This window comes from Notothenia rossii, assembly GCF_949606895.1.
Source record: "Notothenia rossii genome assembly, chromosome: 7".
NCBI classification, from domain to species: Eukaryota; Metazoa; Chordata; class Actinopteri; order Perciformes; family Nototheniidae; genus Notothenia; species Notothenia rossii.
The window spans coordinates 78,778,311-78,847,454 of NC_136905.1; the positions used below are offsets into that span (position 1 = coordinate 78,778,311).

The 69,144-nt window shown below is 40.3% G+C and overlaps 2 protein-coding genes across 2 annotated transcripts in view; both read right to left on the reverse strand.

The window, feature by feature from the left end:
* Positions 1-5,003, reverse strand: part of tmem229b (transmembrane protein 229B) — an 11,936-nt gene extending 6,933 nt beyond the window's left edge. Inside the window, exon 1 of the mRNA XM_079691182.1 lies at positions 4,513-5,003. The gene's annotated coding sequence lies outside the window, so the exon portion shown is untranslated. The remainder of the gene's footprint in view (positions 1-4,512) is intronic.
* A 5,076-nt stretch (positions 5,004-10,079) lies between these two features.
* mta1 (metastasis associated 1) lies at positions 10,080-56,036 on the reverse strand. Its single transcript, XM_079640690.1, has 18 exons — positions 55,885-56,036; positions 45,314-45,381; positions 42,547-42,640; positions 32,656-32,782; positions 27,554-27,617; positions 27,122-27,239; positions 24,738-24,840; positions 23,021-23,120; positions 22,335-22,523; positions 20,589-20,663; positions 19,372-19,430; positions 18,541-18,794; positions 17,241-17,392; positions 16,142-16,331; positions 15,974-16,063; positions 14,813-14,968; positions 11,532-11,685; positions 10,080-10,660 (listed from the first exon to the last, which is right to left on the reverse strand). The coding sequence occupies exons 1-17, from the start codon at positions 55,910-55,912 to the stop codon at positions 11,576-11,578; spliced, it is 1,977 nt and encodes a 658-aa protein (XP_079496816.1). The 5' UTR covers positions 55,913-56,036; the 3' UTR covers positions 10,080-10,660; positions 11,532-11,575.
* Between the last annotated feature and the right edge of the window lie 13,108 nt (positions 56,037-69,144).

The following is a 69,144-nucleotide window of genomic DNA, read 5'->3' on the forward strand; positions in this document are numbered from 1 at the left end:
CTGGCTGTGGCACAGATCCAAGGCCAGTGCAGACTTTAGGAAGGTCACTGTGACGCTGCAGCACGGCGTAGAGAACCAGAAGCATCCAATGTGGTTAAGTGCCAGTGATTTGGCAGACAGATAACTTAACACCAAGAAATCTGCTAATATATTTATTGAATTAGTCATTCTCAAGGATTTGTGCATTCTGGCCGCTAAAAATATGGGAAATTAAGATTAAAGAAAAGACAAGACATCTACAGATGTAAAGTGATTTCCAAGCAGCACTACTAACATAAAAACCCAATGCTGCACAGACTGTTAGATGTTTATAGCTTCCTGAGTCAACACAAATTGATCCTGATTGAATTTGCTCTCTTGGATGGGTGATGAGCAATTTATTTAGTGATTGATGAGAAGTGTGTGTAAGGTAAGGGGGAGGGAGGAAGGTTTGGGGGAAGGGGGACCTTTCTCCGAAGCAGCACAAAATAAACGGATGTCGATCAATTGCAACAGACGGATCAATAACCAGAGAAACAGCCACCTGGCTCTAATCTTAAATAGTCTCCTTCACCATTTGAAGCAAATAGAGTTGTTAGTGCCCAAATATCCTCTTACTGGGCAAAACATTTATTACTGTTCACGGTCAATGCAAGGTACAAAAAGCCTGACTTCACATTACCTCATTCACACCAACGCAACTCCGGTTCAAGCTCCGTGCTAGAGCTTTTCAGGTTCAGAACCGGTTCTTTGGTTAAACTGGAATTTACCCTTTTCCTTATAATTTGACAATATATAGAGACCAAACGATTAATGAGAAAATAATCGGCAGATTATTCAACAATGGAAAAATGATTAATTGTACATTTTGCTCTATAAAATATGAAAAATAGCTGTAACATCGTCTTTAAAGGGGGCTCTTTTGTCAGATGGTATAATGCCATGTTGCAACAACTTCAGTGTTAGGTGATTTATAACAAACATGTGTGATAGACAAAAGGAGTTCATAATAAAAGTACTTATTCCATTTCCGTGCTACTAACCATTGCAGGGTTTCAAACGAATACACGTCTCCTTCCCCACTCCTAAATCCGGACATAGGGCTACTCCATTATGGCAAAAATCATAATCTCGATTATTTGGGTCAATAATTGATATCATGATTATTAAAAACGATTATCCATTTACTTGAAAACATCCATTTATTGAAAAAGAAAATGTGAACAGTATGTTTTTAACAGTTGATTACCCTGAACTTAAAGTATAATTCAACTGAAAAACCAATACAAAAAAAATAAAAATAAAGAAAATAAATTATCGCTTTATTTCCATTACGTTGTTTTCATAATCGTTGCACGCCAAAATCGTAATTGCGATTAAAATACGATTAATTGAGCAGCCATATCCAGACATTCACCCAGAGACACATAAAGTATCTGAGAACAACAAAGGAGTACAGCTTCTGATCGAGCTGGAGAGACGCCGTGAGGGCTGAGACTAAAAGCCTGCACACAGCACTTCCAACACAGAGCCTCATTCGACTTTACAGGAGGCCTCCCTCTATAGCTGCAAGGTGAGAGCCTGACTAAACAAGCTGAGTGATGGGTACAGAGAGTGGTAGGATCTGCCCTCTCGAGAGTTCATATCTAAAAGGTTTCACTGACACTTATTCCTCTTTGTCCACTAACATTGTATAAAAGAGGTTTTTTCATATTACTTTAAGACCTTTAAAAAGATTTAAAAAGGCACGTTGCTAATCCAACATGCTAGCATCGGGCTGCTAACTTTAATAAGCTATCATACTTTATATTAAGTGTTGTTAAAAACAGGCAACTATCATACTATACCATCTAAGTATAACATGGCAAGAGCTTAACACTGCGAAATGTAAGTATATTTGTATATTGTCTCTCAGGACAGAGAAATAAAAACCAAAAATAACATAAACATTAATAAAATGTGTTTTTGTTTGCCGGTATATGATAAAGAGGAGGAAGACCTCCTCAAATACAATGACAAATCAAGTTTGGTTTCACAAGCAGTCTCATCCAATATCCTCCGGGCTATTATAGGTGCTGGGATGGAGAAGAAAGTGGAATTGGTTCACCTCAAACTAAAGCAGATTTAAAGAACAAAATGTGTGCTGAAGTGATTCAATCAAGAGACATGTATTTCTGATGAAGCATCACTTTTTGCTGATGCTGCAATAAAAACCTCTCTGTCACTGCGACCTTCACATCACACACACTGAGGGAACAGAGAGATGTCCGTATGTTGTGTTATCTTTGGGAGCGGGTGCACAATCAACTCTGACTTTTAATCTATTCTGAGTTATCTAATCTGCTTTGGGGGAAGGTATTGTGTTGTTCCTTTTCTTCTCAGTAATATACTGTCTTTCTGTCTGTCAGTTTACAAGCCTATTTATAACCCATTAATACTCACAAAATGTCTTTTAAACAGACTGACCTTTACAGTTACAAACCTTCTCGGAAAGTCTCTTCTATATCCCTCACGCTATTTCACTCCCTGACCCACTCATTACAGCCTCTTCAGTGCTTTCCAGTTTAATGGAAGGCCCAGAGACATGGGAGCTAAGCCCTTTGTCGCTAATAGCACGCGGGTCATGCCTCATAGATTAGAACATCTTGGAGCAGCTACAGAGAAAGCAGGATATTTACTGACATGGTCATCAGTGCAGCGGAGAATAATGCCTCTAATGGAGGGATGCATGTGATTGTTTATCTGGTATCACACAATTTTTTTTTAGAAACAATGGATGTCAATGCATAATTTATCATGGAGGCTCTGTGAAGAATTAGGAAAGAAAGATCTTTGCAAAACAAAAAGGTCTGTATAAAGCATAGAGGGGTTTTAACTTTTTAGGTGCAGAAGAAAAATCTAATTATCACACACAAAAAAATCCTTTAAACTTTAAAGCCAGACTGATAGTGGATTTTTAAGTCCAATATTTGTATATAAGTAACACCTATATTTGTGTATCAGAGTTAGGTTTATTGTCAAGTAGGTTTTCATGGAATGTTTTGTTGCATACTATAAACAAAGACATTTTAAGAGGAATTAATTACAGAAAATACAGGATAGAAATGATGATAAAAAGTGAAAAGAATACGATAAAAGGTATGATAAATATGTAGATTATGAGTTTGGTGTAGGATGTGCAATGTGGGTGATAACATGTAATTTGGTTATGAGAGAACTGTGAACAATATGTACGTAGAATAACTATTTTCCTGTTTAAGTTAAACTCTTTCAGAAAAAGGTAATGTCAGAAAGTTTCCAAACTACATCTGACATAATCAGCATTTCCATATTTCCAAATTGGAATGATCAGTTTATATAACTTTGTGAACACACGCAGGACTGTTTTGGTTTAGAAACTCTCCTCTGCTTCGACGATGACCTTTTATGTGTCTTTAACCTGCTGTTCAAAAAGGCATTTCCAACATACCTTATAAGGTCTGTTACAATGAGAAGCAGGAACTGAAAAACCTGCATTAGGACCGATTAGAACAGGCATACAGCTGAGGTGGGCTGAATGTTTTTTTAAACCAGTGCCTCTGTCATAGGGATCCTTTTGGGATTATTCGATGTTAACGCTGGTGCTCAGGTTATAAATAGGTCAAACATGTCGATACAACCAGTGCAAAACTGAGGGGGAAAGGCCTTATATGGAATAAATCAATGAGGGATTTAAAAAAGCCAAACCACAGCCAGATATCGCAAGCATTTTTTTAAGCATTCATAAATGTGACCTAGAAATTAAATCATCATGGGAATGAATCGGCTCTGTAAATAAGACTGCAGAGGGTTGTAATTACGCTAGATGGCCAAAGTCATCATATTTTGTCCCTGGAAACTAGGGGCCACTGCGCATGCTCGGCTGCTGGGACTCCGCTGCAGCATCACGCTCCTTCCAACTGAGCAGTGCGGTACGATTATTATCCTCTACCAAACATTCAAATCAGCCCTCTGAAATGTGACCAAAGGGGATCTAAAACAGACGTTTCTTAAAAAGCATCACTAACGTATACACAAAAAGTACACACACACACACACACACACACACACACACACACACACACACACACACACACACACACACACACACACGCGGGTTACTACCACTTGTGTCCTCTTTCTGATCTTATTTCGACCGTCCCATCCATATTTGAACAGGTGTAACAGCCCAACTGTGCACAGAAAACACGCCAAATAAAGAGATATGCATCCTGTTTTAAAAAACTACATGCAGATATTAACTATACATTCATTGGCTTAAAATGCTTTTAGTTTAGGTTACAGTTAAAACATGCTTTTAAAGCTGCCAACTTGCAAGCAAACACTCATTAAGGATAACCGAACAGCTATTTCCAATCCAGATATAATAAGAACACATTTTGTCACTTTAAAAACTACACAATATTGTTCTCGTGAAAAGCCATGATAACATGTTGGCTTCATGTCGGCTCTGAAGACGGACATGAATCATCCTCAGTGCAGGTTATTTTTTACCTTTGAGCTGTGCGGTGTCTCCCTCAGAATACACCCGGAGGATCATACACATTCACCGGGGAAGATGGTCCAGGATGTCACGGTGGCGGTCTGCAGCTCGGCTGGTGCCCCTGGTTCTCCTTCCTTCACCGTGTCTCTGCTGTCCGATGGAAATTGACACATTTTACTTCACTGCAGCAGCAGCAGCAGCAGCACATGCTCAGAAAGGCTCACGCACTTCTTGCATCTTTCGTTAACCCTTTCTATCCCGCAGCTCAGCCTGCAGACTCACTGGAGGTCCCCTCGGTCTTTGTGGATCCATAGGGTGCTGAATAGGCTTAGTTAATATTTAAGCGCATCCTAAATATTAAACACATAGGTTAGTGAATAATTAATGACTCACCATAAAACTTTAATTTACCCCACTTATGTAGACTATAGTTGTTAACCCTGGAAGCCCATTTCCTCCAGAAAAAGAAAAAGGTCATTATAATGAGAACAAATATTATAATAATCGCTAATCTCAAAATAATGAACAGTTTTTCAAAAATAATGACTTAAAATGTCCAAATAATGAAAAGCTTTTCAAAAATAATGAATTACAAAGTTTTTTCAAGATTAAATAGCTTCAGTATTTTACAACATCAAGTCATTTATTTGAGATAGTAAGTCAATATTTTCAAAAACTTAATTTCATTATGTTGCCACAGAAGGTAATTATTTTTGAGAGAGTCATTATTTTGTGGAAAGTTTGTCATTATAATGACTTAAAACCTGTTAAGCCCCAAAGGGGCTTTGTTTTTGTTTTTTCACGACACTCTGTGTCAGGGCATCTTAATATTTAAGAACCTATTAATGTGTTATACCAGATTAACAGGAAGAGTCTCAGCTAACTGACGATACAAACCATTTTTACCAAAACAAAACACAAGTCTCATAAGAAGCATCTAAATGACCCCTGAGCGAAAAATGCTAACGCACTTTGGCACAGAACTCAAGATAAAATATACCCTTATTACTTATCGTAGCTGCACATACAAGATATCCGATTGAAGCTGAGGTTCCAGAGATTATTTAGGTATTAATATCATCACTGAGTGATCCGAACTCGTGACAGAGGAAGCAAACACAGACATCACATAACGTACCTTTACGGAGCTTTTACGGGAGATCGTCTCACCGTAGCTGTCAATCTGATCAAAAGACTTGTTCAATGGCATTAAAACGAGAAAAAACGCGGCTGAATCGGTTAATCCATAGGTTGATAATGTTTCTGTGGATTTGAAAAAAATATTTATAATCAATAATTCCATTTTTATGTAAAAATCGGAGAGTAAAAGTTAGCTGCTAATGGTAGCCACCAGTTATCGCAGCTTCCGGTTTTGGCTTCTACATCCAACTCACAGATGTAACCTTGCTTTGAGAATGAATTTTTTTATTAATTTAACCCTTTTAGAAGGGAAGATATGGTCATTTGTTCTGGGAATGTCATTTTCGAGCCTGAGACCTGAAAAACAGGCTCGGGGCTTAACAAGGCTATTTTTTCACTGGTAAATGGGCTTCCAGCAGTTGGAACTTTTGAGAAAAACGATAAATTACCAGTAAATTACACATTATTTTAGCTTACACTTAGTTTGCTTAATTTAGCATAATGACTAGAAGCATAACATGTTATAGTTTCATCTAATTTGTACACAAAACAAACAAAAATGTTAGTTTCTTTCAAACAGCTTAGCTGCTAGCTTCACATGTATATTGATATGAGTGGTATCAAAGTTTAATACTTTTATCTGACATCTTTTGGTGTTTGATATCAAAATTATTGGTTCAAATAAGAAAAATGTTCGATAAAAAGATCAATCAAACCTTCACAGCTAGAGACAAATCAAGATAGTGTGGAGTCTAATTTATATAAAATTACAAGAGCGATTCTTATTATTACATTATGCTTATTGTGCTCATGAGATGTCGCTATGACTTTGGAATAAATAGACAAAATCACCAATCCCACATTTTGATGGGTTGGATAGGAAACACAGGGAAAAGTCATAGATGAAAGTTTTAGTTTGCAATATTAATGTAGCAAAAGACAGGTGCAGACTGTAGAGACAATGAGTTATTGAGGCTCTGGCTATACAGTCTATGGGCTCTGGCCTTGGCCGCGTGTGTGTGCTCAACACCCCCGCATAACTGGGAATCAGTGTGAATGGAGGATTCCACTATCTGCCTGCAAAGAAACTTTAGCAAAAACAAATCACGTAGGATAGCGACAGAGTAGGGAGGGACTTCACCGGCAGGCCGAATGCTGATTGGAGATCGTGTTGCCAAGAGACTTTTGTCTACTGTGCAACTACCAGAGAGAACCAAAGTCTAAACCACGGTTTATTTCCATCTAGTCTTAACCAATCATAAATGTATGGGCAGAACCCTGTGTAGTAAAATGTATTGGCCCACGAGGTTCGGGGCTCTTTACGGAAATAGTGACACAGATAACAGCTTTGCTGCCTGTGATTTCTATGACGTGACGAGTCCTTGGCCAAGGGAATATATATATATATATTGCTCTCTTATAATAAATAGTTAAACTTAGAAGTTGTTTGTCTTTCCTGGAATAAAAGAACACGACAATAACAATAGCATATAGTGAAATGGCCACAGCTAGCTTTGGTTTAAACAACATTAACTGACTTTTTTCTATTCAAGTTGTATCCTGTGATTAAACATGTCAATGATAATGAACTCACATATTGACAAATAAGTATTGAATAAGGTAGTAGCAACATCCTGTCTCAGCGAAATCATCAAACTGAAAGCTAGCCCTAGCCTAGCATCAGCTGTTGCCATGCAGAATTCAAAATGTAGTTAAGCTAGTTTATGTTATGCGTTTATCATGTCATACAATTTTTTTATATATTGGTTTTATGTAATTAATAGCTATTTATAAAGGAGATATAGAAAATATACAAATACAATACAAAAAATATCAGCATCCAATTTTCCTATTCCCTTTACATCATTTTGAAAAGACCTTGTTGTTTCCTGACACTTCCAGACCTTTTTACTAATTGGTTTAACCTCACTGGGCTTCCAGTGGGATAAATATTTTAGGACTTTGAAGAACAGGTGTGATCCTTGACACATATCCAGTGACACAAGAAGTGACACCTGAGCAAATAGTGAACTCTTTTTATGACCGTTTTAAAGAAATCAAAGACTGGTGTTCGTTAAGTTCAGCAGCCAGAAACCACTATATTATTATCAGTGATATCACTATACATTTACTCTCAAAACACACTTTCATCAAGTTAAGGAAATCATATGGTGTGTTTCTGCTTGAATAAGTTACAAACAAGTGCTTATAGAATGTGATGATTATTAAAAATGGCTGAAAACTATTTAGCCTTCCTGTTAATTAATTATTGAGCAGTGGATTTTGAGACACTGCGGTTCTCTTATATATTTAGCTAAAAGGGTGTCAATTTTGTCCAATGAATGAGTATTAATCTGAATATGCTAAGTATCATAAATTGGAAAAATTGTGCAGTAAAAAGTATTGTATTTACCAAACAGATGTAGGCTACTGGAGTAGAAGCATTAAGTAACTCAAAATTGTACTTTAAACATTACTCAACGTTACTCCATAATGGATTTAAGGTAGAAATCGCCGCGTATATATGTATGCAGTAGTCAACATTGGATAAATAATAATCCTGATGAAATATGATAATGCTATACAGGATGTAAATATCGAACCTGATAACACCGTCGGTTCTTTCTTGTTTAAGTGGTCTTCAAAAGGAAGTTGTCCCTTTCAACAGGACATGAGTAGTTGTTTAGAGATTTGAAGAGCTTTGTAATATAATAATATCTGAATGCTCACTAGGCAGATATGATTTTCGATCGGCCGTTAATGGTGGATACTAAAGATTACCTTACATTTTCCAGAGAGCCTCTTAAAGACAGGAGGAGTGCTCGCTCAGAATCATTACGTTAGCATTCAGCATCGACCTACAGATGAGTGGACTGAAAGAGAAAGTAACAGCAGAGGGCGTTCAAGTGCGAGCAGATACTATAAATATTGAGTTTCTCCAGATCACTAACAATCTTAGGCAGAGATTGAAGCTAAAAGCCAAAGTCTGGATGAGTGCATATTTAGAGACAAGCCGATTCTTTACATGCAGTCTGACAGTTGGAGAGAATTTCGAAAGGAAAACTGAGAGAAACCAAAAGTACTTGGTGCAGGATTGATTTAAGGATCTATTTGACCTTGATTCCCGACATGCCTGATCCTTCAGTTCCATATTTCACGTAAGGGTATTTCCCAGGGTGTTAGCAGTGGTTATACGAGGGAGAAAGAGTCATTTTGAGTAACTACATTACATGTCACTTGTTGGACGCTTTTATCCCAAGCCACTTACATACTCAATACTGTGGGTAATCCCCACAGGAGTGTCTTGCCCAGGGACACAACGACATGTTGACTGCAGTGGGGTTTGAACCTGTGACCCCCTGATCCAAAGACTAACGCACAACCTTCTGCACCACACGCCTCCCTAAAAAGGTACAGTGTACACCTGTCATGGTCCTGGAGTAAAACACCTGCATGTGTGAAGTTGGTTATTAGCGTAAACCACCCTAAATTGGTGATTGAGGTATAGACTTAATTTAGTGTTCTCAATTATGTGTACACTGAATTGTAATCCAGTTGTTATTCTTAATGACTAGCCAGATACACTTTTACAAAACGTTACACCTTAGGGTTCAATTTCAAATGTTTGAATGGTGCAGACCAATTTAAAAAACGCTGAAAGTTCTGTGTGAAAGTAAAAGTTAATTAGAAAGAAGCATAACTTTGATATAACTGAGCAGAGCACAATATTTGTTTTAGAGTTTACACATTATATTTTTCAGATGGCTAGTTTAAGCAAAGTTCATCTTTACAAATGTTTTAGGGAAAATGCATTGAAAAACTTTTCTAAAATTAACATTTCTTCAAATCACTTTTTAAAACCAATCTTTCTAAGAAAATCCTTTTATTGACGTCAGCAGTTTGTTTGACCCTTCAGTTTAAAGATGCTTATCTGTCACCTCTTATTTGATGGTTTGGTATTTTAATCTATTATATTTCAATCAATGTGATGATGTGTTTTATTTACATTTTACAGATAAAGAAATGTGTAGGTTTGTTATCATATTGCAATATCAAGAATGAACGGTCCATATCTAAAGAACATAGATGGATACAAGAAAAATAACTTGTCAGCAGATGTTTGGATCTTTGTATTTTCTGATAACGACCTATGGTTGATGTTTATATCAAGACAAGCTACGTATGAACATAAAAATGCACACATTGACAAAATGACTGGACATGAAAGCAGAACACATTCTTGGCTTTTGGTTGTTTTTGAAGATTTCTTACAAAAAATGGCTGTATTTTCGCATTTAATCTCGTTCCTAATACTGATCATTTTTCAGATTCAAACATATAAAGCAATTTGCAATGCACTTTGCATATACCCTGTTTGCATACGTGTGTGAGTAAGAAAACACTTTTCACCTCTGTGCACAGACACCAAAAGAAGAGGGAAAATCAATTATCTTTTTTAATTACATTATCTAAGCATCGATGCATTACTTGTGAAAAAGGTAGAAAAAACAGCAAGTCTTTCTCAATAAGTTAAACCTCTCTGGCCGAAGAGCGGGGCCGGCTCACAAAACTGAAGATTTCCCGTAAAGCATTCAAATTTGTTGAAACAAAAGACAAGGAGTTAACTGGCTGAAGTTAAAAGTAGGCCTCCTTGTTGAATTTAACTTGTTAAGAAACCAAGACAAACATAGAAGATGCGAGTGGCTTATGTTACAGTCCTTCCACCCTTTTCCTCAGGGCTCTGCAAGCACATTTTCCTGAAACTTCACAAGTTCCATAGTTTGATCGACAAACAATAAGCAGAGTTATAGTTGGTAAAAAAAAAAATTATAATAACAATAACAATAATTACAATGACAGTAATAACGAGAATTGTAAGTAATAAACACAGTCCTGTACAGTCAGGCTCATCTTGTGAATGACCGCAGCCAAACGTCTGATGTTTACGTCGGTCTCCAGCAGAGCGACTCGACGCTGCCCTCTGCCTCGCTGCGATCAGAGGAAACGCCTCACCCTCTGCTGCGGAAACACACAGAGAGAAGTGGTTAGGAGTGGTGTTCTTAGTTTAATCGGGTACTAGGGATGGGAATGATTAATCGAATATTCAAAATGATTCAGGTATTCGAATATGAATTAAATGTATACGACAGTGCCATTTTAAATATCTTAACAAATCACGTGTAACGTTCCCAGGGGTTATATACAATCCCAACTCAACCCCTGAACGTTACACAACAAACAACTTTTATTTATCATTAAAACTCTCTTTATTTTAATTATTATTATAGAATATGTGAAATTTCAGTTAAATGTTTTTTTGGGACTCGAATATTAAAATATACATTTGCTTTCAAATTCCCATCCCTATCGGGTACTGTGTGTATTTTTTCCTTTTGCACAGTTTTGTTAATTAAAATGTCCAGGTAATACAAGTTTAAATTCCCAATCCTAGACATGTTGATGTTCATAGGTAAATAAGTCTATATTTGGAGATTTCGACAAAAAAAAGAAAAGAAAAGAAACCTTAAAAGAAATATACAAATTCAACTAAAGAGATAAAAAAATCTGAAATTTAAATAACCAATTAGAAATTAAACAAAAAATGTAAGATAGCGATATTCAAAATCTATATACATATGTATGCATAAAAAAAACAAGTTACAAAATACATTTAAAAAAGGAAAGAAACGTAAAAAAAAAAGAAAGAAATTTGAAAATGTAACCACACAAGTTTAAAAAAAATCCTCACAACTAAAAATTATAAATCTACTATACTAATACTAAATATGATTAACTTAACACTTATTAAAATGTTGATTTAGCAATGTGTGAACGTTATGAATGAAGTTTCAAAGCCGAGAGCTAAGGCCCAACATAGAGGTAAACGAACCCTGGCCTCACTGGGTTCGAGCAGACGTCGTTCCCTCAGAGCTCTCAGTCCAGCTCGTGCACCTCGTCCTGCAGGGAGACGGAGGGCCGCGGACCCTCGCTCAGACGCTTGGCCATGATGTCCCACTGTGGAGTCAGCATTTTGGATTTAGAGCCTGCAGAGGATGAAGAGAGAAGAAGAAGAGATGTTGGTCACACACAGGAGAACCTCTTCTGCCCCCTGCTGGCTCCATAGAGTAGTGATGTCATGAATAAACCTTCCTATTCATGTCCGTTGTTGCTGTATTCTTTAAACTACTCTAACCTTAGTTTTAAAAGAACCCCTAAAAAGCCATTTATAACAACAGAAACAGTTAAAACACTCTCCTTTTCATTTGTTTTGTACAGAAACAACAGCAGCCTGTTTTGAGTAAATACCACTTCGCAATAGCCATTCAGAAAAATATGTTGTTGACAATCTGAAAATCACAAAAAGCTAGTTCATAATTTCGCACTTCACTACAAAGCTTGTAAGCTGTATTTCTCACTTTTTTACCCCATGTGCTTTGTTCTGACAAGGCGGCTAATGAAAACAGCTTCATAAAATGCTGACATTGATCCAAAACAAAAGGATAGCAGGTGAGAGCAGGCTATTTTTACATTTCTGCCAGAACAAAAAGATCAGACCACGCAACTCCAGTCCTCGGAAACCTTCATTGGTTAGCTGAACAACATTAAATCCTCCTTTTGGTTAAAAACACCTTTTGTTCTGGACTCACAGACTCGCTGTCACTTAACAACCCCAGCATTTACTCGTTTTCACAACAAGGTCAAGAGAAGTTATTAGGGAACATTAGGGCCGTCCCGAATACCATTCGGGCTCCGGATATTCGGTAGTAATCAGCAGCGAATATTCAAATATTGGGCCCGCGCGTGTATTTCGGTGTATTCACGGCATTCATTTTGTTATTCTACAGTATTGTTGTTTTATAGTTATTTGTTAATGTAACCCAATTTGTGTTCTTTGAAATTGAAAAGGATATCGCATTGTGTTTGTTACTTTCGTTGCAGTTGTATATGTCTTAAGTGTAATTTGGCTTGGCTTCCTATTTATGGACATGCTTTTATTTTGAAGGAGAGGTAGCGCTGTTGACAGGAAGTTGTTGTTGCTTTGGAAACAACGTGATGGAGATTAATGGAGAAAAGTAATATCTACATATAAAGACGGAGAAAGTCAAAGATAACGTTTATGGTTAAGTGTTAGCACCCCCCTGAAGAGGCACAAGCCCTTACGTTGATATTGGAGATTTCAATAAATTCAATTTGGAAAAAAAACTGGAAAAGAACGAAAAAATAAACAAAACGAATATCCGAATAACGAAATTGAAACCCGAATAGTACTCCAACGAAGGAATATTCAGATATTCGGGTACAGCCCTAGGGAACATAGTACATTATTTTTTTGACTTTTCGCCAACTAGAAACTCTCTCTCTGTCATTGAGTCCATTTCCTATCAAATATAAAAAGTCTATACATTGAGGAACTATTCTACATTTCAGCCTCAGTCCATTAGAGTTAGAGTAAATAAGATCAACTTGAGGTCTATGGAAACAAACTAAAACAATGCCACACTTATAATTACTGATAACAGGAAACATGATGGAGGCCTTCTGTCAATTCAAACCTGACATAAATGACTGAGTTAGTAAATTGGTGGTGAAAAATATGAATGAATAAAAACTAATTGCTCATACTTGATCCCGGCTTCTTCCCAACCTAATCCCCCCCCCCCCCGGCCTGGGCCTGACGACGGCTCACAGACCGATGAAGAAGCTCCTCTCCCTCAGGACACACTTCCTCCTCCTCTCCTCTCTGTTACCATGACAACACAGACTGTAGCCTCAAGCCAAAGCAGCGAGGAGGATGATCCTCTTCCTTCCTCTTCATCTCTCTCCCTCTTCCTCCCTCTTCCTCCCTCTTCGTCTCTCTCTCTCTCTCTCTCTCTTCCTTCCTCCCACCCTCCCTCTTTGTCTCTCTCTCCCACTTCCTCCATCTTCGTCTCTCTCTCTTCCTTCCTCTCTCTCCCTCTTCCTCCCTCTCTCCCACTTCCTCCCTCTTCTTCTCTCTCTAGCAGACTCTCCCTCTCTTGATCTCTCAGTCTGTCTCTTCCCCTCTCTCTTTTCACGGGGGAGAGGGGAAAGTGGGACACAACCCAAACAAATTAAAACCCCAACACTAAATCTGGAGCCGGCGGCCGTGGATCTCCACAGAGTAGACATGAAGCTCAGACATGCCTCTACGCTCATCTGTACATTCAAATAATCATGTTTTTGGGAAAGGTATCAAAAGCTTCCATTTATGTGCATTTAATAAATGTTTAATTTGTATGACAGCAGTTAATAATAATAATTGATATGAAGCTTTGTCATGAAAGAATATGTTAAATTGAGTTTTAAAACGGTTTCCCTCTGCCTTGTGTCCGGTCCAGATCCAAGTATTTTCCTTCCTAAATGAAAACATTGTTCTGCATCCAGGTAGTAATATTCCAGGTGACAAGTATAAATCATATTTGAGGGTGAAAATACATTTCTTATGATATTAGGCAGTTTTTTCACTCGTATAAAATGTGATGTTTTATATTGAGTGAAAGATAAAGACTTCGACCAAAATAGCTCTAACACAGTACCATAGTGTACCATAGTGTACCATAGTGACCGCACGCAAAGTCATGTGATGTGACATGTGCTGGTGGAGCACGCGCCGGAGCCTCGCCGCAGCGGATCTGTGGCACGCTTTAAGTAATTGCGCCGCATAAGCGCATTAAAGGTGCGCCACATTAGTGCTTCGGATGAGGCTCCCTCCGCGAGATGAGGCGCGTGATCTGCATGTATATGGAGTTCAGTGAAAGTTAAATATTTGGAAGCGAAGGCGGTAAGGAAACATAAATATAAATATATACTAAGAAGTTCCTCTCCGGCAGTGGCTCAGTCAGTAGGGGCTTGGACTGTGAGCCGTAGGGTCGCCGGGTCAATTCCCCGACCAGACCTAAAGATATGGAGTGTGGACTGCTACTTGGAGAGGTCCCAGTTCACCTCCTGACCTGCCGTGGTGCCCTTGAGCAAGGCACCGGACACCCCCCCTCACTCCCCGGGTGCTGTACAATAGCTCCCCACTGTTCCTAGTACTAGACTCCTGGTACTAGGATGGGTTAAAAGCAGAGAACACATTTCACTGTGTGCTCTGCATGTGTGACCATTAAAGAGGGTTTCATCCCTCCCAATTCTTCTTCTCCTGTCACTCACCATCGAGTCCGTTGTGCTGTTCGTAGCTGCGTTTGCCCAGGATGGTGGGGGAGCCGTTGTTGAGGATGGGGGAGGCCTTTATGGGCGTCAGGCTGCCTGTGGAGATGGATGCTCCACGGATCGGAGGGTCTGGTTTGGCTGGACGGGGATGTGCTTCTGTTAGGGACAGAGGGAGAGTAGAGGAAACGGGAAGAGAGGTGGAGGCAGAAAGAAAAGGGAAGAAACAGAGAGTAAAAAAGATACCAGAGGATTACACAGGGTGGTATCACCTCCAAGGAAAACTGATTCATGAGCATTTCTCAACATTTTAAGACACTTACAAACCCTGACAAAAAGGAATAACGTTATCATTAGGCGTATTCACACTGCAGTACTTTTCCCACAAAGGTTCATGAGAACTTAGTTCATGAGAACTCTTTAGTTCTGATGAACTAAGTACAGATCGCGTTCACACCGGAATAAGTTCCTGAGGGAGGATTAGGCAAATGAAGCCGCTGACGTCACTTCTTCTTCTTCTGCTGCTTTGGGTTTACTGGCAGGCCGCAAACAACTTCACGGCGTATACTGCCACCCGGAGTCCCCGGCCGGAAGTCCCCGGAGTTGGGGACTGGCTTCAGTAGAAGCTGCTGGGACTCCCAGCAGCTTCTACTGAAGCCTTCCGAGTAAATCTCCAGAACGCCGACACCTCTTCATCTCCACCACTCCCATGTTTTCTTTTGTGTTGCCATAAGTTAGTCTCTCTGCGTTTCTGCGCTGGGCTAATGCTAATGCTAATAATGCTAATGCGAGGATAATAAAATGGCGGCTTCACAAAACTTTTTGGGAGTTTTACGGGGCGTGGTTTGCAATCCGCCCAGCCAATCAGACATAGGAACCTTTTTCTCCCACGAAAGTACCTGCTCTCTAGCAGGGACGGAAAAGGGGGTAAAAAGGTTCTGATGAACTCATTTGAGTTCATCAGAACCTTTTTGGTTTGAACGCGACATTTCGGAACTATATCAGAACTAAAGTGGGAAAAGTACTGCGGTGTGAACGCGGCCATAAGCGACAGAATTGTTTCAACTTTGAAGCAGCACAAGATATCAAATTGCTAATGTCTTTGTTTTGAATTTTGAGCAAAACTGACTGAAAATAGAAACTCCACATAAAGTTTTTAATTACCTAAATACCGCACCACTGACTCCAGGGGTTTACGGTCCACAGGTTTCAGTGGTGCAGGCTTTTTTTTCTCATCTGGCAACAGCATGGCACCTGCAGAGATAAAAGAAACTGTGAGTAAAAACTTAAAGAATGACGTAGTCTACATGGAGGACGGAGAGCAACGCTTACACTCGGCCTTTATAGCTGCTAGGTTGACAGGGAGGTAGGGGTGCCTGGCCAGAAACCGCGGCCTGATGATGTCATGGCAGATGCGCCGTGCCATCTGCGTCAGGCCGGTGGTCTGCAGGTAGAAAGCTTGTCGCGTCTTCACTGCACATTTGGGGCTGCCGCTGTGACGCATGGGGATGCCGTGGGGGCTCTGCAGGGACAACAGATACACAACAGTCAGCAAAGATATTCATATATAACCACTTACATGGCTAATGAGTACAATTAGGAATACAAGCTTTTCTTTGGTATACATGATAACAAACACAATATCTTTGAGTTTGAAACAGTTGGTTGGATGAAAACATACTTTTTTTTTTTAAGCGTTAATGAAAATAAGATGCCCTAATGATGTGCAAACTTTACCTTGGATTACAAGAGGATAAAAGGAAAGGATGAACTACTCCTTTAAAGGCAGGGGAAAGCTTTAGGCAAACTGTAAGGCTGTTGTTGCAGAATAAATAAACTACATGTCTAGTAAAGCTTGTGTGTGTGTGTGTGTGTGTGTGTGTGTGTGTGTGTGTGTGTGTGTGTGTGTGTGTGTGTGTGTGTGTGTGTGTGTGAGGTGCTGTTTACACGGTAACGAAACGGGTTGTATCCGCTACTTTTCTCTTTCGTATAGCCCGTTCGTTAACACGAGGCCGTAATGGAACCGTGGAAACGGACCCCTAAAACGATAACGGGTCCCAAGGTGGATAGATCTGCAGACGGAACGCTCTGGGGGGCCAAACGGCTCCGTGTGTACGCCCTATACGATCATTTCCTGATAACGATGAAGCCATAGCCCCGCCTCTCCCCACCTCTGCTGCAGCATGGTCAGTAGCTACTGTCAGTAGCTACTGACCATGCTGCAGATGGTAGTGCAAAATCTACAGCTCCTCCACCACAACCATCAGCAACAAGTGGACATGGAGAACTACATGTTGCTAAATCCACCGCGGAGAATAAACAGAACACGTTTATTGAGCCGTATCCGTGTGAACGGAATACTTTTTTGATATCGAATTCGGTTCGTTTGCGTGTAAATGGGGTCAGTGTGTGAGTGTTTGTTTGATTGTACCATGCTGCTGCGGTTAGGTCCAGGTCTCTCTCCATCCAGTCTTGTGGGCATCTTCAGCCCGCCGTACTTCTTCCAGTAAGTCCAACAGGAAGCGCAGAGACGACACTGCATGTTGGGAGGTCCCCACGAGTACCACTGGTAGGAGCTGCTGGCTACACACACACACACACACACACACACACACACACACACACACACACACACACACACACACACACACACACACACACACACACACACACACACACACACACACACACACACACACACACACACACACACACACACACACACACACACACACACACACACACACACACACACACACACACACACACACACACACACACACACACACACACACACACACACACAAAAGTGAGCACAGTGTAACAACACATAATCATGAATATGTGCTCATGTGCATGCAGGCGAAAACACAGCCTTTAATCATTCATCACTGAATTAACTACAGCCTCTAAAATAACCCAAATAACACTGCGGGTCACGTAATGCTGTCCTCTCTCCTCTTTATTTTCTAAATCCAATATGTGTGTGCCACATACAAAGAATACAGCGTGGACCTGAGAACATCCTTTCTAAAATTGAAAATGTTAATAGAGCGGTTCAGTAATGAGTCCTTAACCCGGAAAACACTTCCCTTGTCTCGAAGTCAATGGAACAAGTTTGTAATAAGGTCTGTGGTTGACGCAAGTTTCCAAGATGTTCACGTTTTGTTCTACGACATAAAATATAATGGGTCAATAGATACCCCCGCTTACTCCCTGTTGGATCAGTTCAGGATTTGGTTGCTGTATGTTAAGTTAAAAATCGGAATAAAATGCCATACGTTTGACATACACTGAAACTATGTATAATGATCACAGATATACAACACTTGAGATGCACATCACAAAGAACACATCCCCACATTTATAGCAGAGTACATTTCATTTAAACTGGTTCAACTAAAAAAGTTCTCTTTGTTTTGTTCCCGCCTCCACATTAAACCAGCAATTTTCTCAATCTGTTTTTCCACAGTGGATAAAAGACCAACCTGGTGTGTTGGTTAATTAAAGAGGACAAGCGCCTCAAACTCTCTCTGACATTTTACATTGCATACAGCTGATTATAGCGCATGCTTTGTTAGACTCTTTTAAATATAATTGCAATTGTGAATTCTAGAGAATTATTACGACAATTATAGGAATCTTATGAATAAGCCCCAATGTTTGTTTTAGATTTCAAGCAGCAAGAGAAGCAGCACGTGTTGCAGGAACATGACAGGTCAGTGACTTACTGTAGCAGCTTTCACAGGCTCTGCCGAGGGCGGGGATCTGCGCCGTGCCTGGAGCCCCTGGGACCCCTGGGACTCCTGGGACCCCCGGGACACCTGGCAAACCTGGGACACCCGGGACACCTTGCACCGTTGGGACAACTTGCATCGCTGGGACCCCCGGGACCCCCTGCACCCCTGGTACACCTGCAACCGCCACTCCATTAACCAGAGCTGGTTTTAAATTGTTGCTCAGCTGGTTGGGGTTGGGCTTGTTGCTGGAGCGGGCACAGAAACAGGGAGAGGGTAAGACCAGGATGTATAAACACATTAGAGCACATGTATATTCTACTGCAAGTGAAGTGTCGCTAGCTCTGACAACAGAAGCAGATCTTTAACGTTGACACTTATAAGTCAACCGAGCCCAGGTCTGGACCCAATCCTATTACTGCTAAATATTTAAGAATTACTCCAAGTTTGATTAAGCCTTGCTATTTTAATAACACATCTTTCCTAGCCATTACAGCAATGGTTCAGCCATCCACTGACAATATGCCAAATCAAATCTGTGCATCACATTAATGGTGTAATACGGCAGGAGAAATCAATGAGCTCGCTTCATTTCAAATACTAAAACATTATTCGTTTGCATGAATGACAGTAAGTCCACCAGATTAGGTTGAAAGTCAAGCAGGCAAACGTATCCTTAACCTTAAAAAACATCATAGTTAAGATGGACCATTTTCCAAAACTGGACTGTGTACGACCCTTGTTGATGTATCCATGGATTGAGATAACACAATGATCTCTGATGTATTTTATTTAACCACATAGATAAACGTGCAGAGTACTCACTAGTTAGGGATGTAGACCTGCTTCAACTTGCTCTCGGCCTCGGCTGCTTTTAATCGTTTCTGGAGCGGAGACAGGGGGGGGTGAGGAGGAGGAGGAGGAGGAGGAGGAGGAGGAGGAGGAGGAGGAGGAGGAGAGAGAAGAGAGAGAAGGTGACGTTATCTTCAACAATACCCCATATGGATTACATTGATTTCAAGAGACTTAAACTGACTCATTTCTAATATAAAGAAAATCTGACGACAGACATACTCGAGCTGAAAAACGCCAAACTGTGAAGGGAGAATAAAAAAGTAAAAAACAATTGTAAGGACAGGATTATTTTGGGCGTTAAATTGGGCGAGAAAAATGATGAAAAACACTAGTCACATGTAAATTAGTTAAAAGAAGATAAACGGCCATCAGGAATGAAAAAAAACATCAACGTGTTTTGCTTTAATGCAGGGGTGGGGAACTTCCGGCCCCCGGGCCGTATACGGCCCGCGAGGCCATTTGATACGGCCCTCGAAGTAATTTATAAACACACGCAAAAAAGAAAAAATTTAAGAAATCTAGACCGCAAAATAATGAAACAAGCGAGTGCCTGTTTTTCCTGGCCAAGGTCAGGGTCCTTGAACACAACACGAGCCTAACGTGTCATCACGTGGTATAGGTCTCGTCTGACAGGGTGCAGTTCTGCTGGAGAGCACCAGAACGCGGCTCCAACACTTAAAAAATGGCAGTAGGCCTAAGGAGCCGTACACATGCCGCAGTTTCTGCGTGGCTGTGTCTTTAGTCGAAAGCCCAGAGGCGATCTGTTCATCTGTCATACTGATCATACAGTCAATCACTCTGTTGTTATTAGCACCCACTTAAATCATGTCCACATGGATATGAAACTAAATACATTTGCACATATCTTGTGTCCATATCTTTCTGTTTTGGTGGTCATGCCACAACCGTGCATGCATGCATGCATGCACGAGTCATGGTACGATATCTGGATTAAGACGTTGCTTTTTCTTTGCACAGCATGAAAGAAAGGCGAAATGAACGGGCTGTGATTTTAGTTTTTTAAGCAGAGTTCAATAATTTGTACGGCCCTCGGAGGATGTTGAAAAAATTGAAAAAAGGTTCCCCCACCCCTGCTTTAAAAAAAACAAAATATACAGCTTACTATAATGGAAAAAATATTGATTAGGATTTTTCTTAAATGCCTGAGATATAATAGATGTTTTTACCTGCTGTACATATCTGTCTGTGGTCTTCCACATGTAGTAATACTCAATAATACTCGTCAGGGACTTCCAGGGCAGCTGGAGAAAAAGAGAGGAGAGGGCACAAAGTAAACATACTTTCAGAAAGGTCACTATCACATTTGATCTCCCACTTGAAAATACCATGTCTTTATAACAAACTTTATTAAATGGCACCTTTCAAATACAGTTAGAAAGCCCTTTGCTGTGAAAACAGGTCTTTTTTAAAAGCACAAAGCAGCTACACACATAATAAAACCCAGAGTGAAACCGATAAATCGAAGTAAAAACATAAATTCAAAATCACATAAAAAGCAATTCTAAAAATGGAGGGTTTTTGAGTGTGATTTTAGAGAGATGGCCGCCCTGATCTCTTCAGAGAGGTCGATCTAAAGTGCAGGAGCCCTGACTGCACTTCAACTGAATTGTAATTATCCGTCAAGAGTTCCTCTGTATAACCACTGGTCACATGATGTGTTTGAACCCACTGGAGCTGCACCGTAAAGATCCCTGTGAGAAGTTTGAAAGGAACATGATCTGTCAAGTGGAGGCCCCACCCAACATGGTGCTGTAGCCCTGTTGTTGGAGAGGAAGCCAGAGGGAGCCGCACTGACAGGATCCGGCCACCAGGTGGAGGAGTGACGCACACAGTGAACACACAAACACACACACAGAGTGAACACACACACACACACACAGTGAACACACACACAGAGTGAACACACACACACACAGTGAACACACACACACACAGTGAACACACACACACAGAGTGAACACACACACACACACACACACACACACACACACACACACACACACACACACACACACACACACACACACACACACACACACACACACACACACACACACACACACACACACACACACACACACACACACACACACACACACACACACACACACACACACACACACACACACACACACACACACACCTTAAAGATGTTTCTATGGAATGTTTCTTGGGATAAATGCTCGTTGTGCTTGGCTTTCAAATGTTTTCACTCTTTACTCTGGGTTAGCTGCAATCTTAGTTTATAAGACGACTATTGTGCTTAATAGATTATCTGTGTAACGTCAGCTAAATAACTCAATGAAGATCAGGAACAGTCAGGCCTTAATACTGTGGTCACTGCGTTCAGTTCAGAAGCAGCAATAAATGGTGCACTATATACACTGCGTACAGTTTTAATTATCACATTTAATTAAATAAGCAAAACCAGTCTTTAAAAAAAGGCCCTAGCCACATAGACATAGTGAGAACAATTCAAAATCTTGGTCCATTTCTTGCTGCAATCAATACCACTCTTTATCTGTTACCACAACTAATGTTCTAAAAATATTGATTTAATGCAAACCAATGCATTTGATTGAATCTTAATGTCTGTTAATGGACACAATCAAATAAATCTAAGTAATTGCACTTTATGATTTTAAGAAATGATTCGACACGTAGCCTGATAATCATGATGATTTCATTGAACAACCAATTGGTGGTTCTGACGTTAGATATTTTATGATTTCTGAGATTGTAATAAAAATAAATCCATTGACAAAAACCCCAGCTTTAGGATATCGTTTTGGCAACAACACCTACCAGCACCAAAATAGTCCAAACAAACAACAGCTGTTTATGTGCCTGGACCTTTTCTTGCAACCTCCAATATATCAAACCATCCCTTTTAATATCGGTCAGCTACTCACAAAGTCCTGCTGGATGTCGGTGAAGTCTTTGCCGTATTTCTCCAGCGCCTCCTCGAACAGGTTGGCCTCCGAGGCGCTCCACTCCTCCATCTCATCCCTGCAGAGGACGGGCCCTCCCTGAGGCACCAGCGCTGAGATGGCCCGGGTCATGTCGTAGCCCGTGGCGTGGAGGGTGTCCATAGCGTGAAACTGAACACAACATATGAACACATGTTAGTCTCAAGACCCGTTAGTGTTGTTTGAAACTTCTCTGTTGACTTGTTGGGAGGAGGATGACTGAGTCCATGGACTGTATACGCATTCCCTTGTTCAAAGGCTTTGGGCTGTGAGCGTGCGCGTGTGTTTGTGTGTGTAGCTTGAAGCCTCTCATCTATGTTTTATATATGAGAATGAGATCTAGGGCAGAATAGACCCACACCGGGCTTCTGGGGCCAAGCGCCTGTTGAGGATAACTACACACAAGGCTCGAGAATCACTAACACACACGTGCATTACAAGAGCTTTCTCTGATTAGCACAACCGCTAAAATGTTCCCTCTATAGTGTGATTCTGATTCAACCCAAGGCCGCTTTGGTGTGTGTGTGTGTGTGTGTGTGTGTGTGTGTGTGTGTGTGTGTGTGTGTGTGTGTGTGTGTGTGTGTGTGTGTGTGTGTGCGTGTGCGTGTGTGTGTGTGTGTGTTTCTCACCAAGGTGATGTCTCTGGAGGCTGCAGCTGCGCTCATGTGCAGGCTGGGCTGCCGGACTGAACTACTGCAGTCCAACGCTCTGGCGAAGGTTCCTACCGACCTACGGGACACAGATATGATGTAAAGTATAAAGAAAATGTACACATAGAATGATAGGGAATCTACTTTTGGTTTTACTTCCACCATCCCCCTTTAGTCATTGATATAGTTCTTTCCGTCAGCCTTTTTCTGAACCATTTGTGCACAGCAAGAAAGGATGTCCAGTGCTTCATGATTAAATATTCAGTGTTGTAGTGTTGCAGAGCAAGTGGAACTGCAGCCAATTTGAACTGAATGTGATGATACTGCTAAGCAACCATATCTAGCTGAAAACCAGAATCACTGACTGTGATGGAAACTTCTGAAGCAATGGAGACTCAGAGAGACACGGGGAGAGCAGGAACTTTGATGGCAAACACTGATTGTTTATTTGGAGCTTTGGCCGGAGAATTCACAAGACATGTCGTGTGCCACGAGGTGACACAGGGGCTGCCAAACCAACTCTGAAGATCTCTATTCCAGACCCATGTGTTTAGCTAGTTCTGAGAGAAGAATCAACATTGAGCATAACAAGATAAAGCAGTATAACTATGTGTATAACCTCAGCTGACGCCAACAGGCAGGACAGGGAGACAAAACACTGAGAGCAGCCCAAGGTTAGAGGCCTGTGCTCATTGAGGGCAGTACAGACTGATAAATTGGGTCAAATGTATGGGCGCAGGAAAATATTTCCCCTACACTGAATAGTTAAGTTCCATGTCATCAGTTCGTCATTTTATCCTAGGACTTGTTTTGTGAGGTCACATTTATCTCGACCTATGTCCACTCAAATCTATCCATCTATCTATATATCAGTTTCTCCTTGAGTCCAAGTTGACTTCAGGACACATTTTCAAAAGTTATCTCAAAGCGCCATCATGAAATCACTGTCAAGAGAATCGGACTAGCAAGCACACACCGGGAAAAATTGCAAGGCCAATAAAGGGCAAATGTTTTAATGAGGAATCGGACACATGGAGATTTTTCACAGGGCTCTCCGGGTGGTAGCAGTCTAAGAACATTAAGGTAAGAAATGATGTCTGCTACTGCCAATACACAACTTGGTGCTACTGTATGAGGAGCTCTGAAAGACTTAACCTCTCATTTGAAGGAATATGCGTATTTTCTTTTATGAATAGACAACGCTGTAAAATACGAAGCTGGAGCCATGCTGTGGTTAGCTTAGCTTTGCATAAAGACTGGAAGCAGCTAGCCAACTCTGCTGCAAGGTAACCAATTCACCCACCAGGGCATCTAACGCTAACCATATATTTCTGTCTAATCTGTAAGAAAGTGTGAAAAAGGCATTTTAAGGTTCAATATGAGAATTTGGGTAAAGATACCTTAAGTTTTGTCATCACAGAAAAATGTAACTGCAACCAAATTATACAGCTGAAATTTAGAGCAAGGCAACATATTAATTAACGCACGTTCGAGGTGTTGGTGGGTGGGTTAACACTTGTTTCAGTCCTTATGCTTTGCAGGCTATGCTAAGCAAAAGTTCTCTTGGATGAGGCTTTATATTAAATCATAAATATATATGAGACTAACTCCCAGCCACAGAGCATTGTGTATGTATATTTTCTTCCCTCTCTTTTTTGGATTATTTTTAATCCTTTGCACTTTCGTGATGACTTACCGAGCTACTACTAAGAACTGGTCGATCTGTTTCTCCGTCAGTAGGCTGGTATAGTCCCAGACCTTCTCCTCTAGTTTCTCCAAGTCTCTGCCATCTTCCTCACCTGCACACACACACACAGTTAAAGACACAGTTACTTCTCCTTCACTTTTCAAGGCGGCAATGCTTCGTACCGACCACACATGTGCAACAAAAATGTGCAAATTCCCTGATGCTTGATTTGCTTCCTGTTTTTCCCTCTTTTCAAATCACTTGAGCAAAGCTATAATGAAAGCCACAGTTTAATAGGTGGGTCTATCAGGCTGCCAATCTGCCTGAACTTCTAAAAAAAGCAACAGCATTTCGCTAACTTGGCTTAATTAGAGAGCTCGGTGTCCCAACAGTGCCTAATTGAAATTTCAGAGGTTTTCCTACATGCTAAGAATACGATTCTGACAAAACACTTAAACACGATCTAGCTGAGAAATAATCACAATTGAAATGTTGAATATCTAAACACAATACTGGCACAACATATCTTTCAGACTTGCTGGGATAAGATTTTTTTTTTTGTATATTATGGAAGTTACAAAGAAGAAACACTCGTTGCAAGTGTAAGGAATAATCTCATTCGCCAAATTATAATTAGGCCACATTCGCATTACTTTCAGCTTTCAGATGCTTTCCGACAGCGAGAAGCAGCTTCCATTGTTTTCAATGTAAACCAAGCTCAGTGGCAGCAGTTTATGAATGCACACAGGTATTTTCTGCACTCGATCATGCATTTGGCGACGGTTCAACATTTCTACTTAAAAACATAAACGAGGGAAACAAAACACGAGCTCATTTGACTGTTTCTGATTCTCTAAAGGATTCAGAGGGATTAACGGAGGAAAAAAAGTATCGACCTTAATGACACTAGTTAGTAAAAGCTGCTTTATTTATTGTACAGTAATACCCATTTCTTCTATTTTAAGATAAGAGTTACTATATTTACCCGTAGAATGAGATTACTGGGGGTCGACTTTATGAGAGCACCTTCAGATTAAGGCTTAAAATGAAACAGCTGTCATGTGGTAAATTGCAGATTTTAATTTTGTGTTTGCCAACAATATTTGAGTTCAGGGCTCATTATAGTCAGATGATTCAGCTACAGCTTGCATGCAGGCGTACAGGTTGTCCTTTATAAATAGGGAAATGGGAACTTGATCCAGTTTTTTAGTGAACGTTACAATATATATATTGAAATATATTTTCAATTCAAATGAGGCGCCCCATCCTTTCAATACTGGCGGGGTGACTTTAAAATGTGCAGCACATTATTTAGAAGAACTGATTAATGTTAGAGTGCCACAGTGACGCGTCCTAAAACCCGGAAGTACGTTAACATGTTACCACTTCCGGTTCCTTTGACAAAAAGTAATGGAATTTCTCCATAGGATTTTGGAAAATAGCTTGAAATAAGGTCTGTGGTTGAGACACATTTAAGAGACGGATCACTTTTTGTTCTGTGACATTAAATACATCAGCAGTGACCCCATTGGTGATTCTTGAAGAGTTGACGTGTCTGAAAAACGATGGTTGTTAACAAGTGGCTGAATAGGACTACAGAAGTTGTCGAGGCCGTTTTACGTCATTACACCGAACTCGTAAAAACTCCCGCTAAGTTTGTTTGCCCTGTTCTGCTTGAAAGCAAGTACCTGCCTCCTGCAAACTGTTCAAACAAACACTTCAACTTGTACCATTTAGAATCTGTAGTTTTGAATATGGATCTTAAGTTGGCGTGACGTTGAAGCAGCGACCCTGCTGTAGTTCGTTTATAGCATAACGTTAGCATTTTGCTCCTGGCGATTAGATTTACGATTAGAAAATTATAAAAGTAGGGTAGACATGTGGATATTATCCGGCTGAACAAAACGTGATCAGACGATTAAATATGTTTCAACCACAGACCTTATTTCCAGCTATTTTCCAAAATCCTATGGAGAAATTGCATTGCGTTTTTGTCTAAGGAACCGGAAAGAGTTTAATTCCGGGTTTTAGGACACGTCACTGTGGCACTCTATGCTTTCTATCATTTAATTGTGCTGTTTAGTAGCCATGGAAACCAAGGTTAGTTTTTTTCTTTTTAAATAACTTTACTTGTAAAAAAAAAGTGAGTTCATAAGGAAGCTTGGAGCAGAAAAAGGTTGCATACAGTTAATGACATTTCCCTGAGAAATGAACAGACATGAAAAGTTAACTAGTTAATTTAAGTTGAGGATGGATTGCTCCAAACAATCATTCAGTACCCAGGAGGGTAAAAAGAACCCTGAAGGAAGAGCATTATAATGTGTTGCTCTGTGAATAAGCTTCTCTAGGAAAACTGTGTCAATTAAACAAAAAATAATTCAAGTATATTGTACCTTCTTTCAGGAGGTCGGTGATGTCGGCCTGGTACTTGTTCCCGACGCGGATCTCCCCCTTATCAGCCAGCAGGGTCTTCTGCTGAGGGTCATACACCAGCGAGTAGAAGAAGGCATCCTGGGAAATACAGATGGCAGGAAGGCGTGAGGATGGTATGAAAGAAACAGGAAGCGAGACGGGCAAACGGAGAGGCGAAAGAGAAGAGTGTGTGTGTGTATCTTCCCCTCTGCTAGTCTCTCGTCTCCTCATTACTGTATGTGAAAAGAACATTCTGGGTCAACACGTTGAATAATTCATCTGGAAACAAGAATCTCTTAACTCGTACGTTTCTCACAGACAGACTTTTAAATAATCAGTTATCTCGCGCACCTAATCAAAGTTTAGGAGATCCCGTCTTATTATTTTTAGCGTGGAGATCTGATGGTACGTACCTCTCTGTCCAGGTAAGACTTCAGGGCTTCTGTCTCGTTCAGCAGAGTCACACAGCACTTCCCCCTGGAGGTCCAGAAGGGATGTAAGGAAAGGTAGAAAGGGAAAAAGAGAAGGGAGAGAACACGGAGAATGAAAGAGGGAACAATGTGAAACGCAGTTCACGAGTTGCGTACCCTGGTTAAACTGTGTGAGAGGACTCCTCGGCGTAGGGTGCATTAACAAGCAGCAACAATGACATTGATTTCTAGTGCGATGGAAACGTTTTCAATGCGGTGTTGTTTCTTTGTTTGACACAACACCGAAAAAAGGAAAATAAGTGTGATTTTTTTTTTGGACATATTGGAATGATACATTTGATCAGTTTGATTTCCATACTTTCAATTTTTTTTTAATTTACATTACATGTTAGACGCTTTTATCCAAAGCGGCTTACATACATTCAGTACTGTGGACAATCCCCACAGGAGCAATTTGGGGTGAAGTGTCTTACCCAGGGAAACAACGACATGCTACACACTAATCCACTGCGCCACACGCCCCCCGACATAATTGTTTTTATTATTTGATTTAAAGAGACCATATAAAAGAGGGAATTAAATCATAAGAAAATCAAATATAATTCATATATCGGGATGTCATCAACATGTCTGTGAACATAGAATCCGTCAGTGGCTGTGTGATTGTTGCTCTTGTTGCAGTCAGGGCATTTAGTCTCTCTTATGAGAAGGTAGATGCTCTGACAGCATTACCAGGGAGTAAAAAAGTGAGTTAACTGCTTGATTTTAAAGCTTTAGATACAAAAGGAAGCGCACGTAGCAACAACACTGGATTTGGTTTCAGCTGGCCGAGCCCGTTCATTTAGAGTGTGTTGACACTACGGTCTGTCTCCAAATTATTTACCAGCGAGGTATTCATACCTCTCTAGCCCCGGGCGAACAGGGTGATAAACTGGAACACCTTCTGTAACCTCGCTGCTGCGGCACGGAGCGAGGTGTCAACTTAGAGAACTTAAATCAAGATTTGAATCCTCTTCTCTAAGCAGAACGACTCATCACAGTTATTTTTATTCAAGCAGATGTCAGTTTGCTCTCCCAGCCACTCCTCAGAAATGTCAAGTAATAAGGTGGTAATGATTAGGTGGGTTTGCCTGGAGCGGCTCCCTGATGAGCAGAACATTTCTATATGTAGACAAAGCTCTCTGTTGACATTTAGTGCTCATTGTGCTCCCTGAATTTCAGAGGATTGTTTTATGTCTGAGTGAGAGACTGAAAGCTGATTCCAAACTATCTTTCGGCCGTCATATACAGTAGGGCGAAAAAGTATTTAGTCAGCCACCAATTGTGCAAGTTCTCCCACTTCAAAAGATGAGAGGCCGGTAATTTTCATCCTAGGTATACCTCAACTATGAGAGACAGAATGAGAAGAAACATTGTCACATTGTCTGATTTCTAAAGAATTTATTTGCAAATGATGGTGGAAAATAAGTATTTGGTCACCTACAAACAAACAAGATGTCTGGCTCTCACAGACCTGTAACTTCTTCTTTAAGAGCCTCCTCTGTCCTCCACTTGTTAACTGTATGAATGGCACCTGTTTGAATTCGTTATCAGTATAAAAGACACCTGTCCACAACCTCAGACAGTCACACTCCAAACTCCACTATGGCCAAGACCAAAGAGCTGTCAAAGGACACCAGAAATAACATTGTAGACCTGCACCAGGCTGGGAAGACTGAATCTGCAATAGGTAAGCAGCTTGGTGTGAAGAAATCAACTGTGGGAGCAATTATTAGAAAATGGAAGACATACAAGACCACTGATAATCTCCCTCGATCTGGGGCTCCACGCAAGATCTCACCCCGTGGGGTCAAAATGATCACAAGAACGGTGAGCAAAAATCCCAGAACCACACGGGGGGACCTAGTCAATGACCTGCAGAGAGCTGGGACCAAAGTAACAAAGGCTACCATCAGTAACACACTACGCCGCCAGGGACTCAAATCCTGCAGTGCCAGACGTGTCCCCCTGCTTAAGCCAGTACATGTCCAGGCCCGTCTGAAGTTTGTTAGAGAGCATTTAGATGATCCAGAAGAGGATTGGGAGAATGTCATATGGTCAGATGAAACCAAAATAGAACTTTTTGGTAAAAACTCAACTAGACGTGTTTGGAGGAGAAAGAATGCTGAGTTGCATCCAAAGAACACCATACCTACTGTGAAACATGGGGGTGGAAACATCATGCTTTGGGGCTGTTGTTCTGCAAAGGGACCAGGACGACTGATCCGTGTAAAGGAGAGAATGAATGGGGCCATGTATCGTGAGATTTCGAGTGACAACCTCCTTCCATCAGCAAGGGCATTGAAGATGAAACGTGGCTGGGTCTTTCAGCATGACAATGATCCCAAACACACCGACCGGGCAACGAAGGAGTGGCTTCGTAATAAGCATTTCAAGGTCCTGGAGTGGCCTAGCCAGTCTCCAGATCTCAACCCCCATAGAAAATCTTTGGAGGGAGTTGAAAGTCCGTGTTGCCCAGCGACAGCCCCAAAACATCACTGCTCTAGAGGAGATCTGCATGGAGGAATGGGCCAAAATACCAGCAACAGTGAAAACCTTGTGAAGACTTACAGAAAACATTTGACCTCTGTCATTGCCAACAAAGGGTATATAACAAAGTATTGAGATGAACTTTTGTTATTGACCAAATACTTATTTTCCACCATAATTTGCAAATAAATTCTTTAAAAATCAGACAGTGATTTTCTGGATTTTTTTTTCATTTTGTCTCTCATAGTTGAGGTATACCTAGGATGAAAATGACAGGCCTCACTGTATGTGTGGCAGATAATGTAAGTGAAGGACTCAATAAATAATCTCATCATCCTCATCCTCCAAGTGAAGGAGTGACGTTTTCACAGCCACACAAAGTGTTTGACTCATTTGTCAAAGTTCATTAAAAACACAGTATGATCGAGATGAAAGTTGCTGCAAATCAACATTAATGCTACCTGGGATTTTGTTCCCAATAGCGCTGCAACGTTACGTAAATCAGTCTAAACTCGAGCGAAAAATGATCTGCAACTACTTTCAAAAAGGTATTCATCGATTTTAGTAACAAAAGTTCTGAAAGTTAGAATATGCTGCTCGTCCTGATCCTAGATTGTAGAAAAATAAAGGGTTTTTTGTTGCTTTTTGGTTTGTAGTTGGAAAAAACAAGACATTTAAAGGTGACCTATCATGCAAAATGCACTTTTGTACGTCTTTTATTCATGAACATGTGTCCCCGGTGTTCCAGGGAACTCACCAAGTGTCAGAAAACACAACCCTCTCTATTTTCCTCCATACCCAAATCTCTTAAAAAGGGGCTGCAACGGATCTGATACAGACTGATCCAGATTTGAACACTTCTATGACGTCACAGAAGTGGCACTACGGCTATTGGGCCAACTCCACCAATCAGGAGGAGACAGCCACGGACATTGCCGTTGGAAAGCGCTGGAGACGCTGTAGTACATATGCCAGGCCTGTAGATGGTGCTGTTCTCACAGAATCAGCCCATGATGCAAAGACAGTGTTAAATTGATGGCAAACATGTATGATCTGTTTGGTATTTTGAAAAATAAAAAGTATAAATATGCCTTATATAGGTATGGTCCTACACTATATTATTCAAATATAGCATGATAGGTCCACTTAAAAGAAATAACCCTGTGCGTGCTAAGTATTGACCCGTTATCATAGAAATGTGAGTTTGACCGGCTGCTCCGTTAACATCCGTATAGATCAGTAGTCGGCAACCCGCGGCTCTCGAGGCGCATGCGGCTCTTTAAGCCCTCTGCTCTGGCTCCCTTGAGTTTAGACATAAATAAGAAGGAAATCAAATAAGAGTATTTGCAGGACTATTTATATGTTGTTGCACGGTTGACATTTTTTCGTATCTTGTATTTTGAGGTGATACTGTGACACATAAATAAAAACAAAACGGTTTTAATTAGGTCAACTAAAATATGCGTCACACATCCTGCTGCAGTCCCGCACCAGCGCCTTTTCTTGCAGGTGAATAACCTGACCCCCGACCCCTGAGCGAACTATGGATAAATCAAAGAAAAGAAAAGTATCGGAGGAACAGAGGGTGTAATTCTGCGTGGTTAGAGTTATCTGCTTTCACAGCAAACGATGCTGGCTTACCGGTATGTTTGATATGTGGAGAGAAGTTGTCAAGGGTGCTGCAGCCTTTACGTGTTGGAGGAAAAACACGGGAGAGGAAGACAGCTGACGATCTTCAGTCATAATTCAATCAGTAAACTCTTTTTAGGGAGCAGCTATAGGTTTTATTTATTTATTTATTGAGTGGGTAAAAAAAATGTTCTTGCTTCAAATTTGCAGAGGACTCCCCAAGTGCTGTGTTTAATTTATTTTAAAGTAGACGTGTATTTTTGTTTTATTCTCCTTATAAGAGTTATTTGTTTCTTATTAGAAGTTAACAATTTTATAATGTAATAAATAATAAATGCAAAAAAAAGTAGTTTTTGTCTATGATGTAACAATAAATACAACTTTATAAGCTATCAAATATGTTTTGCGGCTCCAGACAAAACAAATTGTTAGAATAGGGGACAAAATGGCTCTTTTGGTCAAAAAGGTTGCAGACCCCTGGTAGAGATGAACACACTTGTCATAATGCATTTGCTGCTGAAGGTAAATGAGTGTTTTCTGTGGTACAGACGAATAAACCAGGACTGTAAATCTTAAGGAAGACAATTTAAAATGTAAATTTAACAGTCTAAATTACTGTTTATTTATTTTTTAAATCAAGTGAAAAGTATTCTGACATTGATAAAAGTTCATTGTATTTTTTGCCGTTACCACATTTTTTTTGACTTGTTTTGAGTTTGTTTACAATCAATTTCAAGGAAGGTTTTTTTATGGGGGGGGGGGGGGGATGTTTTAGGAGCCACTAGTAGCCCAAAGGAATTGCTTCAGTCACAGCTTGGTACAGGTATGCGTTATCAAAACAGCGCTCTGTGTGGGACCAAAACTCTCGAAAGCAAGCAAAACAAACTGAAGTGAAACAGATGGTTGGTGGAGCAGGGGCAGCGTACCTGATGTGTGTGGCAGGTAAAGACTCCAGTTGGCGGGACAGGAAGAGCTCTCGGTGTCTGAGCTGGTGTTTGTGTTTCTCGGGGAGGTCCGCCATCTCTGGATTCTCCATCTCCTCTTCCAGCTCCCCTGGGGGTTAGAGAGGGTCAAAGGTCAAACGTATACCCATTGAATGAGGTGGAAGAATGACGTCCGCAGGGGAAACAGGAGAGTGGGATGTAAATGTATCGGCTGCAGCAACAAACGGTCTCAGATGCACGACGATATTTAAAGCATGTGATGCACGCTTTATGAGGCGGAACAATAGAGACCTCAGGGGGAAAGGGACTCGTGTATGCGTACAGGAATTGTACATTTATCCCGCTGATTATGTCTTCATGTGACCTGCGATATGAATCTGGCTTTCATAGGGTTTCTCTTCCATTACTGTACTTCACAACTTGAATACAAAAGTCATGCCACACCACTCAGGATTCTCCATCATTTGAATTCCCACCAACTGTGTTTCCATTGCACTATTATTTAGGTCATCTCATGTATTTCACGCTTGTAAAGTAAAAAAAGAAATCACCATTGTAGAGTGTACTCTTCTGTTGTTATCCATTTAGAGCAGCAAAAGGACACAGCAGGGGATCCTGTAGCTTCCATTGAGAAAGGTTGAACACAAAGCTGTTTTTTCAAGGATGGAGAGATCTACTTTTTGAGACTTGCCGTGTTGAAATTTGAAGAAACATAAATAATTAAAAACTCAAATTAATCCGATTTTCCAGGCAGAATTGATTCATTAATACTTTTAATTATGTGAATTACTTGGAGCAAATAGTTGCAATGAATTAATAATGGCAAAAATAACCAAATGAACAGAAATGTTAGGTCTCTTCCTGGTAATCGGCCTGCTTGGATTTGTGGGCTTTCAGGATGAACCAATCCTGGCTGCGGCTCTGTAGGAGCACAGTAGGAGACTAGAAAGGTCTTTGTACGATGTCTGCTCTTATATCTTAACAAGAACACATTTTAGTTTACGCCTGTGAGAAATATCTTTACTTTCTTTTTTAGACAATTTTTGGAGGTATCAGTTTCAGTCATGTTTGCTGTCACCTCAGTGCAATGGAGTTGAAAGTAATTGATATGCTGCTGAATCACTGACAAAGCATTTAAAAACACTCAACTAAGGATGTCACACAAAATGTGACGCCTAAAGAAAATATGTTTTCACATTCTTTGAAAAACTTGCATAGTTTCCTTTCAGGCCGGTGATCTTGAATGAATTGTTACTAATTCACCTCAGCGTATATTGCATTGTGTCAGGAGCATGAATTTCCAAGATGATTTTTTTGTATTGCAGGTGTAATCTTGAGTACCCTGGTACCCTGGACAAAAAGAATCGATGGTGAAAAACTCTTGGATAATCAGTCTGAAAACGGGTGGACAGAGCGGCAGTTGAAGGGCTATGAGCCCATTTGAGTCGGCTGTGTGTCTGACTCATCCTATAAGAATAGATTTAACCGCTGCTTGTAGGCAACATCACCGACGCTTCCTCATATGAGGATGAGGAGGAAATGGAGGTGGGAGAAGAGGAAAGAGGAGATAAAAGAAAGCGAGATGGACAGGAAAATAGATCCACAGAGAGACACATTGGAGAATACAAAGGGAGGAAGACAGAGAGACAGCGAGGAAGAGGGGAGGAAGGGGAGCAATAGAGAAATCAGCAGGGAAAACAGGGGGGGGGGAGAGAGCCAGAGAGAGAGCGGTAGAGAGAGTGCAACAGAGAGGAGGAAGAGCAGTCAGTACGTGCTCCAATTCATTTGGAGTTTCATTAGAGGAAGCGAGACAGAAAGAGGGAGACGGGGAGCAGAACAAAAGCAATCAAGGGATTTTTCAGGAGAAGAGATGTGTGGCCAAAATCAATAAGTACTCCTTCACTCCCTCACTCACTCTGCCCAGCACTCAGAAGACACACACACACACACACACACACACACACACACACACACACACACACACACACACACACACACACACACACACACACACACACACACACACACACACACACACACACACACACACACACACACACACACACACACACACACACACACACACACACACACACACACACACACACACACACACACACACACACACACACACACACACACACACACACACACACACACACACACACACACACACACACACACCATCTCCTGCCATGTAAACGCAACAAAATATGGACTAATGTTATTAATAAAGGGGAAAAACAACATTACAAAAAGGGGAAGAAGGTGAAGCGGGGAGACAAACATGGTGTGTGTGTGTGTGTGTGTGTGTGTGTGTGTGTGTGTGTGTGTGTGTGTGTGTGTGTGTGTGTGTGTGTTAGAGCTGCATCTATGTGTGGGCAACACGATCAAAACATGGGAGTAGCTAAATATTACATCTTGTGCTCGTACATATTTAAATTGACATTTTAAGGTTCATGTTCCAGTAGTAATCCGGCTCAGCGGCTCATAATGAGCTCCTGACTGCTGCTGGTGGAGTTTCCCCTACATTAGGCAAGAAAATCTATAAAACTGCAAACTGAATCACATCGCAAAAGAAGTGAATTAATTATTGGCCAAACTAGCTTTTTACTGAGAGGGGGGGGGGGGGCGCAGGGATGAGACTTACACACTACTCCCAGCAACATACAGTGTAACCAAGAGGAGGATATTGTTGAGCATTTTCTGACAGAGAATCAAAACATGAGAGAAAAGACAACTGAGGGACAGCGCTCGTTAAGTTATACAGGAACTTTGTCGCAGTCTGTTCTTCTAACAGAGACGAGTTTTAAATAGAGCTAAACAACAGCTCTCAAGCAGACCGATGGCAAGATGTACAATTTTAGAGTAAACACTTTTAATCCAGGCTTTCCTGCAGGAAATTGGTTAGCAGAGCTAGAGAGTGCTGCCCATCTGACAGAGAGTTAGGGTTGTTGTCACCATTTTACCATCATGTTAAAACTTTAAAGTTTGTTTTCCTCTCTCTCTCTCTCTCTCTTTCTCTCTCGTTATTAAGATGTGTTGCTTTGATTAATTACTGCAAAGTGAATGTACAATATGATGCATTAATCACTCATCTGCTGAGCTGAATCAGACAGGTCCTGACACGTCAGATGATTTATGCGGCAACAATTAGTTTTCTTATTATGATGTTATGAATTTTGGGGGAACTTTATTTGAAAGCCATCAGCATAGACTTAAATAGAACATGTCACAAACTGGGGACGTTACGCTGTATGTACGGCACCTTAACATCCCTTTAATAAGCTGTTTTCTGTGTGATGCATCAACTGCCTAATAAAGCCTAAAAAGTCTTTATAATATTTCTGAAAAGCGAATAAACTACACACTTGTTTCAGGCAATGCAGCTACTAACAAACACTGCCAACAAAACTAAAAGATCTGAATATATAAGCTCGCACTGACCATAGATTATAAAAAGGAAATTATACAAATGCAGACAAGAGTATATTATTTTAACTTAAAGAAAATACCTTAAGCACGGAGGAGATGTGGTGATTTTTTTTAGACTAAAACTTTGAAATATGATTTGTTCTGTCTACTGTGTTTGAACAAAATATACTGCATGTTGGTTTGTCAGCAGCTGTTTGAGGTTTCTCCCTTTAATAACTCAGTAAGGGTTTTTCTTTATGCCAATACAGGGTCTGCATCTCTGTACGCACCAGGGTTTCCGTTAGCCGGTAATTACCGGTTTTTAGCTGGTAAAATGTATTAAAAACCGGTAAATTAAAAACCTGCCGGTCAGAATGTCCAGTAATAATTAGGGATGCTCCGATCGATCGGCCGCCGATCATTATCGGCCGATATTGACTCTTAATAGTTTGATCGGTGCTCTCTATAAAAGGCCGATCAGGAGAGCCGGATCTGATCGATATGGACATAAACGCGAGTGAAGTATAACCGGACGTGAGAGACAGATCAGAGATCAGCTGCTGAGTCTGACGGAGCAGCTGTGCATAATCACCTGAAGCCCCGCCCACTGTTTAGCGAGCACTGACGGGCTTTCAGGAGAGAGAGAGAGAGAGAGAGAGAGAGAGAGAGAGAGAGAGAGAGAGGATCCGTTTCTCCCGTGTTATTATTCAAAGTTAATGTAAACTTTTGAATAATGTACTTCATCTACTACAAGTAGTTTGTTTGAAAGTTATAATTATGTTGTTTGTGGAATCATTTTTGAAAAATGAATCTGAATTTTTAGATCTGTTACGATTATAAACTGAAGCAATATAAAAATTAGCCCCATTAACTGAGTTTTAAACATCAGCATATCCGGTCATAGTCCGGTAATTACCTGCTAATGGAAACTCTGCCACATAATTATTATTATTATTGAAACATGACCGGTAAGTTTTCAAATGTGTCCGGTAAAATACATTCTTTCCAGACATTTGACCGGCAAGAAAAAATCCTAGCGGAAAACCCTGGTCCCAACATATGCATGGTTTTACACACAGTATCCAGACTGTGTGGTTGATCATCTTCTTCATCTGGACCCTGGCTGAGCGTCCTTGAGGAGCAACTCAACTCCCCAACCTCAGTCCTTCTCCTCTGCGCCAATCTCCTGGCACTGCACCCACACCATACTCTCTACAAATTGCCTCTCCATCTCACCTGTCCCAGCCAATTATCAATTATTGATGAATGGTTCGCCTTACAGGGCTGAGAGACGGCAAGGGGAGGGGGAAGGAGAGGAGGGGGAAGGAGAGGAGAGGGCAGGCCTGAGGGTGAGGAGAGCAGCGCAGACCGTTATCCCCTTAACAGACTGACTGCGCCTCCATGATACAGTGAGCGTTTGAGAGGCAGTGAAGCAGACAGCTACATGCTTCTGCTCAAAAACCATTGAGAAACAGTTCACTCACGGTTCCTTCTAAAGCGGGAATATCTGTCAATGTAAAATCAATACTGGATGAGAGAAGACACCATCTGGGAGTTTGGTTGTGGTATTATTGTGACATTTTGTCTCAACATGGTGTTAAAGACACCTTACCAACCCCCCGCTCCTTCTAGTTTATGTAAACAAATCATTTTTGCAAAATTCAAAATCTACGGTCTCTATCCCAAGCCCAGATAACTTTGTTTACCTCACAAGGGATATTTTCCCCAGACATAACAAAGCTTCCTCCAGATAAACAGAAGACATTAAACAGCTGTTTTCACAAGCTGAATCGTTCTTCTCATAAACACATTTGAATTGGTTTAATCCCCTTTAAGTAACTGTAGTCAAATTTCAAAAAATGTGACAAACAAAAAACAAAGTCTGTAATTGGTTTAAGTTAGTAGGCTGGTATGTATATGTATGTAAACATAAGTCTTACAGTAATCAGACTTCAGTACTGATCAAACCTGTTTTCCCATTTCCTGACTCAATGTTATTTCTCCCACAAACCGGTTTTTCTGAGTGCATATGAAATCAAGTTAAGTTACAATTAAAGTTTAGCAGCAGAAAGGTAAGCACATAATGCAAACTTTTTAAGCATAATTTCTTTAAGTGCATTTTACAAAAATATATTTAAAGGTGGGGTAGGTCATTTTGGAGAAACCAGCTCGAGTGCGCTAGGATTTGAAAATACACAGCCGGAGAAAATCTGCCACTTCCTTACAGAGCCCCTCCTCCAACACACACAAAGGCGCACATGACCAATGAGGGCACGAGATAAGTTTGCGCACAGATTGAAGGCTGACAGGCAGGTAGGCCATCCAGTTACTTTAGCCGGGCCGGCTCAGATGATTGGTCGTGCTTTTTACAGTACTACGGCTTCCACAGATGACATTTTTTGAATGGATTTTTTGTCAAAGCATTTCAGATATTCATTGCTATCGGGATGTTAAGAGCATTCCATGGAATATAACAAAAAGTGTATCTCGAGCCGGTTTCTCAAACTTACCTACCCCACCTTTAAACGAGTAAGAAAGCTGCTGCAATAAGTGAAATCTCTTTGTGCTCCATAACAACTGTGTCGACATGCGGCGAGGACGTTGCCTTCTCCACTTTCTAATCATTAGGGCTGATAAGGACACAGCTAATAAAGCTCTGCAGCTGCGGATGCAAATGAGAAATTCATCCTCTGACTCTAGGATATCATCTCAGGTTCAATATAGTGCCGCGGTGCAGCTCCATTGATTCAACAACTAGGAAGAAGTGCAATCCTGCAAGTGAATTAAGTTATAAAAAGGTAGTAAAAGCATCCACAAAAAAGGGATGTGACATGTTTATGACCTAGGCAAAGGAAATGAGTGGTTTTAATATACTGCGCCACGACCAGCACCCCTTCACTGGTTCCACTTTTTGAGCATCAGGTCACTGGCAGTATTATTGTCCATTGTTTATGGGAGCTAGGAGCCACATCTCAAAAATAGAAAAAAAAAGGTTTGGTCATGGCAAATTCAAACGTCTGAAGGGAGGGGCCAGGGAGGTAAAAATGCCAAGTCCGCCACAGAAGCTGACCACTCAGGAGGCAGCTCCGCTCAGAGGGGAGGGGCTAAAGCTGGAGACGGAGGCCCCATTGAGGGAGTGCACAGAATCTCTGCAAGCAAAATATTTGATCAATGACTCACACCACACACACACACACACACACACACACACACACACACACACACACACACACACACACACACACACACACACACACACACACACACACACACACACACACACACACACACACACACACACACACACACACACACACACACACACACACACACACACACACACACACACACACACACACACACACACACACACACACACACACACCTCTCAATTCAAAGGAAAATGACCTAAATGCACCCCTTCAGTGACTTCTGTGACAGAGCTAAAAAAACATCAAGTCATCATGCCTATATAAGAGCAGACCAAAGCATGCAAACACACGCATGCAAACACACACACACGGAGCTGCAGCTACAGAAACACAGACAGGATACAGCCCACACCCATGCGGTGTGCAGCCAATTCTGCCATGCATTTTTTACATATCGCAAATGTCTGGAAGCCCCTCACCGAACTGCAGATGGCAAAGAGAGCAAAGCCAAAAACTAAAAAGGCATGTAGAGGAACGGCCTATAGTATACTAACAACAAATACTCAGGGTTCCTTAAGCTCAAGGTGAGTTAAAAGGTTCTTCTTTTTTTTTTTAGGATAAACTTGACAGAAATCAAGTTTAAAGAAAAAAACAAACCTATAATTGTTTTGGGTTAAAAACCGGAAGCCTCACACATTTGCTTGGAGAAATAATAATTGAGTAAGAAGAAAAAAGAAAACAGTCTTACAGGGACACACACTGACACACTGATGCTGTGTGGTCCAACAGAACAAAACAATCCCCCTCCTGCCATAGTTACACCCCACAGGCCTTACACACACACAAAATCTTCAAACAGGACACTTGTTAGCGCGCGCGCACACACACACACACACACACACACCCCAAGAGCCATCATTTAGCCTGCCACACCCAGTTAAAGTCTGATGCTTGGTTTTGCCAGGACTGCAGGCTGGTGTTTTTATTGTTAGTACGACAGCACTACTATGAATGGTGGTATTTTTTACCATTGATGTGATTAGCCTCATCTTTTTTTGTTCGCTTTACAGGCGATGGCTATGTTTGATGTACATGTTAAGTGGTAGTACTTGATGCGAGCACCTTATTTTTTTATTTTGCACTTCTGTTCTTTCAAAATTCATCACGTAACTTGCTTTTCTGCCTATTTTCAAAATATAAAATAGACCCAAAATATAAACAATTAAAAACACAATTAAAAACATACTAAGTTTCTTCCGACCATGTCTAATGAAAAGCATTACCTGGCACTTAAGCTCACTAACACATTACATTACATGTCTCTTGTTAGACGCTTTTATCCAAAGCGACTTACATACTCAATACTGTGGGCTATCCCCACAGGAGCAATTTGGGTGAAGTGTCTCAGGGACACAACGACATGCTGACTGCAGTGGGGTTTGAACCAGTGACCCCCTGATCCGAACACCAACGCACAACCCACTGCACCACACGCCTCATGAATCATGACGACTCTAAAAGGATTCTCCACATTTTTGATGTGGCTGGTAAGGATGAGTAATTTAACAATTACAACCAGAGTCTGTCAGGATGTGGGTTGTTGTGGTTGGTGGTGGTATTTTACCACTAACATTATACTGAAGATGGATAACCATCAGTTGCACAAGAGAACAGATGCTAAGAAAGAGTTCTTTTAAATGACTGTTGTAAGTTTATAAATAAAAAACAGAGATCACCTGTTGTTATAACACACATGTTGTGCCTCAGCCAACCACTCTAAAATGTACAATTTCCATCCATGTGTCCAGACTCAGGAAGGGACACCCAACATCTGTGTCACTATAACAGAACCTTACCAAACGTGAAATAGTGTCACAACCTCCCCTTCTGTTCCTGAGTAATGGTGGTAAAGTTTTTTTACACAATATCATTGTCATCATTTCACTATTTTTGTCGTAATTAGTTTATACATTATAACGTGTTTTGTGAGATCAGTCAAATCCAGGACCCTGAGGCGGGCAGGGAAGGTAGTGGCCGACACCTCCCACCCTGGACACAAACTGTCCATCAGGACCAAAACCTCTCGCCACCTGAACAGTTTCTTCCCCTCCGCTACCGGCCTCATCAACAAGGCCCGGCCCCCCCACTGACACTTTACCTCAGACACAACGCAGACTCTATGCATTACATTAATGCACAACAATATTTTGTATTACTGCTGATTTGTTGTCCATATTTTATTCCTTCCATTCCATTGCAATGTAAATACTGTTATATTTGTAATATTTTTCTAGTTCTCTACCTGTCTTTTTAATTCTTGTTTTTATGCACCACGACACCAAGTCGAATTTCTCGTACGTGTAAACCTACCTGGTAATAAACCTGTCTCTGATTCGCATCACACTTGATTTAAAGTGTGTGCCAAATCTGAAGAAATTCCCTCAAGTTGTTCCTGAGATAAAAGCGTTAATGATAGAGACAGACGGAAAACCAAAAAACGAAGATAAAATATTCTGAGGAAGGATAAATCCCACTCTGCTGCTCTTCTTTCAAATCCAGGCCCTCTGGAGCAGAGCCTTGAAGGAATATTTTGCCACCGACCCCTTGGGGGACAGCCGGGACATTTAAGATCGTCTCTGGCCTTTAAAAAGACATACTTTTGTTCCCAGCAACTTCAGCCTCGTATTTCGACAACCTTTTAAAACTGACCATCTTGATCCTTCTGGGCTTCTGTATTTCCCCTTATTCTTTCCCCCATCATTAAAAAAAAACATTGTTTTAATGTCTTTCTCTGTGAAAAACTCCCTGATACCCATAACATTAAAAGGCTGCTGGAGCCCAGTCTGCCAGCTGTTCCAGACACTGCAGTGTTTAGCTCCAAGCTCTGGAGAAGAACACCACATTCAAGAACACGCCTCACACCCACGCTTTAGAGCACATATGCATAGACGCACACACAGGTGTCCTATTGATACACCCAACAGATCGAATGCTGTCTGCACTCAGGCCTGGAGGAGGAGGAGGAGGAGGAGGGGGGGGGATGCTGCAGTCTGGACTGTTTTTCTCAGCTCGGTAACAAAAACTCAATTCAATTTTGTATCACCCCTGCTGTGCAAACAAGCCTCCCAATCCAGCCAAATAACAAATTGTATTTTTAAAGTTCAGGGAAATCTTCTTAAATTTGACCGAGGCACTACTACACCTTTGCAGTGGAAAATAACTGAAGCGTGTTGCCCCGAAAGAAATGTTCGAAATCCTGTTTTCTTGATGGTGTGTTTTGCAGGCGGGGTAACGGTCGGTCACTCACTTGCATGTTTGTCTGCCAGGGCGATGAGTGTGCCGGAGATGTCCCTGCGTCGGTAAAAACACACCACTTTGGCCTCCACGTTCCCATTGGCTGTCTGCAAACCAGAGACAATCGGCGTTACCACGGCAACAAGTGGTGCCGCACACAGAGCACCCACACACGCACACACAGATGATTAAAAAAAAAAAAACCTTAGATGAGGAGAGTTCTTAACTATGGGTGAAAAAAACTCAGTGTGAGGCTCCAGCTAATTCTCCCAAAATCACTTTAAGTGTCGCAGTTATCGGGACAGAGCGGTGTGTTCAGGGGGCGTCTGTTTTGTTAGTTGTTTTTTCCTCATAATACTACATAGGTATGATGATATTAGTTTTTATTTAAGAGCTGCATGGTTTGTTATTGACTTTATTGAATGATACCTTAACATTAAAACTCGAAGGTAGAACAGTTAAAGCAATAAGACTCATTGATAAATTGATTTGTAGTACTTTTTTGACTTGCAACAACAACAACAAAAAAGACAAAAGAATGAGTTTGAATCTTATTATAGGCCGGGTAAATTGGATTAGGATTTTTCTCATGAATCACTGTAGTTAAATATAATGCAAGTAGAAGATGGATGGAGAAAAATCCAACACATCCAACATCCAGTCATATTTCTTTACATTATAATTTTTTTTTATACTTTTCCAATCAGAGAACAATTAAGAATCTAATTTCCCATATTTCTGTGTTTGAAAACAGAGCGTAATAAAAAAGAATAAAAGGTAGTATATTAATAGTCAGAATTTGTCATGAGTATAGGAGTTATTTCAAGGTTAAACAACAGCAGCTAAGCAGATTGGAAAATGAAATAAAATGTAAATCTTCTGAATCACTTCAGTACCTGGGTTAACGGTGTTACATTTAACCAAATGTTTTCTTTTCGGTGATTCATTTCACTAAAATAGATTCATGCATACATATTTTGATGTGCAGGAAAGTTAACACTGTAAAATGAACTTAAAGCAAAACAAAACCGGAGACAATGAGAGAGTGGCGAGGGCAGCGAGAGAGAGGAAGATGAAGAATGGATCTGTTATCACAGGGAGGCGTTGAGGTGTAGTTTAAGCATCTGGCACTCAAGCAGCCGAGTGAATACATGCTCCTTGCTGATATTAGTTCATTTATCACCTTTTGCAACGTCAAAGTAATGGCAGAGAAATGATCAGAAACTATTTGTTAACCAATCAATTGTTTCGGTTAGTTATTTTAAGGAAACATGTTTAAATATACTTCAGATCCAACTTTCATTATGTGAGGATTTCCAGGGTTTTCTTGTCTGATGTGATATTTAAGTAAGTCATGTAAGTGTTGTTCAAACAAAACTAAACATCTGACAACATCACTTGGCACATACTTCGCCCTTTTCTTCCACTTTAACAAAGCATGGATTTATTAGTGTCAGCCTTGGATTCTTAACCTGTAAATCAAATCATTTACGTGTTTAAATTGTAAATTTGTATCTTTAAAATGTAAAAAGACATTACGCATAAAGGCTCCAATGTGTTTTTTAGCAGTTTTGAGCAGCTGCTGGTTGTCTGGACTTTTCCCCTTTACCGTTTTATACTTTCTAAACACGCATCTCAAACTTTATGTTAAGAGAAAGCCGGCGCTCCCTGCGGGCCGGGGAGACTGACAGTGACGGCAGAACAGAGGCTCGCTCTGCGCTCCGTGTCAATCACACCAGGCAGCCGGCAAGTTATCCACACAGGCCGGGACAGGGGACAGACACGGGGCCCCTGTAACCAGTCCGCAGAGACGGGACTCTTTTTCTGCTTCCTCGACTGAACAATGTGCAAGATGGCAGCCTGGGGTTTACCTGACAGCATCCTGAGCAACATTATTATCTTAGGTGTGACATCTCAATACAAACACTGTTTTTACAGCTTTAAAGGCAATACAGATATGGCCTTTTAGAACCACACTTCCTTTACTTTAAAGTGGTACATTGCAAGTGTATTATTCAAAGCAATAACTATCAATTTCACCATTATGTTATAAGCATATCAACAAGCTGCTCATATATGATTACTGTTAAACAAAACATTAGTATAAGACACAAAAAAGCTGTTAAATAACCCAAAACAGATTTTTGACAACCACATTTTCCGTTTCACTTTAGGTTAGGAAATTGTAAAGCTACAAATAACAAATGTTTTCATTATAAAGGATTGTGTGGATCATTTCTCCATTATTCAATAAATAATTAGGTCTAAAAGCTCAATAAAAGTTTCCTAACAATCTGAAGTCTACAAATCTGTGATCTTCAGTTTGCTGAAATCCCCAAATCTGCAAATCCTCCCATTTCAGAAGTTGAAATAAGGGAATGTTTGGTATCTTTGTTAAATTACTTAAGAATGTATTGGTCATCAAATTGTTTGATTGGCTAATCATTTCAGGGCTAGACTGGAATAAATGCAACAACAACAAAAGCAGAATGCACTGATGTTGAGTTTCAAAAGATGGATAAAACAACTGGAAAAGACAAAGAGTTGAATCTTATCCCCTTATAAAAGTCTGATATTGAACAGTCCAGGGTGTCAGGTAAAAGATCCAAACTAAGCTTTATGAGAACCCAAAAGGGCGAGTATATTTTTTACAGTTAAACATTTACTTTAGTTATTAAAGTAAAGATTTTTTCGGTTTAATATCTAACAAATCAGACGGGAGTAGAGTGGGTTTTAAAAGGTGTAGCCTTCAGATCTGTGCTGCATTCAAGCAAACTCACCTTGTTCAACTCCTCTATCCTCCTGATCAGCAGTGGGTTACTGGACGAGTTCTCAAAATAAACATAATCTGCAGAGGAACAGCGAGAAGGAGGAGGAGGAGGAGGAGGAGGAGGAGGAGGGGAATGGAAAGAGAAAGGAAAAGAGGGAAGAGAAACGTCAGTCAGCATTTCAGGTTCATCCAAATGTTCAGGTTGCTTTCCAGTTGAACAACACTGACATCTTTATAAAAAAAAAAAGGGGACCCAGAGACCTACTAAATACTAAAGAAGCATTCATTTTGCACTGACTACCGAATGTCCTTATTGATGTTTTTCAAAGGAAGCTTCACATTTGATGACGTCATTCCACCAAAACTAATTTAAAAAAAACGTCTCTTCAAGTTGAATAAAGGGATTCGTCGGGTTATTTATAAGCCTGTTATTTTTCAACTTTGATTTTAAACTGTGTGACCTTTCTACAGTCGTTGGCATGAAAATGATGCCGATACATATTTTGATCTGAGATAATGTGAAAGAGCAAAACAGTGAAAATTGGGTTGGGTAATTTGTTAGATAAAAACATGTCTCTTAGAAATGAATCCATCTCTTTGACTTAACACTCAAGCAATTCGGCTACAATACTAGTACGCAACACTGTCATCTAATTCTAGAAATAGCTTAATACTTACAAAATAATGTAGTGTAATCTTTACCGAAAATTGTGCAGAGATACTGGGTATGAACTGAAGGAAAAAGACATCATCTTCACATCATGATCTTGAACGTCAACGTCTTGGAACGATTCAGGGCGTCCATTTTTTATAAATAGGAGATCCTGTCTGAAGGTCTGACTAAATGAGACGTTGCCGCACAATAAATGTGTCTCTCTAAAGCTCTCCATTCAGACTGCAGCCTTGTATTTCCTCATGCTTTCTTTGTCTTATCACCCTTCATCCTCCCCATGTGTGTTTGTTGTTTGCATGCATGGTGTGTCTGCATTTTGAGAGCGTGTGTAGGAGACTGCACAAGCATTTCTACGCATGTGTGACTTAACTATGCATTTCTGTGTGTGTGTGTGTGTGAGTGTGTGGCTCCTGGCACTGCTCCAGGCCCATTGGAGGCTTAGCTCTCACCAGGATGTCCCCACAGGCCCCACTCTTGGTAGGGTGCCTGGTCTTAGCCCTGCATGTGTCTTGGCTGAGTGCTGTCAGATTATACCCCACACTTGGTTGGCTGCCTGGAGCTGGAGCTATCCTCCCTTCACCCTGAACCTCACCCGCCCATCCCCCACGCTCCTACGGGCCCCGTCTTCATGACCGACTAGGCCAGAGATCGCCCGAGAAAATTCCACCAGCACAACCTCGAAACACACCGACTCCTGCTTTTATTTCCTGAACCTCCCGTGTCTAACACTCACTGGTTTAGGCATGCGCTCATCATGATCGCAACATTTCGGATCTGCACCGACATCCACAACTATCTTGACATAAATAGAAAAATCCACCTACAAACACTTAAAGGTCCCATGTCATGGCCATTTCCATTGATCATAATTCCTTTGTTGAGGTCTACTAGAATAGATTTATATTGTGCAATTTTTCCAAACTCACATTGGTTTCTCATCCAGCATCTCTGTAAACTACGTGTATTCACTGGATTTCACTCTCTGCCTTTAACGGCTCGTTGTAGCTCCAATAGCTCCAGCCCCCACCCTCCCTGTGAGCACAGTGTGCTCCGATTGGTCGGGACGTTGTGAATCGCGCTGAGCTCCGTGGAGGTGTGGTTTCCTTGTTTAGCGATACACAGCGAAACACATCCAAACTCACCCTGAGCACACACAAAGTCACAGCCGAAGTAAAAACAATAAGTGTGGCTTGATATTGAGTAAGAAAAGGGTTGATAAACGCTGTGAGAATGGGTCTGCAGAGAGAATTTCGCCGCCATCCCAACTGTCTGTTATCAGCCTGCAGCCAGGGAGGAGAGATCAGCAGAGCTGCCTGCACTGAGTGTGTGTGTGAGGAAGTCCGTGGATTGGTCAATTTGGACCAATCAGCGGGGGCTTAACGTAACGGCTCCACGGATTGGTCCATTTGTTTCGAAGAATCAATGGACAGTGACGTATCTCCAACGAGGCGTTTTGGGGAGGTATTTTCTGTGTTAAGAGTTTTACTCGCTACAGGGTGTACTTTGAGGGTTTTGACTCTGCAGACAGTTTACATGCATAAAAACCTTCATAACACAGAAGGGGACGGGTAATAACCGGAAAAGCATGACATGGGACCTTTAAATACTCTAAAAAAACAGCTGTTATGCATCTTGTTGTAGGCAAACCACTTTTTTTGGTGCAAATACTTCCAGACATTGTAACATGGTTGAATAAGAATACAGTAAATTGAAAAGGAAAAAAACATTTTGGTAGGTGTGAAGCTAAAAAGATCCAAACCATCTCTGTTTCCAGCTTCTTCAAATGTAAGAAAAAGGCAGCTTTCTAAATACGGTCCTAAATTGAATATCTTTAGTTTGTAGTACGCAAATCTGGAATCATCGGTTAGGATTGCAACTAATGATTATTTTCCTACTACATAAGCTAATCGTTTTTACTATAAAAACCTTGGTCTCCAGGAAACTTTGATTGGCATTTTCTTCGTCATCTTCCCACAATTTATAGACTAAAGTGTTTCAGATCTATAAATAGTCAAACATAACGTCTGCTGATTAACTGCCAACAAAAACAATCAAGAAATCTCAGAGACAGCGGAGGAAGACACGTAAATGTATCTCAAACAGACAAACCTTTGAGTAAAAAACCTTTTGCTCAACTCTCCCTATTGGTATTCCTCTCTCCACCCACACTCACACAACTAGATTCACAGCCACTCTTTGGAAGGAGGGGAAAATGTAATTTGTCTTCAATTAAAGTAAATTCAATACAATTACTCCTAATATGAACATTTATCTGAAGAAGTAAGACCTGTATACTTCTTTCCTTGTGGGTTAAGGGTGAACCCAGGCACTAACAGTAGTTCAGGAAGCATGTAGAGTGTAATTTCTATAACAGTGTATTTTGGCAACCTTACATACTCCCAACTCAACATCGCTACGAGGCGAGAAGGGATCGTCACATCACGCCTGTCTACTCTTCACCCTGAAACAGCTTGTTACTAGATTCCGCTGCCACTGTGACATCTTCGTCCTGCTGCTGAATATCAAATAGGCCAACTTGAAATTGAGCGTTCCTGAGACAGAAAATAAAGACAGGATATCGGACTTGCTCGTTTCCAGGCAGACCTGGAGGTCAGAGGCCGGCTGGAAAACTGTGAGTGGGGAAAAGTGAGTGATACTCCATCCCATTTAGTGAGGAACCACAGCAGGGACAGGCACCGGCTTCCCAAATGTAAGGATTTTCTGCTTTTTCAAATCATTAATCCAAGAAAACTGAGTATTTTTTTTACATTGGACTGGTCCCTCAAATTACAATGTGTTGACATCAAGCTGAAAATATATGATTTTCCAAGGATCTTTTGTTTAATATGTCTTTCTTTATAATAAAACAAAAATGTGTCTAATAATAAAGAACCTGATAAATAAAAATCCTGACGCTAATTCAACACTCCAGTGAAAAGAGTACGAAGATACTATACTGCTCTCCTACCAATACAAATTGCATTATGAACATCAGGGGATTTATCCATAAAGTTAGCTTTAATATGGAAGGTGTTCAAAACATGTGAGTTTAAGGGGATGCCTTCAAATTTGAGTCATTATTCTATACAATGAAAAAAGGGTGTTGAGTACAAGGAGATCTTTAAGTTGCTTATTTTGTCCAAAAGGGGCTGTTACAAAGATATGAATCAACACTAATTGACCCGCCTCATAGTTTCGGTACAAATTTGAAAGAACATACTTCAGCTGGACACACTGAATAATTCAAATTAATTGCTGCCACAAAAAAACAAACTTTTTCTAGATACATTAAAAGATATTTAAATCTGTCAATATTCAAAAGAACACTGACCAAAATGTAGTTCCTGGCTTCAAAACATGGAGAGGTCTTGTGATAAACCACAGAGAGAAAATGTTACGTTTTTTTCTTGGCCTTCAATGTTCCCGAGCTCGGAGGGACCAATTAGGCGAGACTTAAAATGCGTCATGAACGTTTCAAACCGAAGCAGAACCACATGTCAAACATTCGGCTTTGGAGTGAGGTTGGTTGTGAATGGCAGCCACGAGGTATGTTATTTTGGGGTGGGTTGGTGACAGGAACATGTCTCCTCGTAGTCCCGCATTAAGCGTCACTGCGAAGGTGGGATTTTGGGCTCAGTTCACCAATTTTCTTTTTCGTGGCTCGGGAACCTAAGTTACCAAAAATGGATTCACTTTTTAAGTTCAACCCATGTCCTTGCCTTGCCACCTATGGCGAGAAGAATAACAAAAATGGCAAGAAAACAGGGAAATGAAGAGTGGGAGTTTCCACCATGTGAGGAGCTGAAGCCTGGTAGAGAGCGAGCTGCAGAGGAACTCAAAATGAGAGCAACAGAGAGAGAGAGAGAGAGAAAGAAAGAAAGAGGGCCTGTAGGCACTGAGCAGCGTCACTCAGTCTCTCCATTTTCCCATCAGCCCTCCCGCCGCCTCAATCCGCGTATAACCTCCCCTCCCCTCCACCACTCTCCATCCCCCGCTCCCAACGCCAGCCAATCCGCCAGCACCGGCGACTGTGATGTCACGGTGCAGTCGAATGTTGTGCGAGCCAATCGAGGCATGTTACCGAGCCTCAAAAGAGAGAGAGTCTGCTGGGCTGATTCAAACCAGGCCAGAGAGAGACGCGAGGATGAGAGAGGGGAAAACATGAGATAGCGGATGGACTCGGGGACAGAAATGGACAAAAAAGAATTACAAAGCTGAGCAGAAATGTTAAGTTGGCGAAACTGTTAAACCAGGAGCAAACATCTTAAATGAGACAAAATGAAACGAGGTCCATTATTGACATTGAGAACTAATTGGAAAAATATATGACCATACAAAAAATTAAAAACTCAAGGATACCTCTCCAAACTACGCACTTAAATGATCCTGTACCTACAGTAAGAGAGTTCTTCCTGTGTTAAACTTCTTTATTTTTTCGCTATCTGAATAGAAGCAGTTATATCCTTCACCATTTATGCAGACACTTGCAAGTAGTCCGAGGACAAATGTAAGGTTTGTAAAGACTGTCAGAGGGTTGTTGAAAATATATCATATCTAATATTTTCCCATTTCTAACACATATATGTGCAATGGTCAGGGAACGTGAGTATACTATGGGGGAAACTCGATGATTCGAAATACATTTCTCCAATCATTGAAGTCCTAAAAGTTTCTCAAAAGAAAACTGAAGATTTAACTTAACCAGCTCTTTGTTAAGCAGCGTGGGCATAACATGCAGATGAATGATGTCAAGTTGCGTCATTGAGGGAGCTTCCCCTACTTATTCGCCGCCGTCAAAGATCCACCATGTAACAAAAAATATTTTTTTTAAAAACAAGATAGGTCAAATATTGTAGTTATCGTGATCAATGGCAGCCCTGTTAAAGTCATCTTGATACTATCTACGCAACTCAAATTAGCAAACTGTGATCAGAGGGAAAAAACCACAACATCAAGCCGTCATGTGCATGACCGTTTTCAAAGATGCACGGAGACACTTCATTTAGGATTCAGTCTCCATATGCGACTATAGAAAAGACAGTTGTGGCGTGTAATACTTGTACAGTAAACCATGTAGGACAGTACTGAAAAGGCTAGAGGCTAGAGGTGGGAAAATAGATAGAAAAGCAGGAAGCAGCAAATTTTAACATCCACCAACTCTTGTCCATGCGCAGACACCCACACCCCACCCAAAGCTTACTCCCACACTCCCACTGAGAGGCGTGTCTGCCGTAGTGATTCGGATTATGGCTTAGACTGTCACAGTATGGATGGAGATTTCTGTGGTAATGGCAGGTAGTTTAATCTTCAGAGTTCATCCCAACACTTTGATATCCATACCTGGCAGCATCTCTCTAGCATAACTCCTGACTGAAGACGGTGAACGCTACTTTAAGATAATACAGTAGATTCATCTCTTTGACTTTATGTTCTACAACTGTCTACTGACCTTGGAAATAATCCACATTACACACTTCATGCAAACATAAACAGAAGAAAAAAAAAAATCATAAAATGGGCCAGTCAGTAAATCAGTTAAGGCAAAGAGAGATTTTTGATCTCATAAAAAATGGCAGCGACTTCCCTCCCAGCATGCATCTGTTTGGCACTTGTGCCTCGACCATCAGTGTGGCTTGTTCTTGTTATTCAAATGTGACTAATCAGCAAACGTGTGGAGGTTTTACACAACAAATCTCTCTGAAAAAACTATTTTAGGGGAGTTTAGAAGACCAGATCTTGAAATCCAAATAGCTGCGGAGCCGCAAAGACGCCACAAGGAATCTAGCTTGCGTCAAATACTTTTTATTGTGACGGATGTATGTGTAGTTTGGCCTCTGTAGAAATGTGATGATGGGATAGGGACACTTGTCATGCATTTGCCCAATCCTGAATTTGGCAGGAAGGCAGTAAGCAGGTCGCAAAACTGTAATTACACCCACAAGACCTGCGAGAGAGGCAACTGCCAGCGTGGGAAATTAACACCAACCACCAGCCAGAAAAAGTGTGGGCACTGTCAAAGTTTGTACCTTAGTCATTTTGTGGATTTGTAAACATTACAACACCTTTAAGCAGGGTCTGGATCATAACTGGCAGCATGGACAGCCAACAACCACAAAAATATGGGCAATGGCAATAAAAGTTTTCAATCACTTTTTAAAGTTAGTAACTACAACACGTTTAACACATTCTGTACAAGAGTTGTCACCCTCCGACATCCTCATTACAAGTGTTTATTTTAAGGCTAGCTTCACATCTTTTCAAGCCTGCTTTAAAAGAATAGTCATGAGCCGATATGAAGATTGAAACAGGTTCTGCTTGCTATAATCACTCCTCCTGTTTTTACTTGCCTTTAAAAAGATCCCCTCTAAGTCTACAGTCCTTGTCCTGCAAAAACACATGACAACATTTACCTTAATCTCTGGTCTTTGTTATACAAATCACTTGTGTGACTCTTAAGGTTAGTCTTCTTAAAACTAATTTCCCTTCTTTTTGTTATCATCCTTTCACTGCAGCTCGGCACGTAAAACATATTTGAGGAAATATTGAGGTAGGTTTTCATTTATAAGTCTGTCTGTGAAAGTTACCCACTTGATTTCCATAGTGAGGCTGCTTTTACAACGTCATTTACTCTGTGTGAAATAATGCAGCTATTTCAGTAATGTATTGGAGGTGCCAATGTGAGGGCTTAAGCCAGAACAAAAACATATGGTCATTCGGCATTTTGTTTTTAACCTGGCTCAACTTTTGTCAATACTCAGCATCATCCAGCATGGCACTGCAATGGCCAATTAAATATTTTCAATGTTTACTCTGTGATTGTCGTGGAGTAAGATGTAGACTGCTAAGCCTCGAATTTGCTCCAGATGAAGTTAGGAATACATTTTTTCTACAGAATGAGGCCTTAGGATTTTGTTCACTTGAAACGGAAGTAGTTGATATGAAAATATATTAAACTCTTAATCACCAAAACGATGATAATTTTTAAAATGCCACACAAAAAAAACACCTTGAATCACTTTACCTCATTTTGATAAAAATAAAAAAAAACTTAACTCAAAATCAAACTTTTTCAAGAAGGTTTTTGAAATTGTTCTCTTACATTATAAATCCTGTATTTTTTAAATCAAGCGCATTTGTTCACCTCACTGCCATAGTAGCAAGTTATATCGCTTTTTTACTGCTGAAGATATTTACGATTATCCCGATAAAGGAAATTCACCACAATCAACATTTTGTGAGTGTTTTGCTTTCCCGATTCCTATATCTAAAATTCCTGATTGCAAGTGCTTTAGGAAAAGAGCTTATAACCATCTTTAAGAAGAACATTTTCACACGGACACTTCACAGTTGTTGCAGCACAGACTTTGTGAACCTATCATTCAAAACAAGATCTTAACACAACTACATATTTTCCTATTGTCTTTTGAGAGTCCTTTTTGTGTGAACAGGTTTGCAGCCAGCCTTGGTGACTGTTGTTTATAGGTTCAGACTTTTGAAACTTCTGTGGCCAGAGTACCAAAAGCATGCCTCTCTTCCTTTCCCGCCATTAAGATGATAAGACTTATGATATAGCCTACACTTAGTCACAACACTTTCCTGTGTTTGGAGGGAAAGCACTGGGACGGAGCGCTGCAGGAAGAGTGGCGTGTGGCCTGTACGATAAAAACAAAGACAGCAGGGCCCACGGAGCAGCTTTTGTTCACGGTTCAAACACAAGGGAAGTCATTGCTTTTTCAAGATGATCCTGCATTGTATTGCAAAGAGGCGGCCATCTTTCCAAGGGTCCCGCTTTGTCCTGTTGTTAAGTTGAATTGGTCTTAGGAGAATTCAGCCAATTAATAGGCTTAATATAGGCCAAATGGGCTCATTTTTTATCTCTGTGGCAAAAGAAATACAATATATTATAATGGTTACTTTAATTAAGTGATGGAAGTTCACGCTTTATGGTTTTACATTAGTTTGGTTATTACACACTTAGGCCTATTTGTTTATAATTTCACCTAATAAGGGCAAAGAATAACTTGTTTGGTATGATCAATAAGAAGGACTGTGATGCAGCCCATTCTAGCAATCGTTCATGTTACGATTATCCTGAACATAATAAAAGTGGATTGCGGAAATTATCCCAATTATTATCAAGATAGTCGATAAGGTCAGTGAATAAAGAATTAAAAAACACCAACATTGTGTGAGTCACAATAAAATCCTACCCTGTCACTTCACTGGGTACATATGTTATCCATAACAACAGTCGCAGGAGTAAATAGTGGTGTGAGCTGATCTAAACCCTGACTGCTGACGCTCAGAGACATTATATTACTCCAGGAGGTCACACAGTTATACGTGGACTTATTACGACTCTAAGATTTTAAACAAACAGAACAACTTGGATATATGTTGATATTTGTTATTGTATTAATGGGTTTCCTTTTTTCACTGTTAACTGCAGATGGGTCCAGTATCACGTCAAAATACAACATCTTAAAAGCTACCAAGTAGGCAGACCGGCAGGGACATTTGGTAAAAAAAAAAAGACGCATAAGACCACCTAGTAAGCATCTCAGCAAGTGAGGCCGACAGTGTAATGAGCTGTACTTAATTCAACAACATGTGGCTGCTGAAGTGTTAACTTTCTGCCCTGTTCTGGACATAATCCTGCTCTCACTCAGGTAGGCCCTGTTTCATTTGACTAAATAAGAGGGCTATGACGTTCACTACAGGCTATTTTTATTGCGGGTACAATGCCAAATAGAGTCATCATCAGCATTCCTGTTTCACTAGACAATTGTCAGCAATGGCATGTCAATGTATCTTCAGTCACTCTTGCTCAATTTTCCATACACGCGTCTACTTTGAGTTAGGAAGAAGTATGCAATTTTGTAAACAACTATAACAAGGAAAAACTTGGACTGCAATAAAAAAAACATGAATGGAAATGTAGGCTTGATGGATCTACAGACTAACCTCTAAACAATGACACCTTCCATAAACTACATTATACATTAAACTATATCATGGCCCACCTTATTTTGGTTGTTCTGACACTTTGACAGTAACATTTTTGCAAAACAACATGTGAGAAATAGTCAAAATTCTGCAACCCTAATGAATTGAATGCAAGGCATCTGATTATTTGCCTGTCAATTATTGAGCTTTCTCATGTCCATCCCCCTTAAAAAAACAAAAACATTTCCTTATTTAAAAACTCTAATGCACTAACTTTCATGTGCCTGTTTTTTTTTACACATTACCTACAGGATATGAATCAGAGCAATGAGCAGAAAACGAGTGGGAGGGGGAAACAGGAATCTTCATTAGGTATTAACTGGAGATGCCTGAACGAAATGAGGAGAAATACCTCTGATTGAAATGTGTGAAAATGCATCTTTGAGCATGCAAGAAAAAACACATTTAACCATTTCAGCTTAAACTTTCTTATAATTTTTTTAAATCCTAGTTTGTTTCTCTGCACTAGGGGAATAATACCACATTACTGCATCTACTCTGCACATCTTACGGGGTTCCTGCAGGTTTACTCATGATGTTAGTTCCCCTCATGAAAGAGTAGTTGAATGGTACGCAAAAACTTTTACAATACGTTCCCCATGTCCCCTTAAATGCATAGAAACACAATGCATGTGACTGTAGGTGCATCAGCTTGTCGAATTAGTTGTCAGGAGAGCGTCGCAAGTTACAAGAAACACAAAAGAAACGAGGGAAACCAGACTACTCTTCATCACCATCCTCCTCTTCACCACCCTCATCATCTGTGAAGCACAAGGCTCTTTAGCTTTAGGGAAATAAAAGACTACGGACCACGCTCTGTTTTAAAAAAGACCCACGGTTGTTCACGTCCGCCATAAACACACTACGGGAAGCTTGTGAAATGTTCCCCCCCTCCACCTTACCTCCAACCCGGTACATGTTCGCTGCCATGACTGCCCCGGTCCCTGGCTTCCTCTCCAGGTAGAGGGGAGGCTCTCTTCTCTCTCTCGCTGCCGGAGCTATGTTAGCACTGCCGCCGCTGTGTGTTGGAAAATGGTGGATTGATCAATACGAAACAGACTAGCTGAGGGACCTTAAAGAGACAGCGCACTATTTTTTCTCCACACTTAAAAACTCAAGTTCGGCGGCTGAGATTTGGTTTGGTTTCAAGTTTTGTATGAAACTACTTAACATATTTCAAGTTTTGTATTGTTACCGTTAGCTACTAGCATTTTCTAAACAAGGCAAACGTTACAGACGTTGATGTAGTTCCACAAGTGACGTCACTGATCCATCCAACAAGAACGGTTATCCCATTCACTTACCCTAATTATTCTTATATTGTTTAGTTTTATTGAGTTTATTTACTAATGAAACGACTAGTTTACATGATAAACAGAGAACATATAAACATATGTTTTAAAGTGGGAATATTCCCACAATGTCTAGTACAGAAAATGTCTTGGAGCAGTGTAACTAACCTGGTAGAACATTTTTATTTATAGATAGTCTATGGGTTAAACACTGACATATTACCATATGTTGAGGCGAAGCTCAAGTTGTACATTCATGTTGGTGGCTGTAATTTGGTTTGGTTTCAAGTTTTGAAAGAAATGACTAATTGTATTTCTAGTTTTATGTTGTTACCGTTAGCCATCAGCAATTTTCAAAACATGACAGATTTTACAGACGTAGATGAATTCAAATGATTTGCTTTTAAAAAGTGTTTTTCCTTATTATCATATTTGTAAATGTTTAATTATAAATGTTTATATTAAAAGTACTATTACTTTATTTAGTTTATTTACAACTGTCAATATTAGTTTCCATGATAAACTGTGAACATTTTTAGAAATATGTAGGCCTACACTTTTTTCACTAAACTGACCTTTAGCCTCGCAAAGAAACCGGCTTAAACGCTAGATCAAATGTCATTAAGCAGTGCAACTAACATAGTTGAAGCTTTATTTTTTACAGTTAATTGGCCAAATTCAAAAATATTTCAATATTCAACTACACATTTGAAGAGTTTGCTAATAAAAGGCCTCAAGGCTGTGAAACTTCCTGTCCCATGCCTAAAACCAAATGTCGTTATCCCAAATCCCTAAGCTCTGTTGAGTTAAGTGAAGTTCATGAACCAACAGGGGTATGGCCCCATGGGGTTAAATGGAATAGGCTTTTTAAAATTTATAACATTTATTAGTGCATGGAAGAATGGTCACTAACTCACAGGTGTGTCCCTCACTGCTGTGAAAGTAGCTATAACCATACAAGATAAGGATTACTTTACAAATAAGGTAGGAAACCTGACTTGCCTGTTAGGGGGCTTTTGGTTAAGTTGGTCCAAATACACTAAAGTGTATCTGGACCGACATGGTATTTTGTATTTTATTTCCATTTATTTGATCTAGATAAGATTGTCATGTGACCGTGGAACATTTCCTCTTTTTTTTTACATGGAGAGTTTTTACATCTGCTCAGTAATAATGTCAAAACTAATTATGTTATTCATTCTGTTAATTTATCTTACCATTTAATTTGTGCATGTATCTAAAAAAGAACTGTGTCCACATTACATTTTATGGTATTATGAATAAAGCTCAATTTTGTAATACTACATTACAGATTTAAGCATCAAACAATGTTCTGTATAGTTCACATTCACACATATTTTAGCTAATCTTTTTATAACTGTAAAGCAAAAAATTATACAAAATCATATACGCAGCGTGCATTGAGGAGAGCACAAGGGCAGTAATGCTATTGTGGGATATACAGGAATCTGGCAGCATCACAGGGAAGTGTAGGACTATCAAACTAAATACAACCACCCACTTAGTTAAATGAATGTACAGGCATACATGAGGGATGATGGAAAATGGGCAGGATTTAGTAGTTTGGCATAATCTGCCCTAGAAAAAGGGCATGTTTTGTACCGCAAAGAGCACTAGCAATGTTTTCCTGTTCATCATCCATCGCAAACACAGATATTCTCCTTGAATATGGCAATAAGTATTGCAGTATGTCATAATTTAAATACATATCTCCTTCTAAAAAACATAGAAGAGCCCAGCTTTTGTTTTCAGTAAAAAAAATAGTGTTTAGCAGAAGGTGTCGAATAAGTGAGATATTTTATGACAAGAGGGAGAATATATAGTATTGTCTTTTGCCAATAGTTGTTTGATTAGCTCCATTTTTCACTGTGGAAACAAGCGGAGAGCCTCTGTGCTGGAGGAGGAATGCTGTGGTGAGGGCTACATCTGATCTATACCATATGGAAGCCTCAATTACCGTTTTCTAACACAAGGGACTACAGCCTGCAGTCACATGACCACCGCAAGCCAATCGTGTGTACTTACAGTATGCACTCCTGCTCAAGTGTGCAGTCTCAATGTTGGAACTGTGCTGCATTGGAGGGATCCTGCATTGTGTCTCAGGCTCTTTTATGAAACAGAAATGAGAGAAAGTGCAGTGAGATTTTGAACATTTTTCTATGACAATCTGTAAATTGGGAACAAAATAACTATGAAAAATGAAACAGCATCATTACCAGTAGATGTTTTTGCGTATTATATATCTATTGCCCATTATACATTATGCTGCTCACTGCTTTTTGGCAACATATGATGCATTTATGCATACAACAAAGCAATTATCTGACAAAATGTTGCCGCTTGCTGTTTAGAAGATTGCTCCCTGTTTTTCACTTTATTTCATTTGCATACCTTGCTAATTGTTTGCAAAAAAAAGTATTGCAGCATATCTCACGGCATATCCCTGCACAGTGTGTGTTATATGTCATAGCGACTGGCACAAGTGAGCGGTCTTCCTCGCTGTTGTAATGAGGGAAACCGTGCCAATACTTAATATGGTCTCAATTAAAGAAAAATAGGTTCCCAAACACAATGTAGCCTTGTGTTTGGGAACTGACTACCTTGATTAGGAGTGTTTGTTGACTTGGCTGCTCGCTGCTGTGCAGATGTTCTATTTGAATCCACTTGCTCCTCTACCAGATGTTGCTGCAGTCATGAAGACAGGCAGAGTAGCAGGCAGGCAGAATACAATGCAGAGCGGTGCAGGTGTTCTCCCCTGGTGAATCTGTGGAGAGGGATTGGCTCGAGACACAGGGCGTCTGCAGAAACTCCCCTCGGGTTTGGTTGCAGTCCCAGAGGATGACCTCTGATGGCCTTTTTTCTTTCTTTCTCCTATTTCTCCCTTCATCCTCTTTCCTCCACGGCTACACAGGAGAGACAAAGACACATCGGAAATCAATTAGGCCTGTTTTCCTGGCAGAGAACCGTTCCACATTTTTGATTGCGCCTTCTCGTTTGTTCGCTCACTGGGGGTTGTGGTTGGATCCAAAGACACTATGGGAGGTACAGCTATAAAGGACTATTGTTAGAGAGCTCTCTTCTCAGCACCTAACTGTACATTCTTGTAATTCATTGGGATTTCTCACTCGTCTTTATTGTGGAACAACAATCAATGTTTCTTAAAACCTACAGACTCATTACATTACATGTCATTTGTTAGATGCTTTTATCCAAAGCGACTTACATACATTCAGTACTGGACAATCCCCACAGGAGCAATTTGAGGTGAGGTGTTTTGCCCAGGGACACAACGACATGCTGACTGCAGTGGGACTCGAACTTGCTACCCCCTAATTCAAAGTCCAGCACACTACCCACTGAGCCACAGCCTCCCTATTGAGCCACAGCCATCCGAGTCAGCCAGGTTAGTGACAGGTGTCTTTCATTGGCATTGACAAGCTCTTACTCATGTTGTAGATTGTAAGAATAATAACTTTATTTATATATAGCACCCATTAAAAGCAGAGTTTTTACAAACGGCTTGGATAGACCAAGCAGAGGCAGGATACTCAAAAGATACCAGAAAGCTAAACAAAACCAAGACAAATTCATTATAAATTATTAATACAAATAAAAAAGAATAATTAATGTAAAAGCAATACAAAGAGGACAATAAAATAGGATAGGTATGTATAAGGTAAAGTGAATTGAATGCGGCTGCAACTAACGTTTATTTTAATTATCGGTTGATCTGCCGATTACGTATGTATTACGAAAATAGGAAAGAATGTCGCTTCTAGTTTCCCGAAAGTGATGTCTTCAAATGTTTTGTTTCTTCAGTTGAAGGCCGAGATATTCAATTTAATATGATGTAAAAAAGAGATCAGAAGAAAATCTCCATATTTTAGGGGCTGAAAAAGCATTTATTTTGGTGCAATTTTTCATACTTTTTCATTCATACTTTTTTTTTGAAGGATTAATTAATTATCAAAATAGTTCAACATTATTGTCATTCTTTAACTAATTGTTTAAGCTTTAATGTTATTCAAACATTACTCAAGCTAAAATGAAGAGGCATCACCACCGGATCACGGAAAATAAAAATAAAAGATGGATTCTATCATGCCACAAAGTGTTTTGTATTGTCTGTCTTTATTCTTTTCAGGTCCTGAACATGACAGTTCTCCACTTCATTTTGTTTCTACCGCTCTGAAAGCTTTGACACGAGGCAGCGCTGACTCTTTTAATTGGGAATTTCTGCTGCAGGGGATCTGTCAAACAAATTGCACAGCTAAAAACATCAGTAACTGAATTAACACCTCAAAATTATCTTAAAGCCGACATACAGCTTGTATTTATCAATATCAGACCACAGGGGGAGCTATTCTCTTGCTTTTGAAAAAGTGTGCAGTTGAGACAAAGGGGCAGCCGCTTTATGGCCATGCATAGTTGGATTTGCAGTGATATCTCTGAGGAAAATAAGAAACCTACACAAATGTTAACAGCAATGCCTGAAATTATAAAAAGTTCTATATCTTCTTGCGCTATTTCTATGACTTGAGTATATGTTACATTGTTGTAAGAGACTGGGGCTTAAGATTGTCATTGTTGTGTCTCGTCAAATGTGTTAGTAATGCTTATGTATTTTTTCTGTCATTTCCTGTTTAATTTTGTATTTACCTCGTCTTTCATTTCAGGCCGTTTTCTTCCTCCCCTTGTGTTTTTTTCCCACCATCATCAGTGTCTGGCCCGCCCCTGATTGTTTCCACAGTCCCACTCACCTCATGTTTAAATAGTCCTGTCTCTCCCCTGTCCTGTGTCAGTTCGTTTCCCCGAATGGTCGTGCCAAGCCTCAGCTCTGAAAGGATCGTTTTTCACTCATGTCAGGTTTTGTTATGTTTGTTTATTTTGTTAGGCTTAAGTTTTTATTAAGTCTTCTTTTGTTACGCTAGTTTTTTCCTCCTTGTGAGCGCTTTTTGTTATTTCCACTACCTACTCTGGGGTAGGTAAGTTTGAGAAACCGGCTCGAGATACACTTTTTGTTATATTCCATGGAATGCTCTTAACATCCCGATAGCAATGAATATCTGAAGTGCTTTGACAACAAATCCATTAAAAAATGTCTTCTGTGGAAGCCGTGGTACTGTAAAAAGCACGACCAATCATCTGAGCCGGCCCGGCTAAAATAACTGGATGGCCTACCTGCCTGTCAGCCTTTCATCTGCGCACAAACTTATCTCGTGCCCTCATTGGTGATGTGCGCGTTCGTGTGTGTTGGAGGAGGGGCTCTATAAGGAAGTGGCAGATTTTTTCCGGCTGTGTATTTTCAAATTCTAGCGCACTCGAGCTGGTTTCTCCAAAATTAACTACCCCACCTTTTTAAGAGGGATTACTTGATCTGCTAAAAAATAAATACACTTTTTTATTACATTCAAGACTTTGTCTCTGGGTCGTGCATTTGGGTTCATCAGTTTGTGTCGAGGTCCTGACAGTCATGCTATAACTATGACAATAAAGCCTTTTAATCTTACATTTTGGATCTTGATTTTTTTTTTTTTTAAATTTGAAGATGCTATATATTGTACTAACCTCATCCCTCCAGCAGGGAGCATCACTCACACTATTTTCTTTTGTCCTGGGTTGCTCCCTTACAAAGCAGTAATGTAGCATTAGGAAAAGGGGCCATCCCTGAAAGAAGAAATTACACCTCAATGAGTTATCATGAATTCTGGGGACAATGCCAGTGAGCAGCATCAAGGCTGGCACACACAAATATTGACTGTACAGCTCAAGGATCAAATAAATCAAACTGTGTCATTTCCTCATCAGTGTCTCTCAGCTAGAGTGGCCAAAATGTGGTTTATATAGCGTGTGTGTTCCTTTTTAGAGGTCATCTATTACTGCAGACATGGAAACACTCAGCCATACTTTGAAGGCTTCATAAAAAAGCTTGGCCCTAATCCAAAGGGATTATCCATATCACACTAGGGGGTTATTGATAATGTGACCTTCACAGAATGAACGTGGAATAGCCATCAGACTTTGAAGAAAGACTGTCGATGCAGACAGTTGAAAATGTGGCACCCAAAAGACGCCTTCTAAGGTCCCTGGCCACACCTTGTAAGAGAATCCTGCTGCCGAGTGCACACACTCCACCACAGGATCATATGCCAAAAGGCCAGGAGCCGCCAGACGAGAGCAACACATTTTTTTCAAGAAACAGATGGTAAAACGCCAAATGTGTCTCCATCTTCAGAGAGAGGAGAGGCGCTGGCAGTTGGTGAGAGGATTGTGCCATGTGGGGGAAACCCACACAGCACTCAGACATGAAGAAGGAATCACTGGAATGGCAAATGGCTTCAGAAAGTCTCGTCTTGACTCTCCAGTGGAAATGTTTGGCATTTTATTGGTTAATACCCTCAGAGCTGCACCAGCTGATGTCAAGAAGCTTAATGAACAGAAATGCATCACATTTCTTTCATGTCTCAACACCACAAATACACACATGCATAAACTTGCTCCTCGATATGTACACATTCATTTAGTTCAACATTAATACAATAGGCTTTCTTGGCATGAAATATGACGTGTTGAAATGTCAACAATGAATTATAAAACCTTAAATGCTTTATGGTATTCATTTGAAATACAGCAGAGAGAACCGCCAGGTGTAAATATCCTTACAGTCAGAGATTAAACACACTAAAGGCCTTTCAAGTGATGTATTACTGAGGTTTATATCCTGAGTGCGTGCTGCAGACAAATCACAGAAAGCTGCTGATTTCAGAATAGTCTACTAATTAGATATTTCATCTTTTTATGCTCCTGCTTTTGAAAGAAACCTGATTAACTTTGAGCCTCAACGTTATTTGATAAGAACTTTTAATGTAAGAGACCTTCAGGCAGTTATAATATATGTGGATACACTTTGCTTGGTCATTTTCTTGTAGGCTGTTTTGTTTTTTGGAGACTTTTTTTTTTAGAAAAAGTTGATTATTTGGATGAAGTACTTCTTTGCTGAATAAATTGTATTGTTAGCTCACTAGAAAACATGGTTCATTCAGCTTTTCTATCCCTCTTAAGGTATCTAAACTAACATTTCTAAGTCTAAAAGTCTTAATCATCACATCTAAATTATAAGTAGAAGCAAATAGCAAAAACGAAAAAATGTAGGTTAGCAGAAAAAAAAAATCCCACAGCAATTAATGTATATTGTCACTATTGTGAGATGCCAGGAGATTACATAAAACGATACAAATCTAAATACATGTTTCCATTCAATTATTAGTTTTGTGTATATTTGAGTGTTTGTGTAGATGAAGACAAGGAATATATATTCAATCCAATAAATAAAATGATGATTGGAGAAAAGTGCCTCCAAACTTTCAAGATATAGTACAAACCTAGAAGGTCTAAGAGTAACCATCTAACAGCAAGATAATTCTTTCATTGTACTGCCCGGTCAGGTTGTTAAATATTTCTGCACACAGGCTTTTCTTCAATAGACCCCATGATGGCCCAGAGGTCCTTACGACCACCATAACACATGATTGATGTAAGTGAAACACAGATGAAGGGATTGACGAGAGGTCCTATGATGAATGCTGTCAGTAGGGATGAAGACATTAAACCTTTTTAACCCTGCAGTGTAAGTTCAAATCAGGGTTTGTGTCTTGAAGGCCTCTAGGAGCACCTAAACCAGGAGGGGGTCTGGTAGTGTGCTTTGTTTTCCATTGCAGCGCCACCCATGTTCAGAGGGTCTAATTATACACCACAAGAGCTAAACTCGTGTAATTCTTTACATCGACTGGAACAAAACTTTGCATGTAGTGAATGTGACCAGTTAGTTCTTACTGCGTAGGGCAGGTCCATGGGAAATGTCCCTGCACGTCTGAAAGGAACAGATTCCCTTTGTTCAATTTTGAGGTAAAGACAGTTTTTCCAGTGCTGATTTTTTTTTATATACATATAAATAAAATATGGGCATGCATGCAAGACCTTGTCACAGTGAGTGACATTGTTTGTGGACAGCCTAAGCAAGGGAGCGCCTGTCAGTTTGAGTATATGTGCACGAATAGGCAGTTTCTCTCAGGGATTTCCAGCATCATTTCAAGTACTTCAAATGTTCTTATAACCTTGAATATTGGAAAACAACATTAGCTCCAAATTGTTGTCATTACAAAAACTCTAAATGTTATTCTAGAAGGTAATACCAGAGTATGTTTTTTTGTTCTCGAGTAGTGTCAGCTTTCTTCACGTGCATGTGCAAAACATTTTCCAAAACACTGCATGATATCAAAATAATATGTGTGACCTTTCTTGCCAAAATAAGACGAGAGGACCTATGATATGATGAGTGGTAGCTATGGATCTTCTCAGATAACTCTAGATACTATAGAGTGTATCATTTTCAGGTTCATATTTTTATTTTGCTCCTCTACCGTGACATGTTTACATGCTTTTAATATTCAAAAAGCTCTTAATTGTTCTCATACTGATGTGCACCTCTTTTCACCCTCTGTCTGAAACCAGAGTTCAGTCTGCTTAGAGATGTCCCGCCACTTAGCCTATCACGTACGACGGGTTGGGACGCTAGCCAGTATACAGCGTGAGTGTTACGCAATGGTGTCACTTTGTCATGGGAGTAAAAAAAGGACAACATGGCGTCGCAGGGGAGAGTTTGTGGGAGAGAAACTCCCTCTGGAGGGGACTTTGGGATTATAGTCTTTGCAGACCATTTACATGAACAAAAACCTCTGGAACCCACAACAGTAAAGAGAAAACCCCAAAAGCATAATAAGGCCTCTTTAAAAATCTAAACTACTTGATTGATACAAGTGTTTCAGTTGTCAGTTCTGCTGATTGAAGCTCACACAGCATATTCCCCACTGATACATCCGCTGAGTAGGATGGATTCTTCAGGACAAATTGATCATTAATCAGTTTCACTTTAACAACATGCTGCCGCACAAACAGAAAAGCCTTGAGTAGGGCGTTTAGTGTGATTACACAAAGTGCAGAAATGTACGTGTCTTACATATTACCTAAAAGGGCTTATAGTGGTTCATCCACCTTTAAATCACCTTCAAGTAGGTTTTTGAAGTGGTAATTATCCTCCTAATTATAATATTTTAATTAAAACACATGCAGGTTGTCGGTGTTTAAAATCTAAATCCCCTTGAGAGATTCCCTATGAAATGTTATGGAGCTGTGTTCGTGGGAGGATCACAGGACAGGAAGATGGAGACATCAAAAACCTCAGAGAAATTCTGCCAGCTGCCGCGACCACACCCTCCGTCAACACCCCTCAGCGCCGCAGCACATGTGCCCCGAAAAACCCTTGCTCTATGTCGTAAACAAACGCAGAGCAGAAATTAAAATGACAGATTTATTGAATATACAGTAGGTTACACCGGCTATATTTAGGCTTCCAAAGAAGACATGGGAGCAGGGAAAGGCCAAGCAGAGGAACCTCGACCAACAATGACCAGAGGGAAGACGTCTGCCAAGTTAAACAATACACCCACCACATCCCTAAAAATGGCATCCAGTGGAATCTAAATGCCTCATAGTCCAACTGGGGTCAAATACTTAAAAACTGAATGTCCATGACTAAAGAAGAAGCACTCTGCCATGTGCTTTAGAAACAGACTGTAATGGAGTTACCGACAGTCAGTCTTTTGTTTTGTCTGTAAAAAGCCACCTCAGGGCGGGGTTAAAAGTCCCAGCGAGACCATGAAGGGGGCTTTTACAAACAGTAGCATACATAAAGTCAGATAGCTGATACATATCAGGGTAAATCATGTCCAAATGAAGTGTTTTTCAAAATGAATAGTCTGCTGGCTTTGCTGCAAGGATACTATTAAAATGTTATTCAATAAATAAATACGTTAACGTTCTAGCCTATATGTTGGACCAATACAACTTCTCATAGAATAGGCAAATGGCCATCTGCTAAAGAACAAAAAAGGGCCCAAAAGTCACACATTTCCATCACTTTTGGAGATTGTATTTATTGAAAAGGTGATTAAGATTTGCACCATCAATGTACAATATTAATTAGCTTCATTATAACCTGATCTTGTACCATAGCACGTATAAATCCTCTATTTTCTGTGTTATTATTGTGCTTTCATGGTACATCAAAGAGGGTACATTTTACATTTTGGCTGATCTAATCAGAAAAGGCCTCATTTGCATAATTAAACTTAACAGACAATAAGTAATGGACACAATGTAGGTAATGAACTGGGGATGTTTAAAGCCATGAGGATTATTCCTTTAAATTCTGTGTACATTTTTACATAGGCAGAAAGCAGATAAAACCTGCCCTGCTGTTTGGTTTTCTTGGTCTTATCAAAAAAGATAGAGTATCTGCTGTCTATTAAAATCTCACTGAACACTCGACATATCTTCTGCTGAGACTGTTTAATCTTACCCCTATCTCAGAGCTCGGCTAAACTTAGGCTTCTGTTTCTAAAATAATCGCTGCTCTGGAGCCGGTGCTTTGGGAACATTTCAATAATTAATTCGGGCTCTTTTTTCTCTCTGTCTCTTACTGAGGGACACTCACATTCGTACCCACGTGCCGTACATACAAACACTTCTGTTCGATTTTCACAGAGCCCACCACAGCTGTCTGAGGTCTTTTAAATGATGTGCTTGTCCGATTTAGAAAGAGGCCTCTGAACCCCTCAATCTGACCCAAATCATCATGTTTCCCCCTTTCAGCTCTTGTGCCCGCTGGCTGAGAGAAGCAGTGTGTTGTGGTGTCGGGCTGGGCTGAGGCTGGCCAGCTGTGGGCATCTTCAGAGCAAACAAGGGCTGCAGGATTTAGAAAAAAGTTACTAATTGCGATTCATTTGACTGATTTTACAATTGCAATAATGTTGAGGAAATGATCATTATTTGCATTAACAGATATATATATATATATATATATATATATATATATTAATGTGATCATGGTGTGTTTTTTTTAAGAGGATCTTTACCAAACAAGTTTTTTTTTGTCTGTAGAATAAAGTTTGCAGGCCTGGAAAAATTTGTATAGAATTATATTACAACAAATGTTGCCTTTGATCTGGATATTGCGATTTTGATAACATTTCGTATAGTTGTGCACGACACATGGCTCGTGTGGATTAGGTCTGGATTTGCATCTGTGGAGCCTGAATGTGTGAGTTTTTGTGTAAGAGGGAGGAAGGAAGTAACTGTCTGGGGTTAAATGCAGCTTTGGCACCTGTTCAGCTGGGTATGCAGGGCTTATATAATGTATGTAGGGGTGAGTGGTGTGTGGGACATGTGGGTGTGCAGCAGGAATTTATCAGCCTGCTGGACAGAGGGCCGAGCCCCAACACATGCACACCAGAGACGTAAAGACTTATTAAAGGCTTTAAAAAATATTTTTTTAATCAGCTACTTAGTGATGGGTTCCTGATTTGTGGTTAACAATTTGGGTTATTTCAACATCATTTCTATATTCTTCTTATTTCTTTTTTGCTCTCAAACGGCCACGGCTCAGTTCGAAAAATTTGATCACACCAATCCAAATTTAGCAAAACATTTAAACGAAAATGTGATGACGGCATGTTCATTTAAAAAAAGTCAGTTTAATGAACTGTCATAGAGATATAAATAGGATCTGAAATACTTTTTTCAGTGGCTTTAAACTACGTATTTGATGAAGAAAATATTAGGATTGTAGCACATTTTGATGTACTTTTTCCACCCTTGTATTCCCATGGTAGGTCTACAAAATAAATGACCGACATATTTTTAAGCCCTGAGGACCGCCTCACCCTTCTCTCTGTCTATTTCTGTATTTCTCCGTCCCATTGGGGCTAAATGTTTGATCTGCTTGAGAAGAAAAAGGTTCTGAACCAAGCAGCACCAGATTAAAAACAAGTTAAAAGTCAAACTAGTGGCCTAGATACGTCCACTTCAGTCTCCATGGGATTTCACTCTCCTCAGAAACATCAACACGCACCTCAGAGTACCAGCCTGTCAGCGGCATCTGCTCCCTCACCTATCACTCATTTGGCTCCATTTATCCCAAACCCTGAACAATTCAGCTTTTAAACTCTTTCCAAGAGGTTTGCTGATTCTACAGTCTCCTTTCCAGCCTCACATAAATGTTTTATATTACAGATAGCTGGAATAATATACCCTTCCTTTCTTCTTTATCGCATGTGTTCAATGAGCCGAGCGTTTGAGAGAACATTGTCCTTTCCCTTTCCATCCCTTGCTTCCCTTTTGTTTCGCTCTGTGGTGTATTTGACCTCCTCCTCTTGCTCTCAGCAGGTTTGAGTCTGATTGTGCGCCGCAGCTGAAATTGCAACAAACCTGCAACCACAGCAAACAACTGGAGGTGAACGGTAATAAACTCTTGTCCTCTGCGAAACACACACCAGGGGCGCAGAGGCAGGAAGACTCTGTCCTCCAACTGGACACTGAAATGCTGGGAAACATGTACCTGGACTTTGCAGCATTTACTATTTACATTCTGTCTTATCTTATTTGTCTTTCCATGCAAAGAGTTTGCTCATTCCTGCATTTCACTTGCACCATTGTATCATTTGCACGCTTTTATTGCACTATTTTGTGTATGTATATTGTAAATGGTACTGTTGGGACTACATTGTCATTGCTAACAACATCGCTGAAGCTATTGTTCAAATGCATAATAGCTTCAGTCTGTTAGCAATGAAAAATCAACAGTCTCCCAACATAGAGCCATGCTGCGGATCAGGATTGTATGGAAGATTATTATGGCCACTATAAGTAAAAGAATAAATAGAAAAAAACTCACCTTACCAGATAAAAAAGAAGAAAGAAATTATCTTTAAAAAACACTTTAAAAAGCTCTTA

Excerpts from the sequence above, each read along its gene's own strand:
- mta1 (XM_079640690.1), bottom strand. The coding sequence starts at position 55,912 with ATGGCAGCGAACATGTACCGGGTTGGAG. Across the intron at positions 27,618-32,655 it reads TTACCTGCCACACACATCAG|GGGGAAGTGCTGTGTGACTC; the intron begins GTACGCTGCCCC and ends CTGGACCTCCAG. Across the intron at positions 16,064-16,141 it reads AGCAGCTATAAAGGCCGAGT|GTGCCATGCTGTTGCCAGAT; the intron begins GTAAGCGTTGCT and ends TTATCTCTGCAG.